Genomic DNA, 72,089 nt, shown 5'->3' on the forward strand with positions numbered 1-72,089 from the left:
TATAATAAAGGGGTCGGCGGTGTTAGGGGCAGTAGATTAGGGGTTCATAGCTATAATGTAGGTTGCGGCGGTGTCCGGAGTGGCAGATTAGGGGTTAATAGTATAATGCAGGTGTCAGCGATAGCGGGGGGGCAGATTAGGGGTTAATAAGTGTAAGATTAGGGGTGTTTAGACTCGGGGTACATGTTAGGGTATTAGGTGTAGACTTAGAGAGTGTTTCCCCATAGGAAACAATGGAACTGCGTTAGGAGCTGAACGCTGCTTTTTTGCAGGTGTTAGGTTTTTTTCAGCCAAAACTGCCCCATTGTTTCCTATGGGTATATCGTGCACAAGCACGTTTTAGCTGCTTACCGCTACCGTAAGCAACGCTGGTATTGAGGGTTGAAGTGGCGCTAAATTAAGCTCAACGCACCCTTTTTTGAGCCTAACGCAGCCCCTCAGACAACTATAAATACCAGCGTTGTTGGAAGGGTGCGTTGGAAAAAAAAGCAGCGCTAGCTACGCTGCTTTTTACAGACAAAACTCTAAATCTAGGCGAAAGCCTTTTAAACAAAGGGACTACCTTGATTTTGGACAGTAATTCCACCTGCCCTCTGTATTATTCAAGATTTATTTTTTATAACCTTAAATCTATAATAAGTCTCTTGTATAATATACTGTATGTCACATATACAATCCACGCTATCTAAACCCCACACTTTTGCTTGAATTTCTTATAAAACAAAAACACAAAATTCATATGTGCTATAAATCCAATTGGGGAATTTACAAAAGCGCTAAAAAGTACTCAAAGGTACTGAAAAGCTAAGGGTTAAGCATCAAGCAAGGCAATACGATTTAAAAAAATAGCATATAATATAAAATAAAATAAAACAATATTGTTCAAATGAGACACAATAATAAAATAAGAATAAAATACCTGACTACTGGTGTCAGTGTTACATGAATACTATTTAATAAAACTATAAACTTAAAAGGATTAGAGGAATATCAAACAATGCTACAACAATAGTAATCAGACAAAATTGTATAGTAAGGGCGTCTCCTCTAAAAACATATATCTGGATAATTCTCCTAATGGGCTAAATAACACCTTAAAATTGTGTATAGTCCATAAACAGATGGAAATGAATTACGTGAACTATATTCAACTTATATACTGTGGGTATCAGTTCACTTATAAAAGTAGTGAAATGTGCAACAAAACGTCAATGTTCAAGTTTAGTGACAGATTGTAACAATCCGATAAATGGCAACAGTGTTACCTCAAAGTACCCATTGTGAGATACTATACCGGTCCCTTCGCCACTCCTGAAGTCTCGTCTCAATTCTGTGTCATCCGGTAGTTACCGGTATTCGATGCATGTTATACGCTATGCGTGTCTCTCCTTCACTCTTCCGGTCTCACTCAGACCTCTGGAATGTGACTACGTCACAGAACGATTTTCATCAGGAAGGTTCTTACGTGAGTGGTAGCTCTCCAGGGCTACCGGTTTCTTCTCATCCTAATTGTCGGCTACTTCTCTGTCCAAATGTTAGATAACAGCGATTCCTTTTTACTCTGCGCAGAGTGTTGATTTTGCTAAAAAGTCGTGGAACCCCTTGTATTATCGTCAACGCGTTTCACCTGTAACCAGGTTTTTTCAAGACTGATATTCATGGGGACATTGTGCAATTTAAATACCCCTCCTTGTATTTTCATTTGTTGAAAATTCACCAATCGAGTTCTTAGAACTTAAGGCGGTATTGTTCTTTTGTTTGTGTTTAAGGTGGTATATTATTGCCCAAAAGTTCCTTCTAAATTTTCACACTTAAAAAAATTAAATATCTAAATTGTAAATAAATACACAGATAAGTATCAAACAAAGTCGCACCAAAATCATATTTACAATTTACACCAATCGACTTCTTAAACTTTAAGATGGTATTAATTCCTTGTGTGTATTTCAAGTAATATATTATTGCCCAAAAGCTCCTTGTAATTTCACACACTTGGGAAATGTATAAATTGCAAATAAATACATAGATAAAGGTATAGATAAAAACGTAAATAAAGGCCACCCAGTATCAACCTAGAATTACATTTATAAATTTATATGAATGAGTCTACTTTAATAGGAACAAATATGTATTTAACTGGGTCAAAATCTGTGTATAAACCCTATTATAAACATCTTGAAACTATTATAATTCATTTTTAGCTTAAATTGTCAGAAATATGATAAAATCAACAATATAACATATTGATGCCCCAATATGACAAATCACTAATGTTATTGTTGTGTACTTGTCTAAAATGCTTGTATAAATGGGTTTCTTGTTCCCCCTTTTCTATATTCCATAAATGTTCTCGAATACGAGTACGGAGGCATCTAGTCGTTTCACCCAAGTACTGTAATTTGCACGTGCATTGGAGTAAATATATAACATCATGATTGCTACATCTAATGGTTTCAGTGATTTTGTGTTTGTAATTATTGCTTATTGATTATATCTCTTTTATTTTGCTGCTGTGTTTACAAGCTTTGCAGCTGTAGCATGGGTAGAATCCCATGATTTGCTTACCTTTTAAATCTATATGTTTCTTTGTTGTCTGTGTAAATTCGCTGGGGGCCAGTATACTTTTCATATTTCTTGCCCTTCTATATACACAGTTTGGTTTGTCTGTTATCTGTTCACCTATAATTGGATCATCTTTTATCAAGTGCCAGTGTTTTCTGACTATGTTTTCAACTGTTTTGTAGTCACTACTAAAATTTGTTATAAATGGAAATTTGAGCTTCATATTATCTTCTTCTTTTTTAACTGTCCATTGTCTACATTTCCCATTCATTTCCCTACCATACTCTATGGCTGATTGTATTATCCCTTGATTATATCCCCTTTCCAGGAAGCGATCTTCCAGAATTTTTATTTGGGTCTCATAGTCTGTCAGCCTTGAGCAATTTCTACTGATTCTTAGGCATTGGCCTTTCGGAATTTTATTAATCCACCTTGGTAGGTGACAGCTGAGTGTACATAGCGATTTGCATCCACCTCTTTAAAATGATTTTTAGTTTATAAAATCTTATCTTCTACAAATATATCCAAATCTAAAAATGTTATCTTATCTTTACTGATCTCATATGTAAACTGTAATTAATCGGTATTCTTGTTCATATCTCTACACATTGCTAATAAGTTCTCTTCACTTCCCTTCCACACAATCAACACGTCATCGATATAACGCTTAGAGCACGAGGTTCGCGCCCAGTTCATGGGATTCTAAAAATCTTTGCTCCCATAAGCCCATAAACAAATTGGTATAGCAACGCACAAACCTCGTGCTCATAGCAGTTCCTCTGATCTGAATATATAGTTTATTGTTAAATGCAAATACGTTATTCATAAGTATGAATTCCACCCGCTTCAGGATAAAGTCTTTCTGTTTCTGTAACATGTTTCTGTCCCCATCTAAGTAAAATCTAATGGCTTCTATACCCTTTTCATGTATAATACTTGTATATAAAGCCGTGGCGTCACATGTTGCTAACAAATTGGTGTCATCCCATTCTAAATTTTCTGATGTAGATAGTACTTGTCCAGTATCTTTTAAATAAGTTGGTAATTCTTTTACATATTTCTGTAACTGAATATCTATGTATTTTGATAAATTGGCTGTGACTGAACCAATTCCAGAGATGATGGGTCTTCCTGAGGCTTGTGTAATGTTTTTGTGTATCTTTGGTAAGAAATAAAAGATAGCCATTCTGGGATATTCCTGATTTAGGAACTTAAATTCTTTCGCCTAGATTTAGAGTTCTGCGTTAGCCGTCAAATGCAGCGTTAAGGGGTTCTAACGCTGCTTTTGGCCACCAGCTGGTATTTAGAGTCGGCCAGGTAAAGGTGTACCGCTCACTTTCAAGCCGCGACTTTTCCATACCGCAGATCCCCTTACGCCAATTGCGTATCCTATATTTTCAATGGGATCTGCCTAACGCTGGTATTTAGAGTCTTGGCTGAAGTGAGCGGTACACCCTCTACCGACAAGAATCCTAACGCCCATGGAAAGGCTGTAGTTAAGAGCTTTATGGGCTAACACCGGTATATAAAGCTCTTAACTACAGTGCTCTAAAGTACACTAACACCCATAAACTACCTATGTACTCCTAAACCGAGGTTCCCTTCCACATCGCCGCCACTATAATAAATATTTTTAACCCCTAATCTGCCGACCGCACATCGCCGCCACCTACATTATCCCTGTGAACCCCTAATCTGCTGCCACTAACATCGCCAACACCTACATTATATTTATTAACCCCTAATCTGCCCCCCCCCCAACGTCGCCGCCACCTAATTTCAAGTATTAACCCCTAATCTGCAACCGGACCTCGCCGCTACTATAATAAATGTATTAACCTCTAAAGCTAACCCTAACCCTAACACCCCCCTAAATTAAATATAATTTTAATCTAACAAAATAAATTAACTCTTATTAACTAAAGTATTCCTATTTAAAACTAAATATTTACCTGTAAAATAAACCCTAATATAGCTACAATATAACGAATAATTAAATTATAGCTATTTTAGGATTTATATTTATTTTACAGGCAACTTTGTATTTATTTTAACTAGGTACAATAGCTATTAAATAGTTAATAACTATTTAATATCTACCTAGTTAAAATAATTACAAAATTACCTGTAAAATAAATCCTAACCTAAATTACAATTAAACCTAACACTACACTATCATTAAATTAATTAAATAAATTACCTACAATTACCTACAATTAAATAAACTAAAATAGATTTAAAAACAAACAAACACTAAATTACAGAAAATAAAAAAATATTACAAGAATTTTAAACTAATTACACCTAATCTAAGCCCCTAATAAAATAATAAAAAAAATAAATAAAAGTCCCTACCCTATTCTACATTACAAAGTAATCAGCTCTTTTACCAGCCCTTAAAAGGGCTTTTTGCGGGGCATGCCCCAAAGTAATCATCTCTTTTGCCTGTAAAAAAAAAACATTAAAACCCACCACCCACATACCCCTACTCTAACCCACCCAAACCCCCCTTAAATAAACCTAACACTACCCCCCTGAAGATCTCCCTACCTTGAGTCATCTTCACCCAGCCGGGCCAAAGTCTTCATGCGATGGGGCAGAAGAGGACATCCAGACCGGCAGAAGTCTTCATCCTATCCGGGCAGAAGAGGAGATCCGGACCGGCAGACATCTTCATCCAAACGGCATCTTCTATCTTCATCCATCCGGAGCGGAGCAGAGCCATCTTCTTCCCAGCCAACGCAGATCCATCCTCTTCAACCGACGCCTACTCGCCGAATGAAGGTTCCTTTAAATGACATCATCCAAGTTGGCGTCCCTCAAATTCCGATTGGCTGATAGGATTCTATCAGCCAATTGGAATTAAGGTAGGAAAAATCTGATTGGCTGATTAAATCAGCCAACCAGATTCAAGTTCAATCCGATTGGCTGATCCAATCAGCCAATCAGATTGAGCTCACATTCTATTGGCTGTTCCGATCAGCCAATAGAATGCGAGCTCAATCTGATTGGCTGATTGGATCAGCCAATCGGATTGAACTTGAATCTGATTGGTTGATTGAATCAGCAAATCAGATTTTTCCTACCTTAATTCCGATTGGCTGATAGAATCCTATCAGCCAATCAGATTTTGAGGGACGCCATCTTGGATGACGTCATTTAAAGAATCCTTCATTCGGCGAGTAGACGTCGGTTGAAGAGGATGGATCCACGTTGGCTGGGAAGAAGATGGCTCTGCTCCGCTCAGGATGGATGAAGATAGAAGATGCCACTTTGATGAAGATGTCTGCTGGTCCAGATGTCCTCTTCTGCCCAGATAGGATGAAGACTTCTGCCGGTCTGGATGTTCTCTTCTGCCCCATCGGAAGAAGACTTTGGCCCGGCTGAGTGAAGACGACTCAAGGTAGGGAGATCTTCAGGGGGGTAGTGTTAGGTTTATTTAAGGGGGGGTTGGGTGGGTTAGAGTAGGGGTATGTGGGTGGTGGGTTTTAATTTTGGGGGGGTATTTTTTTTTACAGGCAAAATAGCTGATTACTTTGGGGCATGCCCCGCAAAAAGCCCTTTTAAGGGCTGGTAAAAGAGCTGATTACTTTGTAATGTAGAATAGGGTAGGGACTTTTATTATTTTGGGGCTCTTTTATTTTATTTGGTGGCTTAGATTAGGTGTAATTAGTTTAAAATTCTTGTAATATTTTTTTATTTTCTGTAATTTAGTGTTTTGTTTTTTTTGTAATTTATTTTAGTTTATTTAATTGTATTTAATTGTAGGTAATTGTAGGTAATTTATTTAATTAATTTAATGATAGTGTAGTGTTAGGTTTAATTGTAACTTAGGTTAGGATTTATTTTACAGGTAATTTTGAAATTATTTTAATTAGGTAGCTATTAAATAGTTAATAACTATTTAATAGCCATTGTACCTAGTTAAAATAAATACAAAGTTGCCTGTAAAATAAATATAAATCCTAAAATAGCTACAATGTAATTATTAGTTATATTGTAGCTATATTAGGGTTTATTTTACAGGTAAGTATTTAGTTTTACATAGGAATACTTTAGTTAATAAGAGTTAATTATATTTAATTTAGGGGGTGTTAGGGTTAGCTTTAGGGGTTAATACATTTATTATAGTAGCGGCGAGGTCCGGTCGGCAGATTAGGGGTTAATACTTGAAGTTAGGTGGCGGCGACGTTGGGGGGGGGCAGATTAGGGGTTAATAAATATTATGTAGGTGTCGGCGATGTTGGGGGCAGCAGATTAGGGGTTCATAGGGATAATGTAGGTGGCGGCTGTGTACGGATCGGCAGATTAGGGGTTAATTGTGTATTGCAGGTGTCAGCGATAGCGGGGGCGGCAGATTAGGGGTTAATAAGTGTAAGGTTAGAGGTGTTTAGACTCAGGGTTCATGTTAGGGTATTAGGTGCAGACTTAGAAAGTGTTTCCCCATAGAAAACAATGGTTCTGCGTTAGGAGCTGAACGCTGCTTTTTTGCAGGTGTTAGGTTTTTTTTTCAGTCCAAACTGCCCCATTGTTTCCTATGGGGGAATCGTGCATGAGCACGTTTTGCCAGCTTACCGCTACCGTAAGTAACGCTGGTATTGAGGGTTGAAGTGGAGCTAAGTTAGGCTCAACGCTCCCTTTTTGGAACCTAACGCAGCCCTTCAGACAACTCTAAATACCAGCATTGTTTGGAAGCAGCAGTAGGAAAAAAAGCTGCGTTAGCTACGCGGGTCTTTACTGACAAAACTCTAAATCTAGCCGTTTGTTATTTAATATTTTATTCTCTTTCGCTTGTCCCAGTAATGCTTTAAATTTTTCAGCCATCATTTTTATTGGGTTAAGTTTAAAGGGACAGTAAAGTAAAAAGAAAAAAATTTCATGATTTAAATAGGGCATGTAATTTTAAACAACTTTCCAATTTACTTTTATTACCAATTTTGCTTTGTTCTCTTGGTATTCATAGTTAAAAGCTAAATCCTGGAGGTTCATGTGCTAATTTCTTAGACCTTGAAGGCCGCCTCTAATCTGAAAGCATTTTGACAGTTTTTTACCACTAGATGGCGTTAGTTCATGTGTTTCATATAGATAACATTGAGCTAAGGCACGTGAAGCTCCTAAGAGTCAGCACTGATTGGCTAAAAATGCAAGTCTGTCAAAAGAACTGAAATAAGGGGGCAGTTTGCATGGGCATAGATACAAGGTAATCACAGAGGTAAAAAGTATATTATTATAACTGTGTTGGTTATGCAAAATTGGGGAATGGGTAATAAAGGGATTACCTACCTTTTTAAACAACAACAAAATCTGGTGTTTACTGTCCCTTTAAGTTCTTTATGGGTGGTTTGATCATTCAATATTCTATTTGATTCATTTAGATAATATTCTGTATCCATTACTATGATACCACCTCCTTTATCCGCAGGCTTTAGCTTATATTCTTATTGTTTTACAGATTATCTAATAATGATTTTTCATTCTTACTTAAGTTATAATTGATTTTGTTTTTGTATATTCATGTTTTGCCAGATCTTTTTGGAGTATCTTTTCAAAAGTTTCTATGTGACTGCCTTTATCCTGAAGGGGGTAAAAAGTCGATTTGGGTTTAAGGTCTGTGTGTATAATGTTTTGGAGTTTGGTTTGCACTTTATCTTGTGATATTTATTTCTCTTTCTATTGGATGTTTGAGAAAATATCTCTTTAAAGTTAACTTACAAACAAACTGATTTATGTGAAAATGAGTTTCAAACTTATTCATTCTTTGGGTGGGTGAAACTGTTAGACCTCTTTTAAGTACTTTCTTGTACTAATTTGACTTTACTTAAATTAAAGATACCTCTGTCATCTACCTCCATCTTTTTTTTTACTTTGTTTGTTTTCCTCCTCTAGTTCCTCTATATTTATTTTTCTGTTTAACCAAGGAGTTCTGGATACTGGGTTTAGATCTAAAAAATCAGTTGATGTACCCTGAAGTCGAGAGTTTGGAGTATCATTTCTTTCATTCATTATATGAATATCCTCTCTCATCTGGCCTCTTATTGTGTAACGATTACTTAGGGGAACCCTCCAATTTTTCATCATAATACTTGTATACTCCTCCTGTATATCTCTAGAGGTAGGTCATCTAAACCATCCTCTTGGTTCTGTGTAATGTCTATGGTTTCCTTGGCTTCCTTTGTAACCGCTATTATACCAATTAGAATTAGTATTCCAGTTGTAGTTGGTGTTAATATTCCTATAGTCAAACCTATGACTCATTATGTTTCTATTCTGCCCATTGCTATTTCTAAATGTAGTATTCTCTCTATTAGTGTCATTTGTCCATCGCCAATTTTTATTGGGATGTAATGAACTTGATAAATTGACCCCCATGTATTCTCTGTAGTATTAGTGTTTACTAATTGACTGTTTTCGTGATCTGTGTCTTCGTGTTCTAATGTTTTTTTATAATCATTCTAATCCCTTGCCATTTTTTAAATTTTATTACAAGTCAATTCCATTTTCTTATTTCTAAGTGATTCAATAATTTCTAATTGCCTATCTTTATAAAATGTATCATCTTTGTTATTCTCCAGTGCATTTTTAATTTCAGTGATTCTGGCTTCCAATGTTGTTAAAGAGATATTACGGGCTCTAATACTGTGTACCATTCTGTTTGTAGTTCTGTATTTAATTCAAAGGTACACTCTTTCTCTACTCTCAAGCCTCTAGATATTATTTGTAGGCTAATTATACCTATCTAAATATGCTAGTTCCGTTTTTTGTTTTAATTCTTTAATAAGTATATGTTCTAATTCATGCATTATTTCCGTTAAATTTGTATTTTCTCTAATTAGGGGAGTATTGTTACTAGCTAGTATTTCTGATAACAGATTCTAACGTACTTGGAATAATTTCATATTTACTTAATGTGAGCTGCTTTTAGAACAGTGAGAAGTGGAGTAAGTAAAAAAAACAAGGGTAACTAAAAGCGCTATACTTTAACCCTTAAGGAGCTATTTGTGGGACTGGTCTCACTACCAAAACGAAGTGGAATTTACAAAAGCATTAAAAAGTACTCAAAGTTACTGAAAAGCTAAGGGTAAAGCATCAAACAAGGCAATATGATTTAAAAAAATGTCATTTGAACAATATTGTTTTATTTTATATCATATGCTATAAATCCAAATTGCCGTACCCATGGCTGGATTTGAATCCCTTAAATCCTTAGGTACAAGTTTAATAATATCACAAAAGCTATAGTAACTGACTAGCCAGTCTAGTATACTTAGGCATCTATCTGCTTTGCCTAATGACAAATTTAGCACTGACCACAATGATAGTAGCAACAAACACTGTGGGGGACTTTAAAAATGCATGGGACAAGCATAGGGCTATCCTACGAACTAGATAAGTTTATACTGTTAGGTAAGGTCGGGCAGACTTGCTGGGCCTATGGCTCTTATCTGCCATCAATATCTATGTTTCTATGTTTCTATACTATGGCTTTGAGAGGTGGTAGCATTTGTTCCATTTTAAAATATTGATATAGGAAGCAGATATAAGATTAAGGGCCAGATTACGAGTGGAGCACAAAATTGCCCTACGCAAGTGCGATATTTGCACTCCACTTAATAATACCACCGCATGGTATTACAAGTTCAGTGCAATCCTTTGCATTGCTGGGAAGCTTTACGCTCATGAAAGTATCATCCATAGGCTCCAATGGGAGCCTCGTTCTTATGCAATGAGACACGGGCAGAGAACCTAGCAGCAAAATGGGTAAGTAGTGCAGCGATGGGCAGAAAGTGTAAATATATATGTATATGAAAATATGCATATATATATATTTGTGTGTATATACACATATTTAAAGAACAGGAGGAGTATAAGCTTGGTAAAAAAACTTCAATTTTATTCCAACAGGTTAAAACAGCTTCACAGAGGAAACAAAGTGTAAGAGAGCGTAGCCCAACAGGCTTAGGCGTTTCGGTTTTGCGCCGTAATCATAGCCTAAGGTGCTATGCTGATCCTACAGCTTAAAAAGAGGATACGGACTTCCTATTGGTTAAAAAACAAGGTACGCCCTACATACATTGGCCTATACCTGGCACAGACAAGATACAGGTTACATTAGTTGCTAATATTAAAATTTCAATGAAACAATGTTTGCATTATTTTTATACAAATTAGCCATAAACTAATTGTTGCATAATTCATGTAGATCAGTAAAATGTTCAGATGATCGATAAGCGGGTATTAAAAAACAGAATAATACATCAATTGTCTATACAGAAAACATGTGCATACTTATATACAGAACTTTTAAACAAGAAAGCTTGAACAGAACAGATGTGCAATAGAGATGATATAAAATAGAACATATAAAATGATCGTTATTGCGTGCATAGACTATAATTTACAATGAAAATATGGTACAACGGAACACCTTCAAATTATCCCATAATCCAGTATATGCAACTACAAATAACAACCTACAGCGCATTTACAGTTCCAACAGAAACAATGAAATATAGAAAAGAGAGAATGGATGCCAGGAGCGAATTTAAAGGGAAAATCTAGTGATATATATATTTATATAGCATCACTCCCAAAAATGTATCAGATCGTATCTAGAGTTCAGACCATAAGGAATCCTACCTAGTTCCTAATCTGAAAATTCAATACATCTCTCTTCTTGCTAGGAGTTGATCTAGGTCTCCTCCCCGTTTTGGGGTTCTAACCTTTTCTATAACACACCAGCTAAAGGTGTTAAAGGGACATGCCAGCCACATTTTTTCTTTTATGATTTAGAAAGAGAATGCAATGTTAAACATCTTTCTAATTTACTTATATTATCTAATTTGTTTTATTCTCTTGATATTCTTTGATGAAAAGCATATCTAGATATGCTCACTAGCTGCTGATTGGTTGCTGCACATAGAGGCATCATGTGATTGGCTCACCATATGCATTGCTTTTTCTTCAAATAAGGATATTTAAAAAATAAAGCAAAATAAATTATGGAAGTAAATTGTTATGTTGTTTAAATTTCTATTCTCTATCTGAATCATGAAAGAAAGATTTTGGGTTTAGTGGCCCTTTAAGTGTGCTATTGTGAGTCGTTGCAAAATGTTGGACTAGGGGGGTAGATGATTTGCCATTGGTTATAGTGGAGAAGTGTTCCCTGGTGCGGGAATTGATATATCTACTGGTGAGACCAATATATTGAACCTTACATTAAACACAATTTACAAGGTATATCACACCAGTAGATGTACAATTGAGGCATGATTTTATGTCAAAAACTTTCCCTTTGGTTTCAGATTTAAAAGTGGTTGTTACCTGAACATAATTGCAGGGTTTGCATTTTTTGTGTCCACACTTGAACATACCCAGGTAACAACCACTTTTGAATCTGAAACCAAAGGGGAAGTTTTTGACATAAAAAAGAAATTTATGCTTACCTGATAAATGTATTTCTTTTACGATATGACGAGTCCACGGATTTCATCCTTACTTCTGGGATTTATCCTCCTGCTGACAGGAAGTGGCAAAGAGCACCACAGCAGAGCTGTATATATAGCTCCCCCCTTCCCTCCCAACCCAGTCATTCGACCGAAGTTAGGAAGAGAAAGGAAAAGCTAAAGGTGCAGAGATGACTGAAGTTTAATAGAAATAATATATACCTGTCTGAAAAATGACAGGGTGGGCCGTGGACTCGTCATATCGTAAAAGAAATAAATTTATCAGGTAAGCATAAATTTCCTTTTCTTTTACAAAGATATGACGAGTCCACGGATTTCATCCTTACTTGTGGGATACCAATACCAAAGCTATAGGACACGGATGAAAGGGAGGGACAAGACAGGAACCTAAACGGAAGGCACCACTGCTTGAAGAACCTTTTCTCCCAAAACAGCCTCAGAAGAAGCAAAAGTATCAAATTGGTAAAATTTTTAAAAAGTGTGAAGAGACGACCAAGTCGCAGCCTTGCAAATCTGTTCAACAGAAGCATAATTTTTAAGTGCAGAAAAAAAACAACTCTAGACAGCGCTTCTCTGACTCCACAAAAAATGTTATGCGGAGTGTACCTAAAAATATATTCAAATTAATAGATACATAAAATCTAGTTTCTCTTGATAAAGTCGGGTCGTAACCCAATGAAACGCGTAGAGTTTTGAGCTTTCCGGAGGACCGGGCTACATCAGAGTAGCGTGTGACAGGTCACTAACACGAACTTGTGTCACTCCATCACTTCCGGTGAGTTTTCTGGCTGTCTGGATATCGGTTGCTAAGGTCTGCAGCGGAACCAACAAACAAGCTACATAGCCGGAGGAGGAACTGTTTGTACGTGAAACAGACGGATGACAGCGTTTGCCGAGTGGTGACTTTTTAGTGCTTGCATTTTAAATGTTTTATGTACGTCTTATGTCTGCATATGTTGCTTTATTATTGTTAATTTCATATTAAACAGTTTTATGTGCAGAGTGGGTTGCGCTCTGTTTTCTTTTTCTTTTTCACATCATTTTTAAATGCCCATGAGGAAGCCACAGCTCTAGTAGAATGAGCCGTAATTCTTTCAGGAGGTTGCTGTCCAGCAGTCTCATATGCCAGATGGATGATACTCTTCAGCCAAAAAGAAAGAGAGGTAGCCGTAGCTTTCTGGCCCCCTACGTCTTCCAGAAAAAACAACAAATAAAGAAGAAGATTGACGAAAATCTTAGTCGCCTGTAAGTAAAACTTCAGGGCACGGACAACGTCCAAATTATGTAACAAACGCTCCTTCTTAGAAGAAGGATTAGGACATAATGAAGGAACCACAATTTCCTGATTAATATCCTTATTTTAAACAACCTTAGGCAGGAAACACAATTTATGTAAGAACTTACCTGATAAATTAATTTCTTTCATATTGGCAAGAGTCCATGAGCTAGTGACGTATGTGATATACAATCCTACCAGGAGGGGCAAAGTTTCCCAAACCTCCAAATGCCTATAAATACACCCCTCACCACACCCACAATTCAGTTTAACGAATAGCCAAGCAGTGGGGTGATAAAGAAAGGAGTAGAAAGCATCAACAAAAGAAATTTGGAAATAATTGTGCTTTATACAAAAAATCATAACCACCAAAAAAAGGGTGGGCCTCATGGACTCTTGCCAATATGAAATAAATTAATTTATCAGGTAAGTTCTTACATAAATTATGTTTTCTTTCATGTAATTGGCAAGAGTCCATGAGCTAGTGACGTATGGGATAGCAGTACCCAAGATGTGGATCTCCACTCAAGAGTCACTAGAGAGGGAGGGAATAAAATAAAAACAGCCATTTTCCGCTGAAAAGATTAATCCACAACCCAAAGAAATAAGTTTATTTTCATAATTGAAAGAAAAAACTTAAATCAAAAGCAGAATAATCAAACTGAAACAGCTGCCTGAAGAACTTTTTTACAAAAAACTGCTTCCGAAGAAGCAAAAACATCAAAACAGTAGAATTTAGTAAATGTATGCAAAGAAGACCAAGTTACTGCTTTGCAAATCTGATCAACTAAAGCTTCATTCTTAAAAGCCCACGAAGTGGAGACTGATCTAGTAGAATGAGCTCTAATTCTCTGAGGCGGGGCCTGACCCGACTCCAAATAAGCTTGATGAATCAAAAGTTTCAACCAAGAAGCCAAGGAAATAGCAGAAGCCTTCTGACCTTTCCTGTGACCAGAAAATAAAACAAATAGACTGGAAGTCTTCCTGAAATCTTTAGTAGCTTCCACATAATATTTCAAAGCTCTTACCACATCCAAAGAATGCAAGGATCTTTCCAAAGAATTTTTAGGATTAGGACATAAGGAAGGGACAACAATTTCTCTATTAATGTTGTTAGAATTCACAACCTTAGGTAAAAAATGAAAAGAAGTCCGCAAAACTGCCTTATCCTGATGAAAAATCAGAAAAGGAGACTCACAAGAAAGAGCAGATAGCTCAGAAACTCTTCTAGCAGAAGAGATGGCCAAAAGGAACAACACTTTCCAAGAAAGTAGTTTAATGTCCAAAGAATGCATAGGTTCAAATGGAGGAGCCTGTAAAGCCTTCAGAACCAAATTAAGATTCCAAGGAGAAATTGATTTAATGTCAGGCTTAATACGAACTAAAGCCTGTACAAACCAGTGTATATCAGGAAGTATAGCAATTTTCTGTGAAATAAAACAGAAAGAGCAGAGATTTGTCCTTTCAAGGAACTTGCAGACAAACCTTTATCCAACCCATCCTGAAGAAACTGTGAAATTCTAGGAATTCTAAAAGAATGCCAGGAGAATTTATGAGAACACCAATGTAAGTCTTCCAAACTCTATAATAAATCTTTCTAGAGACAGATTTACGAGCTTGTAACATAGTATTAATCACTGAGTCAGAGAAACCTCTGACTCAATTTCCATACCTTCAAATTTAATGATTTGAGATTCTGATGGAAAAACGGACATTGAGATAGTAACGGAAGTGGCCAAGGCGGGCAACTGGACATCCGAACCAGATACGCATACCAAAACCTGTGTGGCCATGCTGGAGCCACCAGCAGCACAAATGATTGTTCCATGATGATTTTGGAGATCACTCTTGGAAGGAGAACTAGAGGCGGGAAAATGTAAGCAGGATGATAACACCAAGGAAGTGTCAGCACATCCACTGCTTCCGCCTTTACATCCCTGAACCTGGACAGGTATCTGGGAAGTTTCTTGTTTAGATGAGAGGCCATGAGATCTATCTCTGGAAGACCCCACGTCTGAACAATCTGAGAAAATACATCTGGATGGAGAGACCACTCCCCTGGATGTAAAGTCTGGTGGCTGAGATAATCCACCTATCAATTGTCTACACCTGGGATATGTACCGCAGAGATTAGACAGGAGCTGGTTTCCGCCCAAGCAAGTATCCAAGATACTTCTTTCATAGCTTGGGGACTGTGAGTCCCACCCTGATGATTGACATATGCCACTGTTGTGATATTGTCTGTCTGAAAACAAATGAACGGTTCTCTCTTTAACAGAGGCCAAAACTGAAGAGCTCTGAGAATTGCACGGAGTTCTAAAATATTTTTTGGTAATCTCGCCTCTTGAGATATCCAAACCCCTTGTGCTGTCAGAGATCCCCAAACTGCTCCCCAACCTGAAAGGCTCGCATCTGTTGTGATCACAGTCCAGGTTGGCCGAACAAAAGAAGCCCCTTGAACTAAACAATGGTGATCTATCCACCACGTCAGAGAGTGTCGTACATTGGGATTTAAGGATATTAATTGTGATATCTTTGTACAATCCCTGCACCATTGGTTCAGCATACAAAGCTGTAGAGGTCTCATGTGAAAACGAACAAAGGGGATCGCGTCCGATGCTGCAGTCATGATACCTAAAACTTCCATGCACATAGCCACTGAAGGGAATGACTGAGACTGAAGGTGCCGACAGGCTGCAACCAATTTTAAACATCTCTTGTCTGTTAGAGACAGAGTCATGGACACTGAATATATCTGGAAGCCTAAAAAGGTGACCCTTCTCTGAGGAATCAAGAAACTTTTTGGTAAATTGATCCTCCAACCATGTTTCCGAAGAAACAACACTAGTTGATTCGTGTGAGATTCTGCAGTATGTAAAGACTGAGCTAGTACCAAGATATCATCCAAATAAGGAAACACCGCAATACCCTGTTCTCTGATTACAGAGAGTAGGGCACCCAGAACCTTTGAAAAGATTCTTGGAGCTGTTGCTAGGCCAAATGGAAGAGCAACAAATTGGTAATGCTTGTTTAGAAAAGAGAATCTCAGAAACTGATAATGTTCTGGATGAATCTGAATATGAAGGTATGCATCCTGCAAATCTATTGTGGACATATAATGTCCTCACTGAACAAAAGGCAGAATAGTCCTTATAGTCACCATCTTGAAAGTTGGTACTCTTACATAACAATTCAAAATTTTCAGATCCAGAACTGGTCTGAATACATTTTCCTTTTTTTGGGACAATGAATATATTTGAATAAAACCCCAAACCTTGTTCCTGAAGAGGAACTGGCATGATTACCCCTGAAGACTCCAGGTCTGAAACACACTTAAGGAAAGCTTGAGCTTTTACTGGATTTGCTGGGATACGTAAGAGAAAATTTTTTCTCACAGGAGGTCTTACTCTGAATCCTATTCGATACCCTTGAGAGACAATGCTCTGAATCCATTGATTTTGGACAGATCTTATCCAAATATCCCTGAAAAACCTTAATCTGCCCCCTTCCAGCTGACCTGGAATGAGGGCCGCACCTTCATGCGGACTTAGGGGCTGACTTTGGTTTCCTAAATGGCTTGGATATATTCCAATTAGAGGAAGGCTTCCAATTGGAAGCAGATTCCTTGGGGGAGGATTGAGTTTTTGTTCCTAATTCTGACGAAAGGAACGAAAACGGTTAGAAGCCTTAGATTTACCCTTAGGTTTTTTATCCTGAGGCAGAAAAACTCCCTTTCCCCCAGTGACAGTTGAAATAATAGAATCCAACTGAGAACCAAATAAATTATTACCTTGGAAAGAAAGAGATAGTAATCTAGATTTAGATGTCATATCAGCATTCCAAGATTTAAGCCACAAAGTTTTTCTAGCTAATATACTAAAGACATGGATCTAACATCAATTTTGATAATATCAAAAACAGCATCACAAATAAAATGATTAGCATATTGCAGTAAGCGAATAATGCTAGATAAGTCAGAATCCAATTCCTGTTGCGCTAAATTTTCCAACCAGAAAGTTGATGCAGCCACAACATCAGCCAAAGAAATTGCAGGTCTGAGAAGATGACCTGAATATAAATAGGCCTTCCTTAGATAAGATTCAAGCTTCCTATCTAAAGGATCCTTAAAGGAAGTACTATCTTCTATAGAAATAGTGGTACGTTTAGCAAGAGTAGAAATAGCCCCATCAACTTTGGGGATTTTTTCCCAAAACTCTATAGATTTTGCTGGTAAAGGATACAATTTTTTAAACCTTGAAGAAGGAATAAAAGAAGTACCTGGCTTTTTCCATTCCTTGGAAATCATACCAGAAATAGCCTCAGGAATAGGAAAAATCCCTGGAGAAACCACAGGAGGTTTAAAAACAGCATTTAAACGTTTATTAGACTGAACGTCAAGAGGACTGGTTACCTCAATATCCAAAGTAATTAACACTTCTTTTAATAAAGAAAGCATATACTCTATTTTAAATAAATAAGTAGATTTGTCAGTGTCAATGTCTGAGGAAGGATATTCTGTATCAGATAGATCCTCATCAGAAGAGGATAAATTATTATGTTGTTGGTCATTTGAAATTTCATCATCTAAATGAGAAGTTTTAAAAGACCTATTACGTTTATTAGAAGGTGGAAATGCAGACAAAGCCTTCAGGATAGAATCAGAAACAAATTCTTTAAAATTTACAGGTATATCATGCACATTAGAAGTTGAAGGAACTGCAACTGGCAATGTACTATTACTGATGGATACACTATCTGCATGTAAAAGTTTATCATGACAACTATTACAAATGACATTCGGCGAAATAATTTCTACAATTTTACAGCAAATGCACTTAGCTTTGGTAGAACCGATGTCAGGCAGCAATGTTCCAGCAGAAACTTCTGAGGCAGGATCGGATTGAGACATCTTGCAAAATGTAAGAGAAAAAACAACATATAAAGCAAAATTATCTATTTCCTTATATGACAGTTTCAGGAATGGGAAAAAATGCAAATAGCATAGCCCTCTGAAAGAGAAAAAGGCAAGAGGCAAACATCAATGGGGTATTGAAATAATGAAAAAGTTTGGCGGCAAGTATGACGCACTGGAAATGACACACTTGCGCCACTAATGAAGCAACCGTGTGAAAGGTCTCGGCGTCAAGTATGACGCCGGAAATGATGAAATTGCGTCATAGACGTATTTTTTCGAGCCAAAAATATTTTCGCGCCAAGAATGATGCAATAAAGTTTAGCATTTGACGCACACGCGGGCCTAATACCGCCTGCAATTTGCAAGAAGTAGTCAATTGAAAAAAAGACTAAACCCCAGGTAAGAAATAAATGTCTTAAAAAATGTTTATTTCCCCAAATATGAAACTGACAGTCTGCAGAAGGAAATACATGAACCTGACTCATGGCAAATATAAGTAGAACTTTATATAAATGCATAAAGTGCAAAACCATAGCTGAGGTGTCTTAAGTAATAAAAAACATACTTACCAAAAGACTCCCATCCACATACAGGGAGTGCAGAATTATTAGGCAAGTTGTATTTTTGAGGATTAATTTTATTATTGAACAACAACCATGTTCTCAATGAACCCAAAAAACTCATTAATATCAAAGCTGAATAGTTTTGGAAGTAGTTTTTAGTTTGTTTTTAGTTATAGCTATTTTAGGGGGATATCTGTGTGTGCAGGTGACTATTACTGTGCATAATTATTAGGCAACTTAACAAAAACAAATATATACCCATTTCAATTATTTATTTTTACCAGTGAAACCAATATAACATCTCAACATTCACAAATATACATTTCTGACATTCAAAAACAAAACAAAAACAAATCAGTGACCAATATAGCCACCTTTCTTTGCAAGGACACTCAAAAGCCTGCCATCCATTGATTCTGTCAGTGTTTTGATCTGTTCACCATCAACATTGCGTGCAGCAGCAACCACAGCCTCCCAGACACTGTTCAGAGAGGTGTACTGTTTTCCCTCCTTGTAAATCTCACATTTGATGATGGACCACAGGTTCTCAATGGGGTTCAGATCAGGTGAACAAGGAGGCCATGTCATTAGATTTTCTTCTTTTATACCCTTTCTTGCCAGCCACGCTGTGGAGTACTTGGACGCGTGTGATGGAGCATTGTCCTGCATGAAAATCATGTTTTTCTTGAAGGATGCAGACTTCTTCCTGTACCACTGCTTGAAGAAGGTGTCTTCCAGAAACTGGCAGTAGGACTGGGAGTTGAGCTTGACTCCATCCTCAACCCAAAAAGGCCCCACAAGCTCATCTTTGATGATACCAGCCCAAACCAGTACTCCACCTCCACCTTACTGGCGTCTGAGTCGGACTGGAGCTCTCTGCCCTTTACCAATCCAGCCACGGGCCCATCCATCTGGCCCATCAAGACTCACTCTCATTTCATCAGTCCATAAAACCTTAGAAAAATCAGTCTTGAGATATTTCTTGGCCCAGTCTTGACGTTTCAGCTTGTGTGTCTTGTTCAGTGGTGGTCGTCTTTCAGCCTTTCTTACCTTGGCCATGTCTCTGAGTATTGCACACCTTGTGCTTTTGGGCACTCCAGTGATGTTGCAGCTCTGAAATATGGCCAAACTGGTGGCAAGTGGCATCTTGGCAGCTGCACGCTTGACTTTTCTCAGTTCATGGGCAGTTATTTTGCGCCTTGGTTTTTCCACACGCTTCTTGCAACCCTGTTGACTATTTTGAATGAAACGATTGATTGTTCGATGATCACGCTTCAGAAGCTTTGCAATTTTAAGAGTGCTGCATCCCTTTGCAAGATATCTCACTATTTTTGACTTTCTGAGCCTATCAAGTCCTTCTTTTGACCCATTTTGCCAAAGGAAAGGAAGTTGCCTAATAATTATGCACACCTGATATAGGGTGTTGATGTCATTAGACCACACCCCTTCTCATTACAGAGATGCACATCACCTAATATGCTTAATTGGTAGTAGGCTTTCGAGCCTATACAGCTTGGAGTAAGACAATATGCATAAAGAGGATGATGTGGTCAAAATACTCATTTGCCTAATAATTCTGCACTCCCTGTATATCAGATAGCCAAACCAATACTAAAACAGTTATCAGTAGAGGTAATGGTAAATTGAGAGTATATTGTCGATCTGAAAAGGGAGGTAGGAGATGAATCTCTACGAACAAAAACAGAGAACCTATGAAATAGACCCCTCTTAGGGAAATCATCATATTCAATAAGTGATACTCCCTTCACGTCCCTCTGACATTCACTGTACTCTGAGAGGAATCGGGCTTCAACAATGCTGAGAAGCGCATATCAACGTAGAAATCTTAGCACAAACTTATTTCACCACCTCCATAGGAGGCAAAGTTTGTAAAACTGAATTGTGGGTGTAGTGAGGGGTGTATTTATAGGCATTTTGAGGTTTGGGAAACTTTGCCCCTCCTGGTAGGATTGTATATCCCATACGTCACTAGCTCATGGACTCTTGCCAATTACATGAAAGAAAACCAGGTTTGGTACGTAAAACCACCTTATCAGAATGAAAGATAAGATAAGGCAAGTCACATTGTAACACTGACAGCTCAGAAACTCTACGAGCAGAAGAAATAGCAACCAAAAACAAAACATTCCAAGATAACAACTTAATATCTATGGAATGCATAGGTTTAAACGGAACCCCTTGAAGAACCTTAAGAACTAAATTCAAACTCCAGGGTGGAGCAATTGGTCTAAACACAGGCTTGATACTGGTTAGAGCCTGACAAAAAAATTGAACGTCTGGAACACCTGCCAAATGTTTGTGTAGTAAAATTGACAAAGCAGAAATTTGTCCCTTTAAGGAACTTGCTGATAACCCTTTCTCCAAACCCTCTTGGAGAAAAGACAGAATTCTAGGAATCCTAATTCTACTCCATGAGTAGCCCTTGGATTCACACCAATAAAGATATTTACGCCATATCTTATGATAGATATTTCTAGTAACAGGCTTATGTGCCTGAATCAAAGTATCAATGACCGAATCAGAGAACCCACGCTTAGATAAAATCAAGCGTTCAATCTCCACGCAGTCAGTTGCAGAGAAACTAGATTTGGATGTTGACAAGGTCCCTGAATGAGCAGATCCTGCCTCAATGGAAGCCTCCATGGTGGTAGAGAGGACATGTCCACTAGATCGGCATACCAAGTCCTGCGAGGCCACGCAGGCGCGATTAGAATTACTGAAGCCTTCTCCTGTTTGATCCGAGCAATCACCTGGGGAAGGAGAGCAAACGGCGGAAACACATATGCTAGGTTGAACGTCCAAGGCACTGCCAAGGCATCTATCAGTTCGGCCTGAGGATCCCTCGACCTGGATCTGTATCTCTGGAGCTTGGCATTCTGACGAGACGCCATCAAATCCAATTCTGGTGTGCCCCATCTGAGAATCACAGAGGCAAAGATTTCCAGATGGAGTTCCCACTCCCCCGGATGAAACTTCTGTCTGCTTAAAAAATCCGCTTCCCAGTTGTCTACTCCTAGGATGTAGATTTCTGACAGATAACAAGAGTGAGTCTCCGCCCACTGAATTATCCTCGATACTTCTGTCATCGCTAAGGGACTCCTTGTTCCCCCTTGATGATTGATGTAAGCCACAGTTGTGATGTTATCCGACTGAAAGCGAATGAACTTGGCCGACACCAACTGAGGCCACGCCTGGAGCGCATTGAATATTGCTCTCAACTCCAGAATATTGATTGGAAGCAGAGACTCCTGCTGAGTCCACACACCCTGAGCCTTCAGGGAATTCCAGACTGCGCCCCAACCTAGTAGACTGGCGTCCATTGTCACTATCACCCATGAGGGTCTGCGGAAGCACATCCCCTGGGACAGATGATCCGACAACAACCACCAAAGAAGAGAGTCTCTTGTCTCCTGATCTAGGTCTATCTGAGGAGACAAATTTGCATAATCTCCATTCCACTGCCCGAGCATGCTCAATTGTAGCAGTCTGGGATGAAAACGAGCAAAAGGAACGATGTCCATTGCCGCCACCATCAATCCAATTACCTCCATGCACTGAGCCACTGACTGCCGAGGAGTGGACTGAAGGGCTTGGCATGTATTCAGAATCTTTAACTTTCTGACCTCCGTCAGAAAAATCTTCATGGACATGGAATCTATTAGAGTTCCCAAGAAGGGAACCCTTGTCTGTGGAATTAGTGAACTCTTTTCCAGATTCACCTTCCACCCGTGAGTTCTCAGAAAGGACAGAACCATGTCTGTGTGACATTTTGTCAGATGGTAAGACGACGCCTGAATCAGAATATCGTCCAGATAAGGTGCCACTGCAATACCCCGCGGCCTGAGAACCGCTAGAAGGGACCCTAGAACCTTCATGAAGATCCTAGGTGCTGTGGCCAACCCAAAGGGAAGAGCCACAAACTGAAAATGTTTGACTAGGAAGGCAAACCTTAGGAATTGGTGATGATCCTTGTGGATAGGAATATGAAGATATGCATCCTTCAGGTCCACGGTAGTCATATATTGACCTTCCTGAATCAATGGCAGAATTGTTCGAATAGTCTCCATCTTGAAGGATGGAACTCTGAGAAACTTGTTTAGACTTTTTAGATCTAAAATGGGTCAAAACGTGCCCTCTTTTTTGGGAACCACGAAAAGGTTTGAGTAAAACCCCTGTCCCTGTTCCAGTCTTGGAACAGGACGAATTATTCTCATAGTAAAGAGGTCTTTTACACAACATAAGAACGCCTCTTTTTATCTGGTCTACAGACAATCATGAAAGAAGAAACCTCCCCCTTGGGAGGGAATTTTTGAATTCCAGCTGATACCCTTGGGACACGATTTCCAGTGTCCAAGGGTCCTGCACATCTCTTACCCAAGCCTGGGCAAAGAGAAACAGCCTGCCCCCTACTAGATCCGGTCCCAGATCGGGGGCCGCCCCTTCATGCTGTCTTGGTCACAGCAGCAGGCTTCTTGGGGTGTTTACCCTTGTTCCAAGCCTGGTTGGGTCTCCAGACGGACTTGGCCTGGGCAAAATTCCCTTCTTGCTTGGCGGAAGAAGAGGAAGAAGAGGGGACTCCTTTAAAGTTCCGAAAGGAACGAAAATTATTTTGTTTACCCCTCAGTTTAGAAGTTCTATCTTGAGGTAGGAGATGACCCTTACCTCCCGTAATGTCAGAAATGATTTATTTCAATTCAGGCCCAAATAGGGCCTTGCCCTTGAAAGGAATAGCCAAAAGCTTTGACTTAGATGACACATCAGCAGACCAAGATTTTTACCATAACGCTCTACGTGCTAAAATGGCAAATCCAGCATTTTTAGTTACCAATTTTGCAATCTGAAAGGCGGTATCTGTAATAAAGGAATTAGCTAGCCTAAGAGCTTTAATTCTATCTAAGATATCCTCTAAAGAAGTCTCAGTCTTTAAAGGCTCCTCTAATGCGTCAAACCAAAAGGCAGGAAACCCTGTTTAATAAACATTTTCTTTAACAGACCCTCCAATGTTTTATCCATAGGGTCCTTAAAAGCACAACTGTCTTCAATTGGAATAGTTGTACGCCTAGCCAGATACCCGGTCTTTCCCATTCCCATGTAATAATTTCCGAGATTCTCTTAGGAACCGGAAAAACATCAGAGTAAGTAGGAACCTCTAAGTATTTGTCCATCTTACACAATTTCTCTGGCGGAATCACGATAGAGTCACAGTCATCTAGAGTCGCTAGAACCTCCCGAAGCAATAATCGGAGGTGTTCAAGCTTAAATCTAAAAGACATTGTGTCCGTATCCTTCTGAGGTAACACACTTCCCGAATCGGAAAGTTCCCCCTCAGACAAAAAATCCCTGACCCCCAATTCAGATCCCTAAGATGGTACCTCGGAAATAGCTACTAAAGAAAGCATCAGAGGTCGTAGCATTCTCATGGCCCTCTGACCTGCTACGTTTGCCCTGTAACACAGGCAGTTTAGATAAAACCTCTGTAAGGGTATTTGACATAACTGCAGCCATATCCTGCAGAGTAAATGAATTAGACGCGGTTGAGGAACCCGGCGTCACTTGGGTGGGCGTTAAAGGCTGTGACGCTTGGGAAGAATTTGGCGGTATACCCTGATTCTCTTCAGCCTGAGAATCATCCTTTAGACACATCTTCTTTACATAAGATTTGTGCTTTGCATTGTACAGCCCTCTCAGTGCACGAGGAACACAAAACTAGAGGAGGTTCAACAGTAGCATTTAAACACATAGAGCAAGGAGTTTCATCCTCCGAGTCAGACATGTTAAACAGATAACAATAGTCGTATGCTGCTAATAATATTGAGCACTAATGCAAAATAGGGCAAAATAAACCAGAAGAAAAACGTACTGCTCTGCTGTGGCGCCTACCTGCCACCGGAATACACTTGTTATCCTCCGACAGTGACGATACAGCTTAGGCCTCGCCGGAGCCCTGCTACTACTCGATCCGAAACTGCTGCGCATCTGAGCATGCAAAAATAAGAACCGCCCACCATGGGCGTCATCTAACTTTAACTTAGGCCCGCATGGGTTGCCGTAAGAAATATTAAACATGTCGTTTACACAAAAAAAGCCTAGTGCACACAATCTCTAAAACACTGTCTCCTCAAACCAGTTATTATTAACAAAAAGCCAACCGCAACTCCCAGCGTCCAGCCCTAAACAAGCCCAATAAGAATTTGCATGTTTAATAAAAAATACAAATAATACCAAGGGATTTCAGGTACACCATCTCTATATTAGTGTATACTGCTTACCCTTCCCCATATAGGGGAAATGTCAGTCTTTTCTGTTACATCAAGTCTCTCCAGAAAACAAAAGACTGAACATACCTTAATGTTGCTTGTAGCAAAGCATCGGTCTCCACGCTGAAGATTTTCTTACACTATCTCCAGCTGAGTTGTGGGAACCAACATGGATCTTAAGAATATCAGCTAAGATCATCGACATAAGGGTAGGAATTAAGCTGTTTCCACTTGACAAATTCCCCCTGAGAAAAATAGTACTCACTGGCACCATTTTAAAATAAAAAATTATTGTTTGAAGAAAATAAAACTAACACCTCACTTTACCTCTTCCTAGTACTAACATAGGCAAAGAGAATAACTGGGTTGGGAGGGAAGGGATGAGCTATATATACAACTCTGCTGTGGTGCTCTTTGCCACTTCCTGTCAGCAGGAGGATAAATCTCACAAGTAAGGATGAAATCCGTGGACTCATCATATCTTTGTAAAATAAATCATGCCTCAATTGTACCTCTACTGGTGTGATATACCTTATAAATTGTGTTCAATGTAAGGTTCAATATATTGGTCTCACCAGTAGAGATATCAATTCCCGCATCAGGGAACACTTCTCCACTATAACCAATGGCAAATCATCTACCCCAACTAGTCCAACTTTTTGCTAGCAAAACCAGTACTGAAACTTATCAGTAGAGGTTTAAGGAACATGAGTATATTGTACATTGATAAATGTAAGGAAAAGAAGTCCCTGCAACCAATTAATGACCCCATATACATCCCTCTGACAAGCATTGTGCTCTAAGGAGAAAATAGGCCTCAACATAGACTGAAAACCCCTTTCTCTGAAGAATCAAATGCATCTTCATTATTCAAGCACCTCTAGCGGAGGCAAAGTTAAGACTGAGGTATGGGTGAGGTGGGAGGGGTTTTATAGGACTCTGTGTTTGTGAATCTTTGCCTCCTCCTAGTGATAGAGATGAGTAATTCCCAGGAATAAGGGATTCTTGTGGACTCTCACCACCTGTATGAAAGAAATCTGTTTTTATCTGGAACACAGCTATCATTTTATATAGATCTAATAATGATGTTATGGATGACGGTCTCTATTTCAGTAAGCCCCAAAGCCTTTTATTAACACATAAATTGGCGCTTACAATAGCTCCATTTGTATAGAATAACAATATTTTGTTAAAAACACAGGTTGTTATTTCACATGTACTTATGTAGTCATTGCTGCAAGGGGTTTACTAATCATATGTGAGTTTCTATGGACGTTAAACTTAAATAAACACAGCTTGTATCCATATTGATTTTTCTTTGATAGGGTTTGTGAGACCCTCAGTAAAACTGCACCTGTGCTCAGTGGGTGGTCATGATTTGGATACCTAATTGCTCTTTTCACGCATCAGCAGTATATTAAACCCATTTAATACAAGTTAAAGGGACATTCCAGTCAACATTGGAATATGCTTGGATGAATTTCAGTTTTTAATAGAAGCATTTTTGTAATTTACATGCATTAGCAATATTTCTTCTAATGAAAACTATAGCTGTTTAAAAAGTGTATTTAAGTATGCACCATGCACCGGCATTTTAAACACAGTACTTGCTCAGGGAGTCTAATGTGCTTGTACCATCTGGTAATGACTCAACTTGTTAATTGCTGGTATAGTACAAGCCCCCACAGGTGATGTGAGCAGCTGCAGTATTTAAAATGCTGGTGCACTGAGAATATATCTAGCTATGCTAGATATACTAGAAACATTTTTGCCAATACAAGTATATTAACAATAAGTTTCTATTCAAATATGTAATTCATATGTGCATTAAAATTTTGACTGGAATGTCCCTTTAAAAGATCACAATTAGTGAACCCAATTTTTTTCTTTTGTGATTCAGATAGAGCATGCAATTTTAAGCAACTTTCTAATGTTCTCCTATTATCAAATGTTCTTCATTCTCTTTGTATCTTTATTTGAAATGCAAGAATGTAAGTTTAGATGCCGGCCCATTTTTGGTGAACAACCTGGGTTGTTCTTGCTGATTGGTGGACATATTCACCCACTAATAAACAAGCTCTGGCCAGGGCCTCAACCAAAAAAATAGCTTAGATTCCTTCTTTTTCAAATAAAGATAGCAAGAGAACGAAGACAAATTGATAATAGGAGTAAATAAGAAAGTTTGTTTAAAATTGCATGCTCTATCTGAATCACAAACGAAAATTTTTTAGTTCAGTGTCCCTTTAATGTAAGGGTAGGATACTAGCTTAGGCAATGGTAGAAGTTAGATTCCCTTATTTGTATGTTTCTAATAACCAAATGTATGGAACTCTCCTTGCTTAAGTATGTCCATAACTTCCCTCCTAGGTCTAAAAGCCGATGTCAGTTGAAACAGGCATGTCAAGTTTGGTTAAGTTGTTATTATGTGTTTCATTTTTATTTATTTTTTATTGAATGATATCATACTTTTTTAAGTAAAATTCAGGACTAAAGGACTACAAAGTGCAACAATCCAGGGTTATGTTACTATGGCCTCGGTCATTCACTTCAATCTTGATTCAAGAGAGACTGAAAGCCGCATTTAATGATGTGTGGAGAAATGGAAAAACTATATAGGCTTCACAGTTTCACAAAGTATTCTAAACCCTAAAGGCCAGAACTGAATTGTCTCCTATAATTCTACTTATAACATCCTCATGGTGGGGACGATACTACGGTGTATTTGTCTAAATGTAGGATTGTGTACTTTCTGAACCTATTGTTGTTGTAAAGTTTGTTATGTAACTTTAAATAAGTCTGTAATAAAAAGAATTTAAACTAAAAGATCACAATTAAAGTTTTTTATTGCATAAACTGTATTTTAATCATGAAAGTTTAATTTTGACTTCCATGCCCTTTTAATTAGATGTAAAGTGATTTTTTTAAATCCTCTTGAAATCATCACTAGCATTCACACTAACCATTGCCAGCCCACAAATACATACAGAGTGCTGCAAAGTTGTGTCACTTAAAGGGACAGAGCATACAATATTAAAAATGTTACCAATTTAATTCTGTAGTGCTGCAGAGGATAACAAGAAAACAAAGAAAATTTGATAATAGAAGTGAATTGTTTCTGGAAATGCCCTAAAATTAAGCAATTCTGGAGCAAAATCACTTACTGGCTAAATCGGTTACTTGGAATTAAAGGGACAGTAAACCTAAAAAATAATGTTATATAATTCTGCACATAGTGCTAAGTGCCATAACACTAAGTGCAGCTCGCTCCTGCTCTGTCTGACAGCAGGAGCGAGCTGCACTTAGTCTTATGGCGCGGCCGGGCAGGGCTGTGACTATACATCCAGCCCGATGCGCTGTGTAAAAAAAACAGACCCGCTCAGCAGAGTACAGAGAGCGGGTCTGAAAAACGGACATATTTTAAAAAAGTTCAAAGGGAATAAAAGGGTTTATAACGATAACACTAAAATAATGTTATATAATTCTGCACTATGTGCAGAATTATATAACATTATTTTTTAGGTTTACTGACACTTTAAAGTTGAAATTCAACCTATACAGGTTTTTTCCTTTTTAGATACTCACCTCTACATCCGTTTTATAGATTTGTAAATACAGTCATTTTGATAGTATGTAACCAGATTTGAAAGAATTTGAAAAATAGATCTGGATTAAAATTCTTAGAGTTTTTAAAAATGATGCAGAACCAAATGACATTAGAACAAGTTGGTCTGAGGATCTATAATGAAAAAGATTCGCTTTTTCCAGAAATGGGAGAAATTGATCTTATCTCTTCCTATAGAGGTTCAGACCCAAGTGGTCTCATTTTTCAAGAGTTCAGAATGGTTCAAATGACAGATTGATAGAGGTTTTTTCCCAGGAGTTTTGCATAGAGGGAGCTAACCTCTCCCTCTTTTTCCCCTCTCTCTCTCTTCTCTCTCTCCTGTATTATCCAGTACATTTGGAATTTTATCTACCCCCCCCCCCATTTGGACTTTTTCAGTTTGCTTCCTCTTTGGGCCTCTTGTAATATTTATTTTAGTAATTCAATAGAGCCTTACAAATACACAATTCAAATGTAAGTCTTGTTAGAGGATAGTACCTATTGGGGTCTATTTATGAAGCAGGGGATGCTGCTTCCGACCCTCTCCGCTTCAGCTCCACCTCTGAGGTGGCGGACAGTAAATAGCCCGATCGAATATGATTAGGTTGATTGACACCCCCTGCTAGCGGCTCTGCAGGGGGCGGTATTTGCTTCTTTTTTTCCCGTTTTTTCTTTTTTCACCCTTTTTTGGATGGCTATTTTATGTTATTCACCTTGATGTTAGGTTTTAGGTAATTATCCTCAACTCTATAACCTAAGTATACTGAATGTATAATTTAATCTGTATTTTCTCTCATGACATCACTAATGCCCTAAAATGGCTATTTATGCCGTTACATATTTTAGTTTATAAATATTTTTGTATGACAATTTTTCCTTTCAGGATTATTTTTTTTTATTGTATTGTGGAAGTTTTTTTTTCTGTTTATTTTTCTTCTTTTGCATCAGTATGTCATTGTATTAAATTGGAAGGTTTTTAAAAATTATATGCTCTATCTGAATCATGAAAGTAAGATTTTGGGTTTTATGTCCCTTTAGCAGCGAGAAAGGTGCCCTTTTTTTAGCACTTCTCTCTTTTTGTATATGCATATTATGACCCTTGTGGAAGTCTCTCTAAGGGTGATGGCGGAAAACCAGATGTGGTTCCGTTGCTTGAGGAATATGCAGGGCTGGACTGGGAAATCAGGCCGGCTCTGGAAATTTCTGAAGACTGGATGGAACCACATGGACTCTCACCACCATGAAAGAAATTAATTTATCAGGTAAGCATAAATTATGTTTTATTTCATAAAGGTGGTAAGAGTCCTTGATCCATTACTCCTGGGAACCAATACCAAAACTGTGGAGAGTCCACGAGTAATAAAAAGATATGGTTGGATAAGAAACATCCATTTTCCATAAGGAAACTAAACAACCCTAAAAAGAAAGAAGATATAACATTTTAATTTTTTCCCCATACACTTCAAAAACAACCCACATGCAAAATTGGCCAAAAATAACAGCCTGAAGGACCTTTCTAGCAAAATCTGCAACAGAATTAGCAAAAACATAAAAATATTAGAATTTAGTGAAAGTATGCAAAGAAGACCAAGTAGCTGCCTTGCAAATTTGATCAACTGAAGCTCATTCTTGAAAGCCCAAGAAGTAGCTACTGATCTATTGGAGTGGGCAGTAATATGATTAAGAGGAGTTTGCCCTGCCTTCAAGTAAGCTTCACAAATCAAAAGATTTAACCAAGAAACCAAAGAAGCAGCAGAAGCTTTCTGACCTCATTTATAACCAAAAAAGTGAACAAAGTTATTCTGAAATCCTTGGTAACATCAACATCATACTTCAAAGTTCTAACCACATCCAGATTGTGAAGAAGCCTCTCTAAAGAATATTTAAGATTAGGACACAAAGAAGGGACAACAATTTCCCTGCTTAGATTCTCTGAGGACCCAAACTTAGGAAGAAAATCAAATTTAGTTCTTAAAACTGCCTTATCCTGATGAAAACAGAATCACATTGGAATTGGAGTTTTGACAAGTCTCTAGGATGGACATTTTTTTGTCAGATATATGAATTTTATAAGTGTTGAAAAGCATTCTCATTAGTGACTTTGTCTTGGGAGCAATCTGATTTATTAATTGTCTATGTATATTAAATAAGTATCACTATATTTTGTCTTTAGCTTTCTTAGCGCTCACTTTTTTATATGCTTTTTATGTTTTGATTGCTATCTTGTTCAGGGTATAGTTTTGAAGTGTAGCTTGACTTTTTCCAAATTTAGAACAATTTAAATGTATTGTGTATTTACTGTTAAGAAACATATCTATACGAGTAGATATGCAGGTATAGGTACTGTATACACACACACACATATATATAAATGTATTTAACAATAAAAAAATAACATTATTCTGTAAGTGAAGAAAATTGGAATATGAAATATGTACAGTACATATACAGTAAACACATACATGCATACATATGTACACACATATATACATATATATACAGGGAGTGCAGAATTATTAGGCAAGTTGTATTTTTGAGGATTAATTTTATTATTGAACAACAACCATGTTCTCAATGAACCCAAAAAACTCATTAATATCAAAGCTGAATATTTTTGGAAGTAGTTTTTAGTTTGTTTTTAGTTTTAGCTATTTTAGGGGGATATCTGTGTGTGCAGGTGACTATTACTGTGCATAATTATTAGGCAACTTAACAAAAAACAAATATATACCCATTTCAATTATTTATTTTTACCAGTGAAACCAATATAACATCTCAACATTCACAAATATACATTTCTGACATTCAAAAACAAAACAAAAACAAATCAGTGACCAATAAAGCCACCTTTCTTTGCAAGGACACTCAAAAGCCTGCCATCCATGGATTCTGTCAGTGTTTTGATCTGTTCACCATCAACATTGCGTGCAGCAGCAACCACAGCCTCCCAGACACTGTTCAGAGAGGTGTACTGTTTTCCCTCCTTGTAAATCTCACATTTGATGATGGACCACAGGTTCTCAATGGGGTTCAGATCAGGTGAACAAGGAGGCCATGTCATTAGATTTTCTTCTTTTATACCCTTTCTTGCCAGCCACGCTGTGGAGTACTTGGACGCGTGTGATGGAGCATTGTCCTGCATGAAAATCATGTTTTTCTTGAAGGATGCAGACTTCTTCCTGTACCACTGCTTGAAGAAGGTGTCTTCCAGAAACTGGCAGTAGGACTGGGAGTTGAGCTTGACTCCATCCTCAACCCGAAAAGGCCCCACAAGCTCATCTTTGATGATACCAGCCCAAACCAGTACTCCACCTCCACCTTGCTGGCGTCTGAGTCGGACTGGAGCTCTCTGCCCTTTACCAATCCAGCCACGGGCCCATCCATCTGGCCCATCAAGACTCACTCTCATTTCATCAGTCCATAAAACCTTAGAAAAATCAGTCTTGAGATATTTCTTGGTCCAGTCTTGACATTTCAGCTTGTGTGTCTTGTTCAGTGGTGGTCGTCTTTCAGCCTTTCTTACCTTGGCCATGTCTCTGAGTATTACACACCTTGTGCTTTTGGGCACTCCAGTGATGTTGCAGCTCTGAAATATGGCCAAACTGGTGGCAAGTGGCATCTTGGCAGCTGCACGCTTGACTTTTCTCAGTTCATGGGCAGTTATTTTGCGCCTTGCTTTTTCCACACGCTTCTTGCGACCCTGTTGACTATTTTGAATGAAACGCTTGATTGTTCGATGATCACGCTTCAGAAGCTTTGTAATTTTAAGAGTGCTGCATCCCTCTGCAAGATATCTCACTATTTTTAACTTTTCTGAGCCTGTCAAGTCCTTCTTTTGACCCATTTTGCCAAAGGAAAGGAAGTTGCCTAATAATTATGCACACCTGATATAGGGTGTTGATGTCATTAGACCACACCCCTTCTCATTACAGAGATGCACATCACCTAATATGCTTAATTGGTAGTAGGCTTTCGAGCCTATACAGCTTGGAGTAAGACAACATGCATAAAGAGGATGATGTGGTCAAAATACTCATTTGCCTAATAATTCTGCACTCCCTGTATATAAGTAAAAATAGTAAAACAAATGAGCTGAATCCAACGGACGGTCTCCGTGTTGCAGAGGATCCAAAAACAGCAGGCACACAGGTTTTCATAAACAATCTGTTTTAATTAGTGCAAAGAAAGAAACCAGACGTTTCGGCTCTAACACAAGCCTTTTTCAATGGTATTCAAACCGGATGTGTAAAACAGCACGCAAACCTATACCTTAAGTACCCGCCCATCCCCATGTGAGCACCAATCAGCACACACACCCGAGACGCACCCTCACACACAAAGTAAAAGACCGGGCTTCAAAGAACACAGCTGTTTCAAAGCAGACGCGGCGTGACGTCATCACGCTCCCAGCGCCACAATGAATCGCGTGTGCTTTGAAACAGCTGTGTTCTTTGAAGCCCGGTCTGTTACTTTGAGTGTGAGGGTGCGTCTCGGGTGTGTGTGCTGATTGGTGCTCACATGGGGATGGGTGGGTACTTAAGGTATAGGTTTGCGTGCTGTTTGACACATCCGGTTTGAATACCATTGAAAAAGGCTTGTGTTAGAGCCGAAACGTCTGGTTTCTTTCTTTGCACTAATTAAAACGGATTGTTTATGAAAACCTGTGTGCCTGCTGTTTTTGGATCCTCTGCAACATGGAGACCGTCCGTTGGATTCAGCTCATTTGTTCTTCTGTATGTATCTTTTAAGCTGAGCACCAGGTGGTTGGAAGGATAAAGTGTGTGCCGTATTCCCCTGCTAACACACATATATATATATATATATATATACACACACATATACAAATACATATTGAGACATGTATAAGTATGTATCTCTATGTTAAAGTCATTTGCCTACCTTTTATTTCTAACACCTGCGACCTCATATCTTTGAGCCTTTATAGATAGGAGTAGAACATTCATGTGACTAGATAAATATATAATAATATAAATTAAACCGTCTAGAAAGTGTGAAGTATGCTAAAGGAACACGAAAGTCAACATTAAATTGTTATAATTCAGATTAAGTGTAAAACAAATCCTATATAATAAAAAGCCAGGTATGTTTGTCCGAAGCTGTCATGCACAGTAGAGACTGTGCTAGGACAAACATACCTGGCCGTTGACTCCGTAACTGAGGATCAGACAGCAGAGAGGGTGGACGGGAGAGGGTGTGAAGGGGGCGTGGTCGGGCGGGAGTGGTCCGTGATGGGGGTGTGACCAGGCAGGAGTGGGCATGGCAGAGATGTGACCGGGTGGGAGCGGGCATGGCGGGCTTGGCGTGGAGGGGGTATGATTGGGTGGGAGTGCAGGCGTGTGGGACCCTGTACTGCAGAAAATGCCCGGACTTTAGGACTAGTTAAATATATTCTGTAAGGTAGGCTCAGGAGTGTGTGTGTGTATGTATCCTAAAGGGGCAGTAAACACCTTGACATTTTAAAACAAATTGTTTAGTTATGGGTACTAAAGCAACATTGCCATATACTTTCAATATTTATTTTGCCTGGTTTTCTTTTTGCAATTTAATTGGAGCTGGAAATGCATCATGCTGACTCAAGGCTAACTCTGCTACATATCTTTCTGTAGTAAGCTTTAACAGATAACAACTGTAAAACAATTCACATTATAATAAATGAATGACTATAACTTATTGCCTGCACACTCAAGCCTAGATTAATTCCTCTAAAAAAGGCAAGTGGTGGATGAAGTTTGTCTATTGAAAAACAGTTGCAGCAAATAAGATGTTAATTTTCATTACAAATATTTAGATTTGGCTGATATGTCATTCTGATGTTATTCTATAGCAACAGAACAGATACAGTCTGCCTTGTAATTACACAGTGTCTGCTGTCCCTTTAAGCACTGTATGGCAGTGGTGTTTGAAACATATAGTGAGAGCAGCTTCTGAGCTCTAGACACATGCCCGCTTCTAAGTCTATCTCAGTATATTCTCTTAGGCCTAGATTTGGAGTTTGGCGGTAGATGGGCTGTTAACGCTCCGCAGGCTTTTTTCTGGCCGCAGCATAAAATTAACTCTGGTATCGAGAGTTCAAAAAAATGCTGCGTTAGGCTCCAAAAAAGGAGCGTAGAGCATTTTTACCGCAAATGCAACTCTCGATACCAGAGTTGCTTACGGACGCGGCCAGCCTCAAAAACGTGCTCGTGCACGATTCTCCAATAGGAAACAATGGGGCTGTTTGAGCTGTAAAAAAACCTAACACCTGCAAAAAAGCAGCGTTCAGCTCCTAACGCAGCCCCATTGTTTCCTATGGGGAAACACTTCCTACGTCTGCACCTAACACTCTAACATGTACCCCGAGTCTAAACACCCCTAACCTTACACTTATTAACCCCTAATCTGCCGCCCCCGCTATCGCTGACCCCTGCATATTATTTTTAACCCCTAATCTTCCGCTCCGTACACCGCCGCAACCTACGTTATCCCTATGTACCCCTAATCTGCTGCCCCTAACACCGCCGACCCCTATATTATATTTATTAACCCCTAATCTGCCCCCCTCAACGTCGCCGACACCTGCCTACACTTATTAACCCCTAATCTGCCGAGCGGACCTGAGCGCTACTATAATAAAGTTATTAACCCCTAATCCGCCTCACTAACCCTATAATAAATAGTATTAACCCCTAATCTGCCCTCCCTAACATCGCCGACACCTACCTTCAATTATTAACCGCTAATCTGACGACCGGAGCTCATCGCTACTATAATAAATGGATTAACCCCTAAAGCTAAGTCTAACCCTAACACTAACACCCCCCTAAGTTAAATATAATTTACATCTAACGAAATTAATTAACTCTTATTAAATAAATTATTCCTATTTAAAGCTAAATACTTACCTGTAAAATACATCCTAATATAGCTACAATATAAATTATAATTATATTGTAGCTATTTTAGGATTAATATTTATTTTACAGGCAACTTGGTAATTATTTTAACCAGGTACAATAGCTATTAAATAGTTAAGAACTATTTAATAGTTACCTAGTTAAAATAATAACAAAATTACCTGTAAAATAAATCCTAACCTAAGTTATAATTAAACCTAACACTACCCTATCAATAAATTAATTAAATAAAATACCTACAATTACCTACAATTAACCTAACACTACACTATCAATAAATAAATTAAATACAATTTCTACAAATAACTACAATTACATAAACTAACTAAAGTACAAAAAATAAAAAAGAACTAAGTTACAAAAAATAAAAAAATATTTACAAACATAAGAAAAATATTACAACAATTTTAAACTAATTACACCTACTCTAAGCCCCCTAATAAAATAACAAAGACCCCCAAAATAAAAAATTCCCTACCCTATTCTAAATTAATAAATGTAAAAGCTCTTTTACCTTACCAGCCCTGAACAGGGCCCTTTGCGGGGCATGCCCCAAAAAATCAGCTCTTTTGCCTGTAAAAAAAAACATACAATACCCCCCCCCAACATTACAACCCACCACCCACATACCCCTAATCTAACCCAAACCCCCCTTAAATAAACCTAACACTAAGCCCCTGAAGATCTTCCTACCTTGTCTTCACCATCCAGGTATCACCGATCCGTCCTGGCATCCGGTGCTGAAGAGGTCCAGAAGAGGCTCCAAAGTCTTCCTCCTATCCGGCAAGAAGAGGACATCCGGACCGGCAAACATCTTCTCCAAGCGGCATCTTCGATCTTCTTCCATCCGGTGCGGAGCGGGTCCATCTTGAATCAGCCGACGCGGATCCATCCTCTTCTTCCGGCGTCTCCCGACGAATGACGGTTCCTTTAAGGGACGTCATCCAAGATGGCGTCCCTCGAATTCCGATTGGCTGATAGGATTCTATCAGCCAATCGGAATTAAGGTAGGAATATTCTGATTGGCTGATGGAATCCTTCTTGCCGGATAGGAGGAAGACTTTGGAGCCTCTTCTGGACCTCTTCAGCACCGGATGCCAGGACGGATCGGTGATACCTGGATGGTGAAGACAAGGTAGGAAGATCTTCAGGGGCTTAGTGTTAGGTTTATTTAAGGGGGGTTTGGGTTAGATTAGGGGTATGTGGGTGGTGGGTTGTAATGTTGGGGGGGGGTATTGTATGTTTTTTTTTACAGGCAAAAGAGCTGAATTTCTTGGGGCATGCCCCGCAAAGGGCCCTGTTCAGGGCTGGTAAGGTAAAAGAGCTTTTACTTTTATTAATTTAGAATAGGGTAGGGAATTTTTTATTTTGGGGGTCTTTGTTATTTTATTAGGGGGCTTAGAGTAGGTGTAATTAGTTTAAAATTGTTGTAATATTTTTCTTATGTTTGTAAATATTTTTTTATTTTTTGTAACTTAGTTCTTTTTTATTTTTTGTACTTTAGTTAGTTTATGTAATTGTAGTTATTTGTAGAAATTGTATTTAATTTATTTATTGATAGTGTAGTGTTAGGTTAATTGTAGGTAATTGTAGGTATTTTATTTAATTAATTTATTGATAGGGTAGTGTTAGGTTTAATTATAACTTAGGTTAGGATTTATTTTACAGGTAATTTTGTTATTATTTTAACTAGGTAACTATTAAATAGTTCTTAACTATTTAATAGCTATTGTACCTGGTTAAAATAGTTACCAAGTTGCCTGTAAAATAAATATTAATCCTAAAATAGCTACAATATAATTATAATTTATATTGTAGCTATATTAGGATGTATTTTACAGGTAAGTATTTAGCTTTAAATAGGAATAATTTATTTAATAAGAGTTAATTAATTTCGTTAGATTTAAATTATATTTAACTTAGGGGGGTGTTAGGGTTAGGGTTAGACTTAGCTTTAGGGGTTAATCTATTTATTATAGTAGCTGTGAGCTCCGGTCGTCAGATTAGGGGTTAATAATTGAAGTTAGGTGTCGGCGATGTTAGGGAGGGCAGATTAGGGGTTAATACTATTTATGATAGGGTTAGTGAGGCGGATTAGGGGTTAATAACTTTATTATAGTAGCGCTCAGGTCCGCTCGGCAGATTAGGGGTTAATAAGTGTAGGCAGGTGTCGGCGACGTTGTGGGGGGCAGATTAGGGGTTAATAAATATAATATAGGGATCGGCGGTGTTAGGGGCAGCAGTTTAGGGGTACATAAGGATAACGTAGGTGGCGGCGCTTTGCGGTCGGCAGATTAGGGGTTAATTATTGTAGGTAGCTGGCGGCGACGTTGTGGGGGGCAGGTTAGGGGTTAATAAATATAATACAGGGGTCGGCGGGGTTAGGGGCAGCAGATTAGGGGTACATAAGTATAACGTAGGTGGCGGTCGGCAGATTAGGGGTTAAAAAATTTTAATCGAGTGGCGGCGATGTGGGGGGACCTCGGTTTAGGGGTACATAGGTAGTTTATGGGTGTTAGTGCACTTTAGAGCACAGTAGTTAAGAGCTTTATGAACCGGCGTTAGCCCAGAAAGCTCTTAACTCCTGCTATTTTCCGGCGGCTGGAGTTTTGTCGTTAGATGTCTAACGCTCACTTCAGAAACGACTCTAAATACCGGCGTTAGAAAGATCCCATTGAAAAGATAGGATACGCAATTGACGTAAGGGGATCTGCGGTATGGAAAAGTCGCGGCTGAAAAGTGAGCGTTAGACCCTATTTTGAGTGACTCCAAATACCGGCGGTAGCCTAAAACCAGCGTTAGGAGCCTCTAACGCTGGTTTTCACGGCTACCGCCGAACTCTAAATCTAGGCCATAGAAAGGAGAAAACTTTTAACAAAGCATACCAAGAAAAATGTTGATGTCTAATTCTGATTAATTATATTATAATTGAGAGGATTTTAAAATGGTTATTTCTCTAACACCCTCTTTGGTCTGCAGCAACTAATCTAGCATGGGGCACCCAGAGAAGACTAAAAGCCTGCACCTTTGTATTAAATCGTTCAGTATTTTTGCTTTGCCTTTATCACGTGCCTTATTGGTGAGAGTCACCGGTTTGAATAATAAATGTGAATCTTTTACAGGCAAATGCCTGTTTGCACCTTCTCTATTCTGAAAACTCATTCACACATGTGGGTGTGTTGCTATGTAATACTTTTATAGAGTTATATAGTCTATATATAGTTTGGAGATGTTTCCATGGAACTGTGAACAAGGTATTGATTAAAGGGAAATACAAGTTTTATTATAAATGCACAGAAGTACCATTAGAAGCACTTTTGCAATATATATAAAAATGTATATTTTATAAAATATGTCTGCTTAATCACTTCCAGATGATCATGTGTGCTTTGCAGTGCTAATTTTTTTTCAGAAGCAGTTTGCAAGTGCAACTATATTACAAAATGCTTATTGAACATTGAAGATTTTTCTTTTGCTGTACCGAAACTGCTTGTTTAATTTTAAATTCCAGCAGTTGCTACATCATGGGCATCAAAGATGGGCGTACAGGTTCCTTGCCTGGGAACCATGTCTGCCATCATTTTTATTAATTTATCAATTTCTATAGACAGAGACAACTCTGGGCTTTCATTAATGAAAATGATTGTAAAAATTAGTTTAGACTGTAAGGTAGGTGGGGAATTTAGCTCACCTGAAAAAAAACTTTATCCCAATGGTTTTTTAAAATACGGTTGCTGGAGTAGGTGGCGCAAAAAAATGCTATTTCCAATGTGTGATTGAATAATATATTAGATTCGCTGGTTTATTGCTAAAGTTCCTATGACCTTTTTATAGGTTTAATTGGGTATACTTAGCGAGTATCGCTATGTCCTATATAGATATTCTGTTTCCAAAGTTATTCTGTTTCTAAAGTTATGTTTCTATATAGATATTCTATTTTTAAAAGTCTATTGTAATGAAATACTCCTTATAGTAAATATGACCACAAGACTAGGTTGTAATATTGTTTCCATTTTTTATTTAATATAAAAAGGTACATAAAATTAGTATTTATAGTAGTAAAGTGACATGAGATTAACTTGACACCGGTGTCGGCTGCTGTTGTATACAAAATGTATCTAATGAGTTAAAACATTTAAATAAAAAGTCACATTTAAAATAAAAGTTACACAATATCTATAGTTAACCATTTCTATATTGCATTAAAAATATATATCTACAGTTCAGACGTGTGCTGAATTACTTCTTGATAGGACTTTGTTGTTTCAATTTAACAAACAAATAGGCAGACCATATGTGATATTTAACACACTAAAAGATGATATGTGTAAAACAGTACCTTATAGTGTATCTGTTTGATATCACTATGTTACTTGAAATAGGTGGGGTATTTAACCTGGCTTATAATATACAAGATGGTGCGGTTAAATATATGCCGCTATGTATGTGGATTCCTTCACGGTCAATGACCTAACCCGCTATTGCAGCTGTGGGGTCTCTTCGGTGTATGAATACATATGCGGTTAAATATATGCCGCTGTATGTTCCTCTTTGTGGTTAGTGATCAACCTCCTATTGGGTATAGGCTGGTGTTCCTCCGTGGTTTTCCTTATGGGGTCTCACCTTGATGTAGATTCGGTGCGGTTCCGGTGGCCGCTCTGTATCTGTTTCTCTTGCCGGTCAGTGACCGATCTATTTACTAGAGAGTGAATGGTTCCTGATGGTGTCCCTCCTTGGTTAGTATCAGGTGCGGTTAAGTATAAGCCGCCAGGTGTGGATTCAAATGCGGCTTAAGTGAGCCACTCTGTGTCTTTTTTTCTTCTTTTTCCTGTCGGTCAGTGACCGATCTGTTGGCTAAGCAGCCTTTATCAATTCTTGATAAAGGCTGCTAAGCCGAAACACGTAGATACCGGAGCACCACTACACTGATTATGAAAGTAACGAGAGGAGCTCTTCCAACCACTCATCGGAACAAGGTTTTCATCTGAACCAATCTGCAACCATAAGAATTCATCTGGCGGCATTTATTTAACCGCATAAAGTAAATACCGTGTAAATTCCACCAATATCTTCGAAACCTTAGCCAACAGATCGGTCACTGACCGACAGGAAAAAGAAGAAAAAAAGATACAGAGCGGCTCACTTAAGCCGTATTTGAAGCCACACCTGGCGGCTTATACTTAACCGCACCTGATACTAACCAAGGAGGGACACCATCAGGAACCATCCACTCTCTAGTAAATAGATCGGTCACTGACCGGCAAGAGAAACGGATACAGAGCGGCCACCGGAACCGCACCGAATCTACATCAAGGTGAGACCCCATAAGGAAAACCACAGAGGAACACCAGCCTATACCCAATAGGAGGTTGATCACTAACCACAAAGAGGAACATACAGCGGCATATATTTAACCGCATATGTATTCATACACCGAAGAGACCCCACAGCTGCAATAGCGGGTTAGGTCATTGACCGTGAAGGAATCCACATACATAGCGGCATATATTTAACCGCACCATCTTGTATATTATAAGCCAGGTTAAATACCCCACCTATTTCAAGTAACATAGTGATATCAAACAGATACACTATAAGGTACTGTTTTACCATCTCTTAGTGTGTTAAATATCACATATGCTCTGCCTATTTGTTTGTTAAATTGAAACAACAAAGTCCTATCAAGAAGTAATTCAGCACACGTCTGAACTGTATATATATATTTTTAATGCAATATAGAAATTGTTAACTATAGATATTGTGTAACTTTTATTTTAAATGTGACTTTTTATTTAAATACAAAAAATTATTATAAAACAGTGGGCGCTTAAAGCGGGAGATTAAGTAGATATGTAGAAAGAAATATCTCTATAGGGAATAGATAAAACGTAAGAGAATAATATCAAATACACTGTGGTTGTATACTCTTAAATTTATTAAAATATTTATTTAATGGACAGATCTAAATCAACAATTAATAGTCAAGCTCAAAAACAAAAATACAATATACATTCACTCCCAACTATAGTTGCTCATACAACCGTTCACACACTCTCTAAAACAAACAATAATATCTAATTGAATATATGAACAAGATAAATAAATGAATGCTGGAAATCGCACCAAACACATAAAGTGTGATATATTTCTATGAAATAGCTTAAATAAAAAATGATGTCTGTTCCTGGTTAAAAGTTTATAAAAATAATATAAAAATGATGTCTGTTCCTGGTCAAAGGTTTATCATAAAAGTTTATAAACAATAAAACATCTGACAGGTCCGCTACAGCAAGGTAAAAAGCCAAGTCTTAGTCTCTTTTCAAAACTGATTGTCCCAAGTACCAACAGCCGTCGGTCTTTTTCACCGGCGCTGTATAAGATTTGCAAAAAGGTTAGTCTGTGGGACTTGAATACTTTATGGAAATCTCCGTTATGATCCTGTGTAATTTAAGGCTGTCCGACTTCTTACCGTGACTCCACTTTGTATCTCAGCCGCTCTGCTACAAACAACCGACCGCACACTGGCGGTTTCCAAGATTTCTACGTCACCTGGTTTCCGGAACCTCCAGGTAGTTCAGACTTGCGCAAGTCTATTACGAGGTGTTGGAAGACCTCTAATCTTGATTCTGTTACCGCTCTTCAGTACTTACACAGTACGCGGTAGAAATTCTCCTCCAGTCTCCGTCTGTTAGATAGACTAATAGCAGAATAGCAGTTTTGTGTAGTGGCAGGGTGAATCCTCTACGCGTTTCAACCCGTATGGGTCTTTGTCAAGATACTTTACCCTGCACCTGTGCTTTTTTAAATACCCCGCTGTAGCTCCTGATTTGTTAATTATCCGTTTCCTTCCAGCATATGTTAAATGTGGGAATCGATACAAAGACACATGTTTATTCAGATTTTCTAATTCATTCTACAGTCATTCATAAACCCATTCATGTTTGATATCACAATTTCTATCTTAATGTTAAATACAAATCTAAAATACAAATACCACTCTAAAATTATATATTTCATTGTAAAATAGAGGTAGATTATAAAAATAGTGTTATACATTATATAGAGAAAAAAATATATTATAGCATATTTACAATATAGATATAAAGGTAGTAAAAGGTGGTAAATTCGATTTAAATTAAAATCGATTTAAATTAAAATTGCAAAGGGGGGGGAAGGGGGTTCCTCATATGTGCATACAAAACCTAAAAACAGTGAAGCATTACAACTCAAAAGACATTTCTAAAATCATTTTATTCTCAAAAAATCTATTTAAAAATCATATATTTAATAATGGGGTACATTGGAAATGGTCAGATATAATAAATATATAAATAAATAGGTAAGGGAATCACGAGTGGGATAGATAAACTAAGTATTATATTAAAAAGAGATTATCTTAGAGGGAATGATATTACAAGGAATTACATTACAAAATAAATTAATTAAATTACATTAAAAAAGGGGCCAGTTCCAATTCCGAGTTAAGACCATTGGGGTACAGTGTATTAAAATTATAAAATAACTCTGCTTCTCTTTTTAAAAGTTTATTTTCAAAATTACCCCTCCTCCAATCTTTCCGTACCAAACACAATCCCCAAAATTTAAGATCCTTGATGTTATTTTTATGGACATCTCTAAAATGTTGGTATAAATGTGTATCTAGCTTCCCCTTTTCTATATTCCATAGATGTTCCCTAACCCTGTCTCTCAACATCCTGGTTGTTTCCCCTATATAAAAATATTTACACGAGCATTGTAACATGTACACTACACCCTTACTATTGCACCTAATTGTATCCTTGATCATATATTCTTTATCCATACCTGGGATCACTACATTCTTCTTTTTAATCCCATTTCTACAAGCTTTACAAGTAACACACGGGAAGAAGCCTCTTATTTCCTCCCCTCTTAGATCTTTATCTTTAAGGGGTCTTTCTTCCTTTTAAATTCGCTAGGGGCTAAAAGTGTTTTAAAATTTTTTGTTTTTTTGTACACTATCCTTGGGTATGGGGGGAGCTTGTCTCCAATCACCGGGTCATTTTTTATAAGATGCCAGTGCTTTCTTAGGATTTTCCTCATCACTCCATGATCATCACTATATGTGGTGATGAATGGAACATCTATCATATCCTTCTTCTCATTTTCCTTCTTTCTGTATTCCAAAAGGGAATTTCTCTCTGTATCCCTAGCTCTTGTGATAGCTGCTTTAATATTCTTCTCCTTATAGCCCCTATCTCTAAATCTATCTTCCAATATTCCTACTTGTTCATCAAAATCTAATATTCTGGAGCAATTTTTTCGAATCCTTAAACATTGACCTACCGGAATATTGTCTATCCATTTCTTAAAATGGCAACTGGTAGCATGGATATAATTATTTGCATCTGTGGGTTTAAAATGGGTTTTGGTTATACACTCTTTATCATCCACTATTAGATCCAAATCCAGGAAAGTTATTTTTTCTTTACTAATGTTATATGTAAAAGTCAGGCCCCTATCGTTACTATTCATAGTGTTGAATAAATCTATGAGAGACTCTTCACTTCCACGCCAAATAATTAAAATATCATCTATGTATCTTTTATTTAAATGTTTTAACTCATTAGATACATTTTGTATACAACAGCAGCCGACACTGGTGTCATGTTAATCTCATGTCACTTTACTACTATAAATACTAATTTTATGTACCTTTTTATATTAAATAAAAAATGGAAACAATATTACAACCTAGTCTTGTGGTCATATTTACTATAAGGAGTATTTCATTACAATAGACTTTTAAAAATAGAATATCTATATAGAAACATAACTTTAGAAACAGAATAACTTTGGAAACAGAATATCTATATAGGACATAGCGATACTCGCTAAGTATACCCAATTAAACCTATATCAAGGTCATAGGAACTTTAGCAATAAACCAGCGAATCTAATATATTATTCAATCACACATTGGAAATAGCATTTTTTTGCGCCACCTACTCCAGCAACCGTATTTTAAAAAACCATTGGTGTCAGGGTTCAGCCTGGAATTGAACCTGGGACCTGTCTCTATTTCTGCAGCTGTTATTTCCCAGCCTGTTGTGTTACCACTATGCCACCAGATGGCTTGATCACAGGAAAGGAATATTGTGATTTTCTGTTTGCTGCAACTTTGGCTCTCTGGCTCCACCTGCTTGCCAGCTGAAAGAAATCATTTAATCAGCAGCCTGCCTTTATCTGGGAGCTTTGTTTGCAATTTGGTGCTTTCACATTAAGAGTGATACTCTGAAACACTCTCTGCTCCTGTTTCCTGTGAGAAATACAGTTATCTTGGATTTCCTGGTTCCTGACTTCTGTTTCAATTACTGACTTCTCTTCTGGATAATTCCTTGGTACTGTGTTTCATTTTTGGACTGAATTCCTGGCAATTGAACTTGCCTAAAACTTTATTTCCTAAGGACTGATTCAGGTACTTTTGCTTGCTTGTTTCCTGATACTACAAAGTTCCAATTGCAGTCTATTCAAATATCCTGTTTGTTTCTACAAAGTACCAGTTTGCAGTTTATACAAGTTTCCTTAAAGTACCAGTTCTACAGCATATGCAAGTATCCTGCTTGTTATTACAAAGCTCTGCCTTCCTGAGTGTAATTACACATTCCAGTCTTCAGCATATGCAAGTATCCTGTCTGTTATACAAGCTCTGTTTTCCTGCCTGATTCTACTCAGCTCCAGTTCTACAGCATATGCAAGTATCCTGCTTGTTATTACAAAGCTCTGCTTTCCTGCGTGTAATTTCACTGTTCCAGTCTAGAGCATATGCAAGTATCCTGCCTGTTATTATAAAGAACTGTATTCCTGCCTAATACAACAACTTATAGACTTTGTCTTATCTAATTGCATATCTCTGCATTGCTTTATCCTATAAATAAAACCATCTCCTTTATTTCCTAAAACGTTGTACCTGTTTAATTATGCCTAAAAGGAAAGACTCACACACACAAAACAGAACATTAACCCCAAAACCTGACACCTCTGCACAACAGCTCCTTACTCCTGAACCTGCTTCCTTGCAGAGTATGACAGAATGTGAAAGCCATAAATTGGAGCTTGCAGAGGTAATTCACTCTTTGACTGAAGTGTCAGAGAGAATTTTGTCTGTGGACTCTCATCTACTACAACTTAACCAACTTCTAAAATCTCTTCCGGATGCATTGAAGTCACTTATCCAAGATTTCACTGCGGGATTCCAGACTTTACAGGATAGTCTGAAAGACTTTTTCAATAAAAAAAATGTTGGCTTTGGCACTCCTACTCCTGTGCCCACTACCCCAAAGGCTGTGTCCTTATCAATTAAAAGGAGGATTTCAACCCCTCTTACCACTGATGAAATGGCCAGAAGGAGAAATAATGGCTTATGTTTCTATTGTGGAGCTACTGGGCATGTAATATCCTATTGTCCAGTGAGACCCCCTAAGAAGTCTGTTCCGCGGTCTCCACCTCTAAATCCTGAGTTATCAAATGGACAGGCTACAGAGAGGAAGTCAAACTGTGATCCCACTTCAGATTCGTCTGGAGATGAGCTCTGCATGGGTTCTATTTTACATCCCCAATTTGATCAGCCTAGGCCTGCACCTTTCAAAGACTCTGATTCCTGTGAAGTGCTAACATGTCATCCACAGAATCCTAGTACTATGAATCCAGAGATTCTCCTACCAGATCCAGCTACATTCTTATCTTTGTGCTTTCCAGAGGAGATGTCTAACTATTCTACCATTGAAGATGATACTGATTCTGACACTGGAGGGACAGTGCTTCAAACTGCTGTGCGGTCAAAAGGTCCTTTACCACCTCTACCTCAGACCCACCTCTCCAAAACCTACCAGCCTAGACCTGCACAGAAACCAAAGATCAGTCCTGATGGGGCCCTCTATACTAATTCCAGTCCCCAGAATCCTCTTCTGGAGAGCCCTTCAAAAAAGTTAATACCCTCTGATTGTGCATATGCCTCTGATGGCACTTTGGTATGCATCAAAGATTTGGAGTTATATGAGAATGCCAAGTCCGCCCAGAGGTTGTCTTTGAGGAGGGGGTACTGTCAGGGTTCAGCCTGGAATTGAACCTGGGACCTGTCTCTATTTCTGCAGCTGTTATTTCCCAGCCTTTTGTGTTACCACTATGCCACCAGATGGCTTGATCACAGGAAAGGAATATTGTGATTTTCTGTTTGCTGCAACTTTGGCTCTCTGGCTCCACCTGCTTGCCAGCTGAAAGAAATCATTTAATCAGCAGCCTGCCTTTATCTGGGAGCTTTGTTTGCAATTTGGTGCTTTCACATTAAGAGTGATACTCTGAAACACTCTCTGCTCCTGTTTCCTGTGAGAAATACAGTTATCTTGGATTTCCTGGTTCCTGACTTCTGTTTCAATTACTGACTTCTCTTCTGGATAATTCCTTGGTACTGTGTTTCATTTTTGGACTGAATTCCTGGCAATTGAACTTGCCTAAAACTTTATTTCCTAAGGACTGATTCAGGTACTTTTGCTTGCTTGTTTCCTGATACTACAAAGTTCCAATTGCAGTCTATGCAAATATCCTGTTTGTTTCTACAAAGTACCAGTTTGCAGTTTATACAAGTTTCCTTAAAGAACCAGTTCTACAGCATATGCAAGTATCCTGCCTGTCATTATAAAGAACTGTATTCCTGCCTAATACAACAACTTATAGACTTTGTCTTATCTAATTGCATATCTCTTTATTGCTTTATCCTATAAATAAAACCATCTCCTTTATTTCCTAAAACGTTGTACCTGTTTAATTATGCCTAAAAGGAAAGACTCACACAGACAAAACAGAACATTAACCCCAAAACCTGACACCTCTGCACAACAGCTCCTTACTCCTGAACCTGCTTCCTTGCAGAGTATGACAATTGGGATAAAGTTTTTTTTTCAGGTGAGCTAAATTCCCCACCTACCTTACAGTCTAAACTCATTTTTACAATCATTTTCATTAATGAAAGGCCAGAGTTGTCTCTATCTATAGAAATTGTTAACTATAGATATTGTGTAACTTTTATTTCAAAATGTGACTTTTTATTTAAATGTTTTAACTCATTAGATACATTTTGTATACAACAGCAGCCGACACCGGTGTCAAGTTAATCTCATGTCACTTTACTACTATAAATACTAATTTTATGTATCTTTTTATATTAAATAAAAATTGGAAACAATATTACAACCTAGTCTTGTGGTCATATTTACTATAAGGAGTATTTCATTACAATAGACTTTTAAAAATAGAATATCTATATAGAAACATAACTTTAGAAACAGAATAACTTTGGAAACAGAATATCTATATAGGACATAGCGATACTCGCTAAGTATACCCAATTAAACCTATATCAAGGTCATAGGAACTTTAGCAATAAACCAGCGAATCTAATATATTATTCAATCACACAATGGAAATAGCATTTTTTTGCACCACCTACTCCAGCAACCGTATTTTAAAAAACCATTGGGATAAAGTTTTTTTTCAGGTGAGCTAAATTCCCCACCTACCTTACAGTCTAAACTCATTTTTACAATCATTTTCATTAATGAAAGGCCAGAGTTGTCTGCAGTGGATGTTTCTTTCAGAATTATGTATAATTAGCATATTGGGCTCTGTTCAGCATGTTTGAATTGCAGGTAGGACAACTCCATTACAGCACATGGTTGCCAATAAAGTATTCTTTTCCAGTAATGCATACATAATTAACATTTTTGTATTTTTTGTTAGTTTTTTTATTATTATTATTATTATTTAAATTAGGTATGTTTAATGCATTGTATAGCATTTACTTAAAGTAAGTGTCTGTGTATGTATGTGCATGATTCTTTGCTGAAGTGTGAATGCATATTTATGCATATGATTGTGTGACCATATTTGCTGTAATAGGCACAAAATCTGCCTCAACAATTTATACATTTACTTTCTGCTAATGAATGGTTCCATTAATGTATTTCAAATATATATATATATATATATATATATATATATATATATATATATATATATATATATATATATATATATGTATATATATATATGTATATGTATATATATACACAACTTATCTGTCAGCTCAAGACTTTGTCAGACACTTCAATGAAAAAATTGACTCCATCAGAAACGAAATCAGCTCTCAACATAATTTCATTCTCTCACCCCCTCAAACGCTCGCAAACCAACCACTACCCACATAGCCATAAACTTAGCTCTTTTTCTCCTGTTACTAAGGAAGAAGTTTCGGCACTTATACTGCGCTCTCGCCTCACTACCTGTCCCCTTGACCCTATCCCCTCACAGCTACTCCCCTCCCTCTCTTCTACCCTTACCCCTATACTCACACACATTTTCAACCTCTCCTTCAGCACCGGTATATTTCCCTCATCTCTGAAACATGCACTGGTCACACCTATCCTCAAAAAACCTTCCCTTGATCCAACCTCCCCATCCAACTACCGCCCTATTTCTCTCCTCCCTCTTGCCTCAAAGCTTCTCGAAAAACTAGTATATGCACAAATATCCCATTTCCTTACATTAAACTCCCTCCTTGACCAACTGCAATCTGGATTTCGTCCCCATCACTCCACAGAAACAGCAATCGTTAAGGTTACCAACAAGCTACTTACAGTAAAATCAAAATGACACTTCTCTCTGCTTATCCTCCTTGATCTGTCCACAGCCTTTGATACTGTTGGCCACCCTCTCTTGCTCCAAACCCTCCAATCCTTCAGCATCTGTGACACAGCCCTCTTGTGGTTCACTTCCTACCTGTCAAACCGTACCTTTAGAGTAGCCTCCTCTGCCCCGTTACCACTTTCTGTTGGGTACCACAAGGCTCTGTCCTCGGTCCTCTACTCTTCTCAATCTACACATCATCATTAGGTTCCCTAATAAAGTCCCATGGTTTCCAATATCATTTGTATGCCGACGACACCCAAATCTACTTCTCTGCATCAGACCTATCTCCTTCCTTGCTAACCTGTGTCACTAACTGTCTTGCTCAATGCTAGTTAAAATTAGTTAAGCGCTAAAAGCACTGGTTAAATATACTTTAAAGTGTTATCTAACTAATAAGGTTATATCTAGCTTATAGCTAGTATTATTAATATTAATATATAAAAATGATTATAGAAACATGTTCACACCATTAGTGTAGAGACAGGGTGTAGTATAACAATTAATATGTGTAATAAAATAGCATATATAAGTCAAAGACTATGTAACCAATTTTAAAAAGGTAAATAATGTGTTGGAATAAAAAATGTATCAAAGTGAATACCATCCAAACAAGCAAAAGTGGCAATTTAATAAAATACAAACAAATTACATCCACTATAGCATATAAAATAAATAAAGTATAGTAAATAAAGTAAAAGGGACGTCTCCCTTATAGCAACATAGCTAATATTAGCCGAGTTAAAACACAGCAGATAATTTGTACTTGCGCTTTAAAAGCTGAAGCAAAGCCTTGGCCTTAGGCTATAATAATATCTTGACATAAGAAAGAAAATGCGATGTTCGCACTTTATTGAAGATAAACGGTGAGCGCTGTTTGGCAATAGCAAAGAGACCAAACACAGCGTGTTGTGTGGCGGGTATTCTCACTTCTCCTGGTGAGGCGTTACCGACTGGAAGTAGGTGGCGGCTTTTGTGTGATGCCTTTGACGTCACAGGTTAATCTTCAGAAACATGAAGCAGTCGGAGTAACTTCTATAGGTTTATTTGAAATGCAATATAGCAGACCAATTAGATCTATTTCTTTGGTATTAACCCCTATTCCTTACCAGACAAGGAGGTCCTGGGGGAAATACAGATTGTCTTGGCTGTCACAGATTGTGACTATGTTCTCTTTCTATCAATTGTTGATGTTGAAAAGTGATGATCGATAGTGGAAATGCAGAACTTGAGCTGAAAGAGTATGTAGACAAACTTGGCGGTCGCAAGTAGCGACTGAAGACTCTTATTATTTTTAAAACAATCCCACGAAAGAATAAGTTCTTTTTGCAGACCCCTATTCCTTAGTTGTCAAAGGAAGTCCTGGGGGAAATTTACTGTAGATGGTCTTTGCGGTCACAAATTGTGACTATATTCCTTTTTTCCTCCTTTGTTGAAGATTGTTTTTTTTTTTTTTTTTTTTTTTTTTTAAATATTTATTTAACACAAAATAAGTGTACACATCACAGAAATCCAATTCTTTCTGCCACGCAGGGCTGGATATAACATCTTATAAAACAAAGCACGACAGATAACAATACAAAAATGATTCGTTTTGGAATATTGTCAGCCCCCTTGTAAACAAAAGCAAAAAAAAAGAATAGTACACTTATCAACATCCCTACTTCAATACATTTCCTGTTTTCTAATATTTTCCTCTTTTTGACTCAAATCTTGAATAACACCTGTTTGTACAACAACCTCGCTATATATACAGTTTAACAGAAGCAACAAATAACGCTAAAAAGAAAAACACATAAAATAAATATATAACAACGAAGAAAAAAAAAAAAAAAGTTCTCTCCCCAGCCGGGACCTATCTCCCCCCACCATAGTCAGTCTCTTTCCAACTCTCCCATGTTATGCCATGCTCGGGGAAAATGACCTGCCAATATCTGAAGTTGCATGTATGCAGTCTCGCTAAAAGGTTTAACCATCCTAACCTGGACTTCAACTGGAAAAGATAAAATAAATGGTCCCCATTGATTAAAGAACTTGGCTAACCTTCTATCTGAAACGTCTTGTAAGTTCCACTGTTCTTGTGTAAAATGGATCATCAACGTGTTTTTAAGCTCATTTAATTTAGGTGCTGTTTTTGCCTTCCAGGCTCTCAGTATTATATTACGACCGAGAAATATAATCTGATTAATTAATTTAAAGTTTCTAGGGACAATTTGCGGCTGCACTAAAAAAAATATCTGCATTGATTGAAAGTGAAAATCTATCTTAAGAGAAGAATAATCCTAGGACAACTCCAAAAGCAGTGTAGTAAATCAGCAGTGTGAGAGGAACATTTGGGACACACCGTCTGTATCCTATACCAATTAGTCAACCTAATTGGGGTCAGATATGTCATAAAGGATAGTTTAATTTGAGTTTCTCTCCACGTCGTCAGTACCCAACTATTCCCAATTATTTTGAAAGTGTTCTTGATGGTCTGACTATTCACCGCCGGAAAAAACCTATTCCATTTTGCAGCAATGAACTCTCTTTGAAGAACTGAAGGCCCCTGATTCAAAAGGCTGTAAAATGGAGATATAGAATATAGGCCTCCTTGAAAGATATTAATTTTAGCTTGGAGAGCCGAAAGAGTCCAGTCTAATCCATAACTTTGCCTTAACTCAAAGAAAAAATGTCTTAGCTGCAAATAGGCATAGAAATCTTTGTTCTCAAGCCCAAATATATGTTTCAGTTCAGCAAAGGTTAAAGGTGCGAGATTCGCATCTAACATTTGGGCGACAAATACCAATCCTTTAGTAAACCATATCCTAAAAACTTTATCTGACAGTCCTGGTTCAAAATTAGGGTTCCCCGTAATGGGTAGATAATTGGAGACATAAGGTGAACAGTCCACGAGGGAGCAACATTTTTGCCATGCTAGAATGACATACCTATAAGTACTGAGCGAAAAAAGCGAGGATGGGAGAGCATTCATAGGGCAATGTAGGATAGCGTCCAGCCGAAAAGGGGCCACCAAAGCTGTCTCCCAGAGTACTGGCGAAACCTGATCACATTGCATTAACCAATCAACGGCAACCTTTAACCGTGCTGCCAAGCTATAAGAATGCAAATTAGGCAGGGATAAACCTGCTGCTTCTTTATTACACATGAGACGTGCGGCAGAGATACGCACTCTGGCGCCTCTCCAGATTAAATTCGAGCAAGCCCTGTTATAATTTTTTATATCCCTATTGTGAATAGGGAATGGCAGATTTTGTATGAGATATAAAAACCATTCTGTTCCCCAAATTATTCTAAGTATAACCCTAGCTGTTAAAGATATAGGTAAGTTCCTCCATCCTTCCATCTTATCTTTACACTCTAAAAAACATTTACCAAAATTTAACTTATACCACTCCTCTGGATTTGCAGTTAACTTAATCCCAAGATAGGATATCTGTGGCGTCTCGATGAAAGGATGCTTAATGTGACAATCTTTCCTATTGAGCCATAATAGTTCAGATTTAGTGAGGTTGATTTTATAACCCGAAATTTTGCCAAACGTTTCGATTACTTCAAGTAGACAGGAAAAACTTTGTTCAATGTTGCTCAAACCCAAAAGTATGTCATCCGCATACATTAACAATATTAATTTCTGATCTCCAACCCGAATCCCCTCTAGTTGTTTCCGAAGTAGAATTGCTAAAGGCTCTAACGAGATGTTAAACAACAGCGGGGATAAGGGGCAGCCCTGATGTGTGCCCCGTTGTAGAACCATCCGTTGAGAAATCTGCCCATTAATGAGTAAAGATGAAATAGGGGTAGAATATATTAGCTGTATAAATTTATGGAAGTGTCCTGTGAAGCCGAATTGTTCTAAAGAATAGAATAGATGTTTCCAAGCAATGCAATCAAACGCTTTCTCTGCGTCTAATGTTAATAAGGCAAGGTCTACTGTGTCCCTATATCTTGTTGTTCTGAATTTATTCCAGAAAAAATCTATCAGGGTCATGACCTTTCGTATGTTCCTGGAAGGATTTCTCCCTGCCATGAACCCTGATTGATTTTCATGAATAATTGCACCCAGATGAAGTTTTAATCTATTTGCTAGAATGGCCGTTAGCAATTTATAATCCGTATTTAATACGGAAATCGGTCTATATGATTCTGGAAGATCTGGTTCTTTGTTTTTTTTAAGAATTAAAGATATCACCGCCGCAGCAAAGTATGGTGAACAATTATTATTCCTGATGAAATAGAAATTAAACAGTTTTTCCAAAGCTAAAACAACATGTGGTTGGAGAATCCTATAAAATTCAATGGGAAGACAGTCAGGACCCGCTGCTTTATTCGTTTTGGCAGACTTAATAGCTGCCACTATCTCTTCCATACTTCCGACTGAAGACTCTTATTATTTTTAAAACAATCCCACGAAAGAATAAGTTCTTTTTGCAGACCCCTATTCCTTAGTTGTCAAAGGAAGTCCTGGGGGAAATTTACTGTAGATGGTCTTTGCGGTCACAAATTGTGACTATATTCCTTTTTTCCTCCTTTGTTGAAGATTGTTAAAGTAGAGAAAGGAACTTCACAATAACTTGTGAAGTTTGTAGATGGTCTTTGTGGTCGCTATTTTTTTTTTTTTATTATTGAGATTTAATTCAAGGCATTCATAAAGTAGTACTATCAATAAAGATTACAAAGAAAGATTGTTACATTGCTTACAGTCAAAATAAAGCAAACAAGATAAGCATTACAAGTGGATATGACAGTCTTCAGAAGTATTGCATACAAATATATTTGCCATTCAAACTATATACCTTCAAGATAATAGATAAGGCCACTTTTGGACCTTGTAGTAATAGAAAACACGGAAAGCTATAGAAGGTAATCTTGATCTTGAGGAGACCACTTTTGGGTCTCAAATAATGAACCTTACTTTATCTATATTAAGGAAGCAATATAACAATATTATTAGGAACTCTGAATTGTGATGTGCTACAAGAAGTAAATATAAGCTGTGTCTTGGAGTTTCCTTAAAGATAGAGCATATAGGGCCACTCTAGGAACCTTAGGGCTATAATTAGGTCAAATGTATAACCATTACATAGAGCCTTAAAGGTTAATCTGTCAAATATAAGTAATAACTGTTACGTGAAAACTTTAAAAACTTAAACATGAGAGCTCTCACCTGTGAATGCAAATCAACTGTTATATGAAAAGCAAATATAAGAGTTTAACGAGTATATCCCCAAATGGAAAATAGTGGTCACTCTTAGACCTCTTATATCTTAATGTATCAAAAAGGGGGAAAAGTAAGGGGTATATAACAAATGGCAGACATATAGGGCTACTCTTGGAGCCTTGGCTTATCGTTAGTTAGATACTTAAAGACACCCGTGCCTAACTACTGTGCTAGGCATATAGGGCAACTCCTGGACCCTCAGGATTATAATTGTAAACAAACGGAAAAATTAAATAAACTACCAAAATGGATCATAAAGGTTTTCTCACAGTGGCTTTAACCCAGGAGTGCTCCATACTCCAATTTATGATCCTCCATATGAGGTATATAATATATTAAATCTGCCATACAAAATATCGTACATGGGTCCTCACTTAATATGTATTGACTATATTGTTGAACCAGGTCAGCATGGGTAATGTATGGATTAAGCATTTCTTGTCTTATTATGGTTATATAGTTACCTTTATTAATACAAGCCCTGTTCTACCTGGTGGGGAAATGAAAACTCTAAAAGTTTCCCAAAGGGGGCACAATGAATCCATCTCCAAACCTGTCAATCATTTGGTAGGAAGGAGCTTTAGTATTTTTTTTATTATTATTATTTTTCACACTATATGGAAAGTGTATAATTTTTTTTTTTTTTTAATAATTTTTATTGGGGTTCAGAATAAAGCAAACATACAGTAATAGTTAATATACAAGAGGAAGACACAGAAACTTCCCAAAATACATTCAATACAAGATAAGCAAATACATCCTCATTAACAAAGTTTGCAAGACTAAACAGAAGTTAAAGGGACCACTCTTGGGTCCAGAGTGATTGAACCTCTTATTTTTACTTTATTTTCTCAAGGTATATTCATATTTATGGATCCATAGGGGAAAAAGTCATTATGGAGCGTATATGTAATGGGGTATAACATACCGCCCTTAAACAGATGCTAAAGGAGAGAGGCCCCCTACATAATTCTAACTTACATGGTACTTCATTATAAGGGCTGGAAATAATATAATTGTAGGGCTTATATTAACTTGTGGGGTGAGAGTGAGGCCAGCAGGGAAAGCTAAGGGAAAAGGGGGGCTGGGCTCCGATAAGTATAAGTCGCATATGGTACCTGATATTTTCCTATGTGTCTAAGGGGGTGACTGCGACACATGAGTGACTAGTACTAGCCACAATATTCAAGATGGCTGTTAAGGATTTTCCCTCAAGTACATTGCTAAGTAACGTAAAACTCTCGGTACCTGTGTTGTTCTCATAGTGCGTTGTGGACAACAGTTGGGGACACAAATAACACATAATCATTAAGTAACACAGTATGGTAATACAGCTGGGTACATCAAGACAATTGAACCAACTATTGCTAAATTTTATCTGCCAAGGCAAACTAAAGCAGAATTGAGGAGACAGGGAAGGAATTGCAAACACTTTAGATTGAACTAAATTACAGAGTGGGGGAAAAACAAAAGAGACTCTGTGGAGCAGTCTGGCTACTGAAAGCGACAGTGCCAGGAAGCAATATCAGGAGTTCTAAGTTCTACGAGGGGAAATAGTCTAAGGGTCCATAGCACAATTATACCATCATTTCCACATAGGTTCAGGGCCCCTTGTGTATTTTGCATCTGAACATGGCTACTGTCACCGAAGTCCAACGGACCAATAAAGAAATCTGCCGTGGTTAAATAGTGACAGCAGTGTACTTAGGCAGTTCAAACATTTAACCCACCCCAACTCTGCCTGCTATATTTACCCATGTGTTATATTTATTCAGGGCTGCATGTAGCAATGGTAAGTAGGGACCTATTGCCTTGACGTGATCTCCCGCTGAGAGTAAGCTAACCGGGGCCATACAGGAGTTGATCCAATCTCTCATATTCAGCAGCGTCTCCGATACATGAAGTCCTTCAGACTCGAGATGTTTGGTGAGGCAGGCACTATCTTCTCCTTCTGGTGCTATCTCTGGCATTGCGATACATCTCCTCTGTACCGCCGCCACTGTGCCTTCGGGTTTTTCAGCACATCGGGCGGTGGTGAAGGTGCCTCCATCAGGTTCGGAACAAACCACACCAGCTGATGCTGAAGAAGGCTCCTGGACAGGGGCGCCATCCGTCCTTTGCTCGCGGCTCATCCAGGTCGCCAGTGAGGTAAGTGGGTTTCTTGTCAGCTGTACATCACTCCTTTCTGCAGGGACATGAACAAAGCTCGGGAAGGTGGGTATTATCCGCCGGGGCATAACAGCGGCATCCCTCTCCGCTACCATATAGTCGCAGTCTCCCCACATGGCTTCATCCCAGTCAGTAGCTGTGGATGTACAGATCCCATTCTGCAGGGTTTTTTCAAAAGCAGCTTGATAGGCATCTAGAAGATTGCTGAGCTCCAACAACAAACAAGCAGATGGATCCATATTAAGCTTGGGTTAATACTGTGCACACAGGGCACAGCTCGTTGTGGGGACAGGCTGAGGCTTCTATTTTAGGGGAAGGCCTCAAAGTGCAAAGTCCGGTACTGAGGGCTATGGAGCCTAGTCACTATTCAAAAACCCTATTTCTTGAATTCAGACTTTGTCAGCCCAGCGTCTCCACTGTTTTGAGTAAAGTATTGTTAAAAATACAATGTTAAATCAGGTACCAATGAAGATAGCTTGAGGAGCTGAAGCTCAGTGCGACCTGTAAGATGGCCGCCGCCCGGATGTCCCTGCGGTCGCTATTTTTAGCAACTAGAGAGTCCTCCATTAAAGGCACAGCACATAAAGTCCTTAATAAGAACGCTGTATACAAATGGTAACAAAATAAAGGTGACAGCAGTGTCAAATCTTTGTTTCGCCCTTAGGCTTTATCAAGACGTGTGTCTGTGTCACCTCAAAATATTTAAATGCTAACAACCTTTCCTATTGGATGTATGGGAGATGGTAATTAAAGGTGGAATGGATGAATCAAGGGTTATGAATTTAAAGGTGGAAATCACATCATATATAAGCATAAGGGTATGCTGTGAAATATATCACAAAAGCATATAAAATATATGTAACGATATTCTACTAAATGATTATATAAGTTCCTATGGTTATGAAATATAGTATAGTGTAATAAAAATGAAAATAAATGTGTTATTCAGACAACCTGTCTAATTTGCAACAGTGTTATCTTATCCAAAGAACTAGAGCAGTTATGACATCTTTATATGGATTCTATATCCTACAATGAATTAACAAAGGTAAAAAGAACTAACTAAATATAGAATATATTTAACGATATTCTACTAGATGGGTATATAAATCCCTATGATTAAGGGATATAGTATGGTATAATAACAAATGAAAAAAGAGTGTGTTCTTCAGAGAACCTGTTTGATATGCAACAGAGTTATCTTATCCAAAAAACTAGAGTAGTTGTGACATCTTTAAATGATTACCATATCCTACAGTGAATTTAGCAAGGTGAAAGAAACTAACTAAATAAGGGGAAATATCCTATTCGTTTTGAACCCTAGTGTATTCTTTTTATAAACTGATTTAGTGTTTGAGATCGTATTACAAATATATAGAGGGGAGAAATTTTATAGGTAAGTTTTCATAAAAATGGTGAAATATCCAATTCTGAGTTGAGGCCTATTGGGTGCAGAGTATCCATATTATAAATTAATTTTGCTTCTAATTTTAGACGTTGCTTTTCCAAATTACCCCCTCTCCAGTTTAACTTGACCTTTGTTAAACCCCAAAACCTAAAGTGTTTGAGATTGTTATTATGGACTTCTCGAAAATGTGAGTACAAATGTGTATCGAGGTTACCTCTGTCTATGCATGATAGATGTTCTCTAATTCTCTCGCGGAGAGTTCTACTTGTTTCTCCAATGTAATATTTTTTTACATGAGCATTTAATAATATAAATGACCACTTTGTCTTGGCATCTGATGGTTTCATCAATTTTAAATTTGAAGTTATTGACCTCTATCTCTTTAATTTTACAACTATATTTGCAGGAGCGACATCCAAAGCAAGGGAAGAAACCCCTTAGTTTTTCACCTTCTAAATCTGCCTCATTACTTTTAGGTTTTAGGGGTTTTAACTCACTCTGTGCTAGAGTACTTTTTAGATTCTTGGCTCTTCTATAAATGATCTTAGGGTATTGGGATACTTTATCTCCTATGATAGGGTCTCCTTGCACTAAGTGCCAGTGTTTTTTCAGGGTTTTGTTAATGATTTTATTGTTACAATTAAAATCTGTAATGAAAGCTACTTCTATGGTATCTGGATTGTCGACGTAATTATTAACCATTTTTTTATTTTTATTTTTATATATTAACAGATTTTTTCTGTCTATTTTATCTGCCTCTTCTTTTGCCAGGTTAATAATCCTCTCATCGTATCCCCTTTCTTTAAATATGTTTTCTAGAACTAGTATTTGTTTTTCATAGTCAATGTTCCTAGAATAGTGTCTTTTTATTCTAAGGTATTGCCCTTTGGGAATGTTATGTTTCCACCTATCCAGGTGGCAACTTCTGTAGTGTACAAAATTATTGGCATCTACCTGTTTGAAATGGGATGATGTAATTAATTGGTTATCTATTACTTCAATATCTAGATCTAAAAATATGGCCTTGTTTTTACTATTTGAATATGTGAAGTTAATGTTCATATCATTCCTATTCATATCTTCAAAGATTTCTTTTAGTTCTAATTCATCTCCTTTCCACACAAAGATGACATCATCAATATATCTCTTGTATATTACAAGATTTGCACCCAGTCTATGCTGAGGAAAAAAGGATTCCTCCCAGTATCCCATAAAGAGATTCGCATAACTGGGTGCAAATCTTGACACTGCTGTGCCTTTAATAGAGGACTCTCTAGTTGCTAAAAATAGCGACCACAAAGACCATATACAAACTTCACAAGTTATTGTGAAGTTCCTTTCTCTACTTTAACCATCTTCAACAAAGGAGGAAAAAAGGAATATAGTCACAATTTGTGACCGCAAAGACCATCTACAGTAAATTTCCCCCAGGACTTCCTTTGACAACTAAGGAATAGGGGTCTGCAAAAAGAACTTATTCTTTCGTGGGATTGTTTTAAAAATAATAAGAGTCTTCAGTCGTTACTTGGGACCGCCAAGTTTGTCTACATACTCTTTCAGCTCAAGTTCTGCATTTCCACTATCGATCATCACTTTTCAACAATCGATAGAAAGAGAACATAGTCACAATCTGTGACAGCCAAGACAATCTGTATTTCCCCCAGGACCTCCTTGTCTGGTAAGGAATAGGGGTTAATACCAAAGAAATAGATCTAATTGGTCTGCTATATTGCATTTCAAATAAACCTATAGAAGTTACTCCGGCTGCTTCATGTTTCTGAAGATTAACCTGTGACGTCAAAGGCATCACACAAAAGCCGCCACCTACTTCCAGTCGGTAACGCCTCACCAGGAGAAGTGAGCCTACCCGCCACACAACACGCTGTGTTTGGTCTCTTTGCTATTGCCAAACAGCGCTCACCGTTTATCTTCAATAAAGTGCGAACATCACATTTTCTTTCTTATGTCAAGATATTATTATAGCCTAAGGCCAAGGCTTTGATTCAGCTTTTAAAGCGCAAGTACAAATTATCTGCTGTGTTTTAACTCGGCTAATATTAGCTATGTTGCTATAAGGGAGACGTCCCTTTTACTTTATTTTATTTATTTTATATGCTATAGTGGATGTAATTTGTTTGTATTTTATTAAATTGCCACTTTTGCTTATTTGGATGGTTTAATTATGGTAATAAAAGATTTCAAAAGTGTATTTCTCAAATGAATATCGTTGATGAAATTATCACATAATAATATCCAATCTTTAAAAGTCACATTCACTCCAAACTAGTTCTATATTGATCAATATAAAAAACACAATCACACTCCCACACATACAATGCAGTGTAAATAGCAAACACAAAGCCTCTAAAATAACAATTTGAATTCTGATAACAATAGTTAAATTTCCTTCAATTGTATAATTCCCCAATATATAGTGTCCTTTTGGGTTAAAAATGATTCCCCAATGTGAAGTATCCTTTTAGATATAATTGTTAATATGTTTCAGTCTTAGGTGTCTGATCGACCCAAATACTTAACAGGAGTTCCAAACAATCACCCGCTATACCGGGCTACTCCCTTTGCTTCTGAAACACTTTAGTGGGTTAAATAGGCTCTCTTACCTCCTTCTAGTTTCTCTGTATGAACTGTCAGCGTTGTTACCTGACTTAGTGCTTCCGACTTCAATTCTCTCCTGACCGCGGCTCCTGTGCTCTGTTCGAGCCCATGACGTCACATTTGACTCAGATCTTTCTTTCACTCCTCACATTCAGTCTTTGGCTAAAGCCTGCCGCTTCCACCTTAAAAACATCTCCTTACATAAGACACAACTAAGATTTTAATCCACTCTCTCATCCTTTCCCGCCTAGATTACTGCAACTCTGTCCTCTCTGGTCTCCCCACCTGCCGCCTAGCTCCTTTACAATCCATAATGAATGCCTCTGCCAGGCTCATCTTCCTTACACATCGCTCTTCACCTGCTTCACCTCTCGGCCAATCCCTTCACTGGCTTACTCTTGCTTCTAGGATTAAACACAAAATTCTCACTTTGACATACAAAGCCCTCAACTGCACTGCTCCCCCTATATCTCAGACCTTGTCTCCAGATACTCTCCCTCCCGTCCTCCTACTCTCCTCCTCTCTTGTTACCTCATCACACTCCCGTTTACAGGACTTCTCCAGACTGGCTCCCATCTTGTGGAACTCTCTGCCTCACTCCACAAGACTCTCCCCTAGTTTTGAAAGCTTCAAGCGCTCCCTAAAGACTCTACTGTTCAGGGATGCTTACAACCTATGCTAACCTTTCTTTATACAAGTTCCTTTCCTCCATTGCTATCCCCTGAACCCCCTTAGCATGTAAGCCTAAGAGTCCAGCTGTTTTTAGATCACCTTCTTAAGAGCTGACTGCAACAATGTGACTCTTGGCAGGGCCCTCTACCCATTTGATCTCTATAATTATTTTGTTGTACTCTGCCTTTGTTCATAGCGCTGCAGAATCTGTTGGCGCTCTACAAATAACCGATAATAATTATAATATATACACACACATAAATGCACATTAATTCAGCAAGGTAGTATTACTATAAAGCAACAAGCTGAGCAAGTAGATGTAAGATTATTTGTAATATTTAATAAATATTATTCATTAATATTGACCAAAGATAGCCATTGGATAATAACAGGAGCGACTACTATTGTTCAGTACTAAGTCTAGTGATGTCTAAGTTATTTTCATTATGTATTTGGCTATACGCTCAGTCCTACTTACTGCACAATAAGACACAATGGTTGAATTTTTATAATTTAATAGCATAAAATGATATCAACAAATTGATCACAAAAGCAATCACAAATAGTTACATCAGGTGTAACTATTTAACTATCTAGTACCAATAGCAAATTAGATATAACCACAGACAACAACTTTATGTAAAAATAACAGAAAAATCAATGTAATTAGACAAGGTTTACTGTTCTATAAAGTGATTTGCAAATTAATTTATTGTTTCGCAGTTCTTTTTACAAAAATGCAATTGCAATTAATGTTCTATACAGTTTATGACAAAGCATTAGAATATCTATTAGACAAAAAATATTTGCCTTAATAGATTTACTTTATTAGCTCAAAGAACAATTATTAAGTGTATATGGTTATCCTTCACTAATAATATAAGATTGATTGTTACCAGGGGCGTATTTTGGCCTAGGCAAACAAGGCACTTGCCTAGGGCAGCAGATTGCGAGGGGGCAGCACTATTTTGTAGCTATATTTGTAAGTATTGCATTTAGTTCTGTTTGCTTTCAGCACTTAGTATTGTGTTTGGGGAAGTGTTTTGTGTGTGTGTGTGTGTGTGTGTGTATGTATATATATATTGCAGCAATAGATAGATGTGTGTGTGTATGTGTATTTATATGTGTGTGTTCGTATGTGAGTGGGGGTAGTGGGCAGCAGAATTTTTTGTGCCTAGGGCAAATCTAAATAGACCACTGATTGTTACATTTAATTCATTTATTTTAACTGCAATGTAGGAATTACACAATAATTTAATGTGCCCACCAAGTACTGTACCCTATACAAACCAAATGAATATACTAACTAAGAGAAATAACCATATTCTCTGTTAAGTAGTTTGTATCCTTTCTGCAGGTAAGAATAAAAACCTACTTATACTACAAAGGTTTAAACAAACCACCATTCATTTTGTCTGATATCCCAGATACTGAAGTCTAAACTACTCTAGGCAATATTACTTATGGAAAAGCAATACGACTTTACCAACCAGTAGTGAGGACCTTAGACAGGATAAAGCTCTGGTATTTGGTCAGGAATGGAGAAAATGAGTGAGGACCCTTCTGGTGTGATGGCACAGGATCTTGTAAATTGGGTGTCTTCTTATCCATAGTTTAGTAGACTCTTTATACTAAAAAGGTCCTAATTTCCATAAGACCAACTTAGTGTGTGTACATAGGGCTGTTTCCTCTCTGATAGGTCTCTATTTTTATTACATTAACTATTGGCTAGATTACGAGTTTTGCGTTATAGTGAAAAAGCAGCGTTATCAGGTTATAACGCTGCTTTTTCACTACCGCTGGTATTACGAGTCTTGCAGGTTTAGGGGCACCGCACACTTTTTTGGCCTTACCGCAAATCAACTTACTCAAATTGCGTATAGTCTTTTTTCAATGGGACTTCCATAGCGCCAGTATTACAAGCTTTTCCTGGGAGGCCAAAAAGTGAGCGGTACACCCTATCCCGTCAAGATCCGTAATACATTCTAAAGTCAGTAGTTATGAGTTTTATGTTATAAAGCCGTAACATAAAACTCATAAATAAAGTGCTAAAAAGTACACTAACACCCATAAACTACCTATTAACCCCTAAACCGAGGCCCTCTCGCATTGCAAACACTAAAATAAAATTATTAACCCCTAAATCTGCCACTCTAGACATCGCCGCCACTATAATAAACATATTAACCCCTAAACCGCCGTACTACCACATCGCAAAAACTAGTTAAATATTATCAACCCCTAATCTGTCGTCCCTAACATTGCTGCCACCTACCTACATTTATTAACCCCTAATCTGCCGCCCCCAATGTCACCGCCATTATACTAAATGTATTAACCCCTAAACCTAAGTCTAACCCTAACACCCCCTAACTTAAATATAATTAAAATAAATCTAAATAAAACCTACTATCATTACCTAAATAATTCCTATTTAAAACTAAATACTTACCTATAAAATAAACCCTAAGCTAGCTACAATATAACTAATAGTTACATTGTATCTAGCTTAGGGTTTATTTTTATTTTACAGGCAAGTTTGTATTTATTTTAACTAGGTAGAATAGTTACTAAATAGTTTTTAACTATTTAATAACTACCTAGCTAAAATAAGTACAAAATAATTTACCTGTAAAATAAAACCTAACCTAAGTTACACTAACACCTATCACTACACCTAAATTAAATACAATTAACTAAATTAAATACAAATACCTAAATTACAAAAACAAACACTAAATTACAGAAAATAAAAAACAAATTACAAGATATTTAAACTAATTACACCTAATCTAATAGCCCTATCAAAATAAAAAAAGTCCCCACAAAATAAAAAAAAACCAAGACTAAACTAAACTACCAATAGCCATTAAAAGGGCCTTTTGCGGGGCAATGCCCCAATGAAATCAGCTCTTTTACCTGTAAAAAAATACAAACAACCCCCCAACAGTAAAACCCACCACCCACACAACCAACCCCCCAAATAAAACCCTAACTAAAAAAAAAACCTAATCTCCCCATTGCCCTGAAAAGGGCATTTGGATGTGCATTGACCTTAAAAGGGCATTTAGCTCTATTGCAGCCCAAAGCCTTAACCTAAAAATAAAACCCACCCAATAAACCCTTAAAAAAACATAACACTAACTCCTGAAGATCCACTTACAGTTTTGAAGATGCGGCATCCATCCTCAATGAAGCCGGGAGGAGTCCTCATTGAAGCGACATGATGTCCTCAATGAAGCCAGGAGAAGTCTTCATCCAAGCCGGGAGAAGTGGTCCTCCAGACAGCATCTTCTATCTTCATCCATTTGGCGCGGAGCGGGTCCATCTTCAAGACATCCGGAGTGGAGCATCCTCTTCTGCCGACGGTAAATTTTTACTTATTTTAGCTAGGTAGTTATTAAATAGTTAATAACTATTTAGTAACTATTCTACCTAGTTAAATTAATTACAAACTTGCCTGTAAAATAAAAATAAACCCTAAGCTAGATACAATGTAACTATTAGTTATATTGTAGCTAGCTTAGGGTTTATTTTATAGGTAAGTATTTCTTTTTAAATAGGAATTATTTAGTTATTAATAGAAGGTTTGATTTAGATTTAATTTAATTATATTTAAGTTAGGGGGTGTTAGGGTTAGGGTTAGACTTAGATTTAGGGGTTAATAAATTTAGTATAGTGGCTGCGACGTTGTGGGCGGCAGATTAGGGGTTAATAAATGTAGGTATGTGGCGGCGATGTTAGGGACGGCAGATTAGGGGTTAATAATATATAACTAGTGTTTGCGATGCGGGAGGTCGGCGGTTTAGGGGTTAATATGTTTATTATAGTGGCAGCGATGTCCGGAGCGGCAGATTAGGGGTTAATTAGTATAATGTAGGTGTCGGCGATGTTGGGGGTGGCAGATTAGGGGTTAATAAGTGTAAGATTAGGGGTGTTTAGACTCGGGGTTCATGTTAAGGTATGAAGTTTTATATTTATATAATATTCATAGGAAGGGCTGAGTGCTATTAGCTCCCTTTTCTTCCTCCTCTCATTCTACTATATATATTTGAGGGGTAGCACCGGTACCTTTTGGTTCCTATTCCTGCCTTCTGTTGTACATCACGTAGTGCCAGTAACTTATCTATTTATCTCCAAGGTATTAGGTGTAAACATAAAATGTGTTTCCCCATAAGAATCAATGGGGCTGCGTTACTGAGCTTTACGCTGCTTTATTGCAGGTGTTAGACTTTTTCTCAGCCGGCTCTCCCCATTGATGTCTATGCACAATTTTGCTCTACGCTCACTTCTTGCCTAATATCGCCGGGTTTATGAAAACCTGTAATACCAGCGCTGTAGCAAAGTGAGCAGTGAGAATAATCTGCAAGTTAGCAACGCACCCCTCTTACCGCAAAACTCGTAACCTGGCCGTATGTGATTAACTAAGCATTTGCTTCACCTGTCCTATAGGTGTCATCATAGGATTGAATATCCCCCATTGTATTATTTTTAGGATATTAAATAATTCCAGGAGTATTTTCTATTTCTTAGGTAATGTTTTATATAATGTTGAGAGATTGAACATATAGTTTGGTCTATATATGTGGTTTGCTATATATTTTACCTTTTGATTATATTAGTTTTTTGTTTTATAATCATGGTGCCCATTTTACCTGTATATAAATATAAATATAAATATATATATATATATATCCTATAGCTATATTAATGAATCTACACATGCGCACACCTAGATGCAATTATACATATTCTTATTCATTATCTGTATGTATATGTATGTATATATAAGTCCCAGTTGAGCCCAGCACACTTCAGAATTCAACAATTACCAGGGTGTATTTCAATGTAATAATAGAAAGTCCAAGTTGGAAAGCACTCACCGGATTTGCAAAAAACGATTACTTTATTCGTATAAAAGTTTTCGGGGTCTCCCCCGTCCTCAGATACACAAAGCAAACAAGTGTTACTTACCACCCTTAAGTACCTCCTAATACCCCGTGTCTACAGCTCTGCCTGTTTGTGAACAGTACCGCAGCATCCAAACCACGCTACTGCGCATGCGCCAGTGGAGTTACGGATGCCCACGCAGGCCAACTGAACAAAGCAAAGTGACAATTAAAAACATTGTTGGAATATACAAGCAGGGCTGAAGCATCGTTCAGTACTACTAAGCTATGGCATTATTTAGAAACATTCTACTGCTGCTAATATGGTTATCTAATCTTCACATTGGATTTTTTGATTATGACTACGTTTGATTTTCAACATCTTTATACGCTGAAATTTGAGTTTACAACTATATGTGCTCTTTACAACAATACTGAAAAGACAATTATGCATTATACAGGTGAAACTCGAAAAATTAGAATATCATGCAAATGTTAATTTATTTCACTAATGCAACTTAAAAGGTGAAACTAATATATGAGATAGACTCATTACATGCAAAGCAAAATAGTTCAAGCGTGATTTGTCATAATTGTGATGATTATGGCTTACAGCTCATGAAAACCACAAATCCACAATCTCAGAAAATTAGAATATTACATGCAATCAATAAAACATGGATTGTACATAGAACAATATCGGACCTCTGAAAAGTATAAGTATGCATACTGTATGTACTCAGTACTTGGTTTGGGCCCCTTTTGCATCAATTACTGCCTCAATGCGGCGTGGCATGGAAGCTATCAGCTTGTGGCACTGCTGAGGTGTTATGGAAGACCAGGATGCTTCAATAGCGGCCTTCAGCTCTTCTGCATTGTTCGGTCTCATGTCTCTCATCTTTCTCTTAGCAATGCCCCATAGATTCTCTATGGGGTTCAGATCAGGCGAGTTTGCTGATCAAGCACAGTAATCCCACAGTCATTGAACCAGGTTTTGGTGCTTTTGGCAGTGTGGGCAGGTGCCAAGTCCTGCTGGAAAATGAAGCCAGCATCCCCATAGAGCTTGTCTGTGGAAGGAAGCATGAAGTGCTCCAAAATCTCTTGGTAGATGGCTGCATTGACCCTGGACTTAATGAAGCACAGTGGACCAACACCAGCAGATGACATGGCTCCCCAAATCAACACAAACTGTGGAAACTTCACACTGGACTTCAAGCATCTTGCAGTGTGTGCCTCTCCATTCTTCCTCCATACTCTGGGTCCTTGGTTTCCAAATGAGATGCAAAATTTGCTCTCATCAGAAAAGAGGACTTTGGACCACTGAGAAACAGACCAGGTCTGTTTTTCTTTAGCTCAGGTAAGACGCTTCTGATGTTGTTTGTTGTTCAGGAGTGGCTTGACAAGAGGAATACGACATTTGAAGCCCATGTCCAGGATCCGTCTGTGTGTTATGGCTCTTGATGCACTGACTCTAGCCTCAGTCCACTCCTTGTGAAAGTTCCCAACACTTTTGAATGGCCTTTTCCTGACAATCCTCTCCAGGCTGAGGTCATCCCTGCTGCTTGTGCACCTTTTTCTTCCACACTTTTCCCTTCCACATAACTTTCTATTAATGTGCTTTGATACAGCACTTTGGGAACATTCAAATTCTTTTGCAATTACCTTTTGAGGCTTTCCCTCCTTATGGAGGGTGTCAATGATGGTTTTCTGCACAACTGTCAGGTCAGCAGTCTTTCCCATGATTGTGATTCCTACTGAACCAGACCATTTAAAGGCTCAGGAACCCTTTGCAGGTGTTATGGCTTAATTAGCTGATTAGAGTGGGACACTTTGAGCCTAGAATATTGCACCTTTTCACAATATTCAAATTTTCTGAGATTGTGGATTTGGGGTTTTCATGAGCTGTAAGCCATAATCATCACAACTATGACAAATCCCAGCTTGAACTATCTTGCTTTGCATGTAATGAGTCTATCTCATATATTAGTTTCACCTTTTAAGTTGCATTAGTGAAATAAATGAACTTCTGCACGATATTTTAATTTTTCGAGTTTCACCTGTATATGTACCTCATGAACTTTGTGTATATTACACATTTTACAATCTGGACCCTACACCTATAGCCTTAGACAAAACACTGCAGTTTTAACTTGGTATTCAGACTTTTTGGGGCTAGTGTGTCTAGGTGGTAAATCCATCTACTTTCCCTCTGTAGGAGGAGTTTCCCCCTATTTCCCCCTCTACTTAGGGGTGGGATGTGATCAATTATTATATATCTCAATACAGACACTGTTTGTTTTTGTTTGACAAAATGTCTAGCCACTGGCTGCTCTGACTCCCCAGCCTGTAATGCTGCTCTGACTCCCCAGCCTGTAAGGCTGCTCTAATAGCAAAGCAGTGGTTAGCCATCCTGGTACATATGTCGTCTTGGATCTTACCAATATAGAACAGTTCACAGGGACAATGAAGCATATATATAATATATTTTGTTGTACATGGGACCTTGAGTCTGATCTCATACTATTTTGTTCTCCATGGGTGTACAAAAAATTTGCTTTGGACCAGTCCTCCACAGGTAGTACACCCGCTGCAATGATAGCACCCATTCCTGTTAGATCCAAGCCAGGTTCTGGATATGTAGCATGGTCTGTAGTCTGGGTATAGAAGAGGCAGATCAAGGATATGCTGTTGAGACCAATCATTGGTGCTTCTGATTCTTTAAATGGAAGGGTGCTTTCCGACTTAAGTATGTCCCAATGGTCTTTCATTATGCCTGGGAATTCCACTTTGTCATACGTAAATTCTGTTGAAAAGAGTCTATCCATTTTTTCTTTCTTCTCTTTTTTTCATAACTGCTTCATCCTGTGTCATCACTTGCCATTCCTCCAGGGCAGTTCTTAACTGTGCTGTGTGATATACTATAAGAATGAAATCTTGTCACAACTCTCAGATCTTATTACATACAAGAAATTAAGTGGAGATCCTACTAAGGGTTTTAAGAAAGATATTGACTTGTATGTACACCAACTAATCTCACAGGGTCAAGTCTCCAAACGTACTGGGGAATACCTAATAGTTGACTTTCCAATTATGCCTGTTCTATATACTCTACTGAAGGTGCACACGCATCAGACTAAACCACCTGGCAGACCTATTGTGTCTGCCAGAGGGTCTATCCTCCAACCTCTGGCTACATTTGTTGACAGCCTTCTACAACCGATTGTAAGAAATTGTCCATCTTTCCTTCTGGACTCAATTCAGCTGATTGAACTTCTGAGAGACTGGCAAGATTTTGAGGCTTGTGACATCCTGGTGACCATTTGGAAAATATCTTTATATTGTTACATCCTTGAATGTAATACTGGAGTTGTTTACAGTATAACTATTTTAAGTTTGAGTTGGACTTTTATTTACAGGTATCTGGCACAGCGATGGGGTCCAATGTGGCTTTATCCCATACCAACCTGTATATGGCATTTATTCAGGAACATGGAACAGTGCTATTTAAAGATCCAAGAGTGAAGTTGTTTAAACGATATATAGATGACCTCTTCATTATTTGGAGAGGAACTGCAGAAGAGTTGGAAACGTGGTTTGCAAGGTTAAACAACGAGAATGAAAATCTGAAATTCAAAATGACACACAGTAATGAGTCCATAGATTTCCTTGACCTCAGGATTTCCAAACAGGACACCAATCTACAGACATCACTTTATTACAAAACGACTGATCGTAACTCACTACTGGAGGCAACAAGCTGCCATCCCCCAAGCCTCAAAAAGGCACTACCCAAATCTCAATTAAAGAGGGTTGTGTGTAACAATACAAGTGAACAAATAAAGAATAGTCAACTACATGATATGTATTTGAAGTTTGAGGAGAGGGGATATGGCACAGCAAAGTTAAGAACTGCCCTGGAGGAATGCCAAGTGACAACACAGGATGAAACACTACTGAAGAAAAAAAAATGGGTAGACTAATCTTTTCAACAGAATTTACGTATGACAAAGTGGAATTCCCAGGCATAATGAAAGACCATTGGGACATACTTAAGTCGGACAGCACCCTTTTATTTAAAGAATCAGAAGCACCAATGATTGGGTATAGAAGAGGCAGATCCATCAAGGATATACTGTTGAGACCAGACTACAGACCAAGCTACATATCCAGAACCTGGCTTGAATCTAAAAGGAATGGGTGCTATCATTGCAGCGGGTGTACTACCTGCTGAGGACTGGCCCAAAGCAAATCTTTTGTACACCCATGGAGAACAAAAAAGTATGAGATCAAACACAGGGTAACATGTACAATGAAATATATTGTATATATGCTTCATTGTCCCTGTGGACTGTTCTATATTGGTAAGACCAAAGACGATCTACATACAAGGATGGCTAACCACCGGAGATTAGAGCAGCCTTACAGGGTGGGGAGTTGGAGCAGCCGGTGGCTAGACATTTTGTCAAACAAAAACATACGGTGTCTGACTTGAGATATATAATAATTGATCACATCCCACCTCTAGGTAGAGGGGGAGATAGGGGGGAAACTCCTCCTACAGAGGGAAGGTAGATGGATTTACCACCTAGACACACTAGCCCCAAAAGTTACCAAGTTAGAACCGTAGTGTTTTTTTGTAAGGCTATAGGTGTAGGGTCCAGATTCTAAAATGTAACCATTGGCACTTAATATACAGATAGATCATGATGAACATATATGTATTATGCATAATTGTGTTTTCAGTATTGTTGTAAAGAGCACATATAGTTGTAAACTCAAATTTCAGCATATAAAGATGTTGAAAATCAAACGTAGTGATAATCAAAAAATCCAATGTGTAGATTAGATAACCATATTAAAAGTAGTAGAATGTTTCTAAAATAATGCCGCAGCTTAGAAGTACTGAACGATGGTTCAGCCCTGCTTGTATATTCCAACGATGTTTTTAATTTTGACTTTGCTTTTTTTCAATTGGCCCGTGTGGGCATCCGTAACTCCACTCGCGCATGCGCAGTAACGTGGGTTAGACGCCACGACACTGTCCAAGAACAGGCAGAGCTGTAGACATGAGTATTGGGAGGTACTTACTAAGTAACACTTGTTTCTGTATCTGAGGATGGGGGAGACCCCGAAAACGTTCATATGAATAGAGTAATAGTTGTTTTGCAAATCCGGTGAGTGCTTTTCAACTTGGACTTTCTTTCTTTCTCTCTTTCTCTCTCTCTCTTTCTCTACACATATACATACATACAGGCATACTAGACACTTTGAAACATCCTTATATGAAATGGGCACTATTACTCCCATGGCTGCTATTATTAAAGTGAATGTAATTTTGAATGTATTACTACTATTAATAACAGGAGCACTTTCATTAATTAATTACAATTTACATTTAAGTGTCAGAAGAGATAAATGTGGGTAACTAATTTTCAGACTGTTTAAATTTCCAAAGACAATTTCCCTAACTAAGCTATATAATAAAAATAACAAAATGCTGTTCTAGCTAGCAAGATGCTTTTAATCTAACCAATTCTTAATACGTTTGCAATTTTGTTATAAATATCAAACTATAAGTGTCAGAAGAGAGAAGTATTAAGATGCCATAGAATAGATAATCGTATTTGCATTACTTAAAGCGAATATAAATTTGAATGAATGACTGCCGGTTTTTAAAAATACTATTAAAAACAGGGGCACTGGTAACCAGACGCACACTACAGTAGCTCCAGGCTTCAACAGTGATTTTGGGGGTTCTTCATGACCTAATATCCTATGGCAAATGGAAGATACACTCTAAACCCCTACCTAAGAGCCTATGA

The sequence above is a fragment of the Bombina bombina genome, chromosome 6 (assembly GCF_027579735.1).
Source record: "Bombina bombina isolate aBomBom1 chromosome 6, aBomBom1.pri, whole genome shotgun sequence".
Taxonomy (NCBI): Eukaryota; Metazoa; Chordata; class Amphibia; order Anura; family Bombinatoridae; genus Bombina; species Bombina bombina.